The 72,089-nt window shown below is 43.6% G+C and overlaps 1 protein-coding gene and 1 long non-coding RNA gene across 5 annotated transcripts; one reads left to right on the top strand and one right to left on the bottom strand.

Moving 5' to 3' along the window:
- Positions 1–18,555: 18,555 nt before the first annotated feature.
- Mdm1 (Mdm1 nuclear protein) lies at positions 18,556–46,673 on the bottom strand. Of its 4 annotated transcripts, none has more exons than XM_031349584.1 (15): positions 46,475–46,673; positions 45,220–45,334; positions 41,000–41,373; positions 39,828–39,962; positions 36,976–37,143; positions 35,788–35,882; positions 35,610–35,709; positions 31,089–31,118; positions 30,579–30,754; positions 29,346–29,645; positions 28,619–28,728; positions 28,422–28,531; positions 22,661–22,910; positions 20,911–20,970; positions 18,556–19,522 (listed from the first exon to the last, which is right to left on the bottom strand). In XM_031349584.1, the coding sequence occupies exons 1-15, from the start codon at positions 46,478–46,480 to the stop codon at positions 19,410–19,412; spliced, it is 2,142 nt and encodes a 713-aa protein (XP_031205444.1). In that variant the 5' UTR covers positions 46,481–46,673; the 3' UTR covers positions 18,556–19,409. The 4 variants fall into 4 exon arrangements, with proteins under 4 accessions (XP_031205444.1, XP_031205443.1, XP_031205445.1 ...); XM_031349583.1 differs by lacking the exon at positions 46,475–46,673 and adding an exon at positions 46,259–46,416; XM_031349585.1 differs by lacking the exons at positions 31,089–31,118; positions 46,475–46,673 and adding an exon at positions 46,259–46,416.
- On the top strand, positions 46,389–48,120 carry LOC116076033. Its single transcript, XR_004112787.1, has 2 exons — positions 46,389–46,503; positions 47,567–48,120. It is a non-coding gene; the product is annotated as an uncharacterized LOC116076033 (long non-coding RNA).
- The last annotated feature ends 23,969 nt before the right edge of the window (positions 48,121–72,089 follow it).

Raw genomic sequence — 72,089 nt, 5'->3', positions numbered from 1 at the left:
TGGTGGTTTAGTATTCTCGACAATGACTTTAAGCTAAGGAGGGCTGAGGGAAAGAGCTGGAAGCTAGCACCACTTCACCTCAAGAGCCACAGATGCTTCCTTCTTTCATATCTTTGCACCCACAGATAGAACCCAAACTGCCTTGATCTCTGCAGATAATCCATCTTTCTTGAGATCTATATCAGCTACACTGTGGCAAGGTGATTTATTTCATGAATTAAGGAGAAAACAGTCAGACTGGCAAAAGATTGTTCACTGTAAGAAATTAGAAGCTCTCCCATGCTAAATGGGCCTTCCACTCAGATATCCTGGTCTATATGCAAAGGCTTTCTTTATTTGTGTTTGCTAAAAGCCACACAAGCCAGTCTCTCTCTAGCCATTTCCCAAGTGGCTGCTGTATAGCCACACCTAATTTAGACCCTATCATGTAAGAGGAAAAATCAAATTTTTTCTAGGTGTGAATGTGTGTTGTGTGTGCACATGTGGAGCATATGCAGGCAGGAATGATGTGTGCCCATCCTGTAGAGGCTAAAATTTGTCAAGTCCTTAAATTATAATGTGCAAGAGGTAGAGCTACTTCAACTCCAAGGTAAGGCTGGGGCATCTTCAGCTGTGACATGGGTGGGGTCTTTTATCATTGCAGAATGAGTCACCCTGGGTGTCAGAAAAAAGCTCAAATATCACAATCTGTGTAAGACCATCCATACCACACTTGTCACATAGTGACATGCCACCAGCTCCCATGCCCTCAGAGACAAGATCTCCAAGTGAGCCACAAGCCCAAGTGCTGGCCGTAGAGTACCAGAGGCCTGCTGATCTGTGGCTCTCTCACACTGGGATTAGAGATACATGCTACCTGGCTTTTCATGTGTGTGCTGGTGACCTGAACTGAGGCTCTCGCGCTTGGGTGGCAAGCACTTAACACTGAGGCATCTCCCAGCCCAACATTCAAACTTCTCTTGAAAATCCCTCAATTCAGAGTCAATGCAGTAGTATCTTGATACTATTTGGTTAATCTCAATTTAACTTTTGGAATCGTTTAAATGATAATCTTCCAGGCTGGCAAAGACTAAGCAATGCCCTCCCTCCCCCCAACACACATAAAGCTCAATGTAAGAGTGTGCAAGCCTTAGGCCTCAAATCATTTGAAATGGAAGGAATTGCCAGAAAAAGAAGGCAAATACTGCCTTGAGTTATTACCAATGAAGGATCGCAGAAAGCTTTTGATAAAAAGCAACAAGACTACATGTATTTGAAAAAATATTACTCTTGAAAGGGTACAGTTTCTGCAGATTTTATTTATTTATTTGTGTTTTTATTGGATTTTTATTTATTTACATTTCAAATGTTATCCCCTTTCCTGATTCCCCACCCCCAGAAACCTCCTAATCCATCCCCCTCCTCCTGCTTCTATGAGGGTGTGCCCCCACCCACCTACCCACTCCTGCCTCCCTGTCCTCACATTCCCCTACACTGGGGCATCTATCAAGCCTTCACAGGACCAAGGGCCTCTCCTCCCATTGATGCCCAACAAGGCCATCCTCTGCTACATATATGGTTGAAGCCATGGGTCCCTACATGTGTACTTCTTGGTTGGTAGTTTAGACCTTGGGAGCTCTAGTTGGTTGATACTGTTGTTCTTCCTATGGGGTTGCAAATCTCACCAGACCTAATAAAAGGAAGAATTTAACTAGAATTCTCTCTTGTGTCTTACAATATCCATCTAATTGTGATTGAAAAACTGAAATGTGTTCTACCCAAGAGGGCATTTATCTCCCTAGTTTCATGATAAGAGTTTTCTCTTGAACAGAATTGCTCAAACATATAGGAGAAGAAGCTGTCTTACAAGGAAGTGGCTCTTGGAGCATCTACAGAGCTTGCTCTGCAAAGCATAGTGCACAGCCTGTTTATGAATCTCACCATAATCCTTCAAGGGCAGAATTCTCAAGATGAGGAAGGAGGACTCAGAAAGTGTATGTGACTGCTATTTGAAGAACATTTGTTCAAGCAGAAGTCAAATAGCTTGCTGCATTTAGTCATTCACTGAGTTCCTACCAAGTGTCACTTGCTTTCCTAGGTCCAATGATTATGGTCATGATGGGTATGTCCCTGTCCTCAGAGAAAGATTTATGTCCTTCACAAAGCCTGCAGTGTACACTGTCTCAGGTGTCATGACACGAAGCCTCGGGGAAACATGTAGGTGGTCTTACCCCTGATGGCTAGATAAATGAGAATGGCTTTCTGTAAGAAGTGTATTAAGCAAGGACCCAAGAGATAAATGAGGAGCCAGAGTTGCAAGCAGAGCACGGTGGGGTGAAGAGGTGAGGAAGTATACGCTTTGGCAAGAGAAATTAAGATGTGAGAGGGGCCTGAGTTGATAAGGGAAATGACATGTCCTTATAACTGGGGCAAAGGGTAGCCCAGAGCAACAGAGCAATAGGAAGCGCAGCAAGGAACTTCCTCCAGTATGTGTTCTTCACCTTCATCAGGCACAGGCACAGGTCTAAGCACCCCTTCTCAGAGAGATTTTCCCTAATCACCCTGGTATCTGCTGACCCTGCCTGCTACATGCACATCTAGTTTCCTCTTGTACTAGTTACATAATACAACTATGTTGCCACAGAACCAAGTGACCCCAAAACCTGTCACTTGAAACAGCAAATGCTTGTCATCTTCTTACATTTCTACGGTTTCTTCTCTAGGTTGTGGTATCATAGTTAAGATGTTGGCCAGGGCCTTATCTGAAGGCTTGAGTGGGCGGGAGTTTCACTCCCATGACTACTGTTCAGGGTCTCAAAACCTCTGCACATAGCACTCTCTATAGGGCTGCTCATGACATAGTGTTTAAGCCCCTCCCAGGAAAAATGTAAGGAAGAGAAAGAGCATAACATCTTTAGTGCCTTCTATCCCAAAGCAACACACCAGCACGACCGCTCAGCTTTGAACATCTGAAATGAGTAATCATGTTGAGGGGAGGTGAGGGGCCTGGGCAGGCGGTAGTGGTAGGCAGGAGCAGAGAGTAATCAAGCTTAACATCTTAGAGAAAAGACAGCCAGAGAACTCACATACATTGGAAATCACCAGGTCTTCCCTGCTTTGTCCCTCTCTGTGACATTCAGGGCTGTGACATCCATGACTGCCTAGCACAATCAATTTCATTAACCTGTTTACTGCTTGTGTGACGTCTCAGTGCAAGCACACAAGAATCTCATCGATATTATTTGCTATTGAATAGTTCTGACTCTTCAAACAGTGCCTGGTACATAGTGAGAACCCAGTATTTGGTGAATGGATTGGAGAGAATGAATGGGTGGATTCAAGAATGAATAAAACCAAGTGGACAAACTGGGAAGGTCCCTGAGACTATGTCGAGAATATGGACGTGTCCCAAAGGGCATGGGAAGCTACCATAAGTTTTAAACAGGTTGGTGGCATGTCACCATGTTACAAATGTGGTATGGTAGTCTTAAACAGATTGCAATATTTGAGTTTATTTCTGACACCCAGGGTGACTCATTCTGCAATGACAAAAGACTCCACCCATGTCACAGCTGAAGATGCCCCAGCCTTACCCTGGAATTGAAGTAGCTTTACCACTTGCACATTATAGTTTAAGGACTTGACAGATTTTAATTTTTTAAGAAAATCATTATTGACTGAATTTCAAAGAGATGAAACTTTTATATCACTTCATATTGTTCAAGAATTTTCTATTCCCAAATATTTAAGTAAAAGATGAGGTGATGCTCTGGGCTCCAATATGAGTCTGGCCCAGAGTCCCTTTTTAGGAATAAAAGTCACGCAGTTGGTTGTTAATTAGTTGTTTCAGACAACCCTTATATTCAGAGGTTGAAAACAGTTAAGGGATATCCAAGACAAAGCTATAAATAAAAACGATTCTAGAACTTTCTGTAGATGTTTTTGTTGGCATGGCAAAACCAGATATAAGTAATGGTAAATGTGAGGGGTCCCTGTTAGCCTACACACCTCCAGTAATTTTCCAAGATATTCTGACTAGATCATTCTTATTTAACAAAGATAAGGTCCTGCTGTGCACGAGATCTTAATGTCGTGAACACACTGTTTCTCCAGGGGGAAAAAAAAGTGACATAGAAATATTTTGTATTATTCAAATAATGCAAAAGGCAATTGGTTGCCTACTTTGTGCTATATGGGATTTCTTCAAACATGGTTAACATTAGTAAAACTCAGAGGGTAAGAGAAAGTATGGCAGAGCTTACAAGGGTGGCCCCAGAAAGAAAGAAAGTCTACATTCCAGGAATGTGTTTTTTCCATGAACTGCACCCCCAGTGTGGTCAAAAGGACTGGTTCCTCGCATAACCTGCCCACTGCTCAGACGGTACTGAGTCAACACTGTCTGTCACCAACCACCTGAAACTCTTGGGCTAATGTCTTCATTCAGCAAATCACTATCGTGTCCTCACCATGTTGGCCACCAGGCTATGTTCTTAGAGTGATAGGAAGCTCCTACCTTCCAGGTATTTGAAGGATATAATGTAAAATATCAAAGGAGTTTCTCTGACAGTGGAGGAGACACTAGAGCTAAAGATCTGCTGGGTCAAGCCTTGGGGTGGGGGTGGGGGAATGCAATGCACTCAATCCCAGAGGAATCAACAGGCACAAATGGAGCTTGGTGAAACATGCATAGGTAAGCAAGGCTGAGAGCCTGTGCTGTGACAGAGAGGTCAGGCCGCAAAAGATGAGGCTTAAGAGAAAAGCACAAAGGGACCAGTCGTTCTCAGACTTGACACTTCATCCTACAGGGATGTCAATGGAGGACAATGGAGGGAACCAGTGAGGTTCCATCTGCCCCTTCGAGACACCATTCTTCGAGAACAAGGAAGAGTCTCTGGCCAGAGAACAGGCAGAAAAACACATCAGCAAGCTAGTTTGATAATATGGAGAGTTGGTAGCCTGGGGTAGGTCATTAGGATGGAAGGAATGCAAAGGATGGAGAGGACTGGACTGAGCTAAACAGACTGAGAGTCAAGTGGATGTGAGGAGAAAGCTGGGGAGAGTTGACAGATCCAGACTTTCCAACTTGAGCATTGGGGGCTGATGGGATTTTCTTCACTGGGAGTCTGGTGGAAGAACAGAGTGAAATAAAATTGCTAACTTGTTTCTGTCATTCTGGTAAAAAGAGGGGGGAGGGCAAGAACGGGGTGAAGCAGAGGCCAGGGAGCCACAGCATTGAATCAGGGATTCATCATACTGATGGTCAGAGAGTCATGAGCAAGGGTGAGCTCATGTTGCGTGTAAAGGCCTAGAGAGAAAGGGAGATGTTTACACAAAATGTGGTAAGGCTTGCTTTGAGAGATGCTCTAGAGGGAACGGTGGGGGCAACAGAGAAGCTATGGTCAGCTTTACTTGGAAAGTCTGTAAGTTCTCCAAGGAGATGATATGTAAGCCCAATGCGGTCAGTCTGGTAAATGCCCACAAGGCAGACCAGGGGAACAAGGTCACAAGCAGAGAACACTCCCGAGAGCGGTGTGGAGGTGAGCAGAGACACAAGAACCTTGGGGAATGGAGACATGAAGCTGGCAGAGTAGCCAGGGACTGCATCATAAAGAGTCTCTGATGCCCCAGTACTTAGGAGCTAGAATTTCATTACCCTCGAGTCTCCGTCTCCTTTGAGTCTCCTTTCTAATGTGTATAACTGTGCACAAGGTTACAAAATGTACTGATCTCTAACACAAGGTCTGGCCCATGGCAGTAGAAGTGTTTCCTAACGTGTCCCTTGCATGCCTTCTCTGGCCTAATAGTAGAAAAATAGTAAAAGTGCAGAAGTCCTGACTGTAGGTAAGAGCTGGAACATCTTTTCTCCATAAGAGAAAGGACAGCTTCTTATGCTTATTTTTTCCCAAATACTACATGGGGGCATCTTAAATAATAAAGCCATAGACAAAACAAAAACAAACAAACAAAAAAAGAATCAAAATGTGCTACACATCCACAAAAACATAGCGCAATTTTAAAAAAGAAAATTTAAAAAAAAATGTATTGTTTACAGTTTGAGAGATGAAGCAAGAAGGCAGGAGTGTGGTGGTGGGTATTGTCAGCTTGACCAAATTTAGAGTGACCTGGGGCATAGGCCTCTGAGTATGCCTGAGGGTGGGAGCACTCCCTGCCTATGTAAGCGGAGAACAGAACGAAAGTCTCCTGAAAGCACCGTTGCCTTCAGATTTGCTTCAGCTCCCCGTGTGGAATCTGACATGGCAGCTGCTTCAGGTTCCTGCCAAGGAGCCCTGAACCTGAGCCACAGTAAACTCTCCCTCCTCTAAGTGGCCTCCTGCAGAGCATCTAACGGCAACAAAGAAACAAATTCTGCCCAGCTGTGAATGCTCACAGTTTTCTGTGTTCCACCGGCTTCTACCAATAACCCCAAAAGTCCTGTCCCTGTTGATCATAGACTTACAAATAAATGTTAGCAGAGATGAGTTCATACACAGAATCATAATGAGTTGACTTTATATACATTCAAAGGAAAGAGTGGGCACTCTAGAGACACGGGTTGGCTCCAGGAAGACTTAGTAAAAGGATAAAGCAAGCAATCATGTTACACTTCAGTGGACAGCACCAACCAAAGGCCTCGGTCAGCACTTGTTAAGTATCTTTCCTGGGAGTGGTTGGAACAAGAGCTTAGTTGCTATGGTTGGAGACTAATGAGGAGAAATGGAGGGAGAGAAGACAAGATTGTTTTAGGAAGCCCGACTGTGCTGGTCATAGGTGAATATGCTCAACGTTGGTATGAAGGCCCTGAGGAAAATGAAGGGTGTTTTCTCTCCTTGTGGTCACACAGCTCCTAGGTCAGTGCCTGCAACATTGTAATCTATACTGGGTCTGCATCAGCCTGAGAGAACTGGGACTTTCAAAGTCACCAGCCAATGCTTTAATTGACAAAGGAAACTTAAGGCCAAAAAGGTTGAAGACGTGTCTCAATCTCACGACCAGCTAGTGGTGGTACTATGCTAGAAGCATGTAGCTCCTTCTTCCTACTTCAATGTCCCTTCTTCTGTATCATGTGGGTCAAAGCTAGGTGATAAACTAATAGAGACCCAAAATATTGTCTGCACCATTACGGCAGGGATTTTAGTAAGAAGGGGCTGGGTAGACTTTCTGAGTGAAGAAAACGACAAACGAACACAATATAGAGAGCACAGCCCCATTTTTTATAGAATAAAAATAGTTACCTGGCATTGGAAATATCGAGAGTCACTCAAAAGTTAAAGTGGTTTTCCCTGCAAGCGATCTTTACTTCACTGACATATTTTATTTTATTTCATTTTATTATTTGTATGCATGTATTATGTATGTATTATTATGTATGTGTATATGCATTATATATGTATATGTATGTATTATGTATGTATTACTATGTATGTGTGTATGCATTATGTATGTATTATATGTTATGTATGTATTTTGTGTGTATTATGTATGTATTGTGTGTATTATGTATGTATGTATGTATGTATGTCCTTTGTGAAGAAGAGGAAAGAGATTCCATCTCTGTGAGAAATGGACTAAACAACATATCTCATGAGGAAGTTTGAGCACCTCCAAACAGCAGACTCATCTGGAAGATGAAGAGAGGATAGTTAAGCTAAGTGGCTGAAGAGAAGACAGTGAGAAAAAAGAGGGAAGTATTCCCACTGGGGGTGGGGGCAAGGGTGCCCGAAACAAACCACAGATAATCTGGTGATTAATAAGCCAAGTCCCTACTGAGAAAGAAAGTGACTCTGAGATTTGTAATATCAAGAACAAAGGGTTTCCTGCCTCCCCCACCTCCAGGCCCAGCTCACACTCCCTCAGGCACGCACTGGCAGCTGAAGCCAGCTCCTGTTGCACATTCAGTTTGAAATCACTAAGCCCCTCTGTGCTTACTTCCTCAGGGGCTTTTAAGGAATCAATGGACTGGCACACAGAGATAAGTCAAACCCAGCAGTAGGTGCTACAGCATGTCCTGTGGAAAAGTAAACTCGAGTGGCAGGCACCTTGGAGAAGCCCTCAATCCATTTTATGCGGCTTGTATATTCCTCTTTTTTAAACAAATAGATTTATTCATTTTATTTTATATGTGTGTCTTTTTTAACCTTGAACTATGAAATATTTTATTATCATTTTATTTTGTTCTTTTTTATTAATCATTTTAATTCATTTACATTTCAAATGATATTGCCCTTCCCCATTTCCCCTCTACAAACTCCCCATCCCATTCCCCTTCTCCTTCTTCCCCTTTGCCTCTATGAGGGTGCTTCTCCACCCATTCACCCACTCCCACCTCACCTCTCTAGCATCCCCCTATGCTGGGGCATCAAACTTCCACAGGACCAAGAGCTTCCCTTCCTGATGATACCAGCACCTGACTAATACAGATGCAGATACTCACAGCCAACCATTGGACTGAGCCAGTAACCCCAATGGAAAAGCTAGGGGAAGGACTGGAGGAACTGAAGGGGATTGCAACCCCATAGGAAGAACAACATCAACTAACCTGACCTCCTGGAGCTCCCAGGGACTAAACTACCAATCAAAGACTACACCTGGAGGGACCCCTGACTCCAGATACATATGTAGCAGAGTGTTTTGTCCGCATGCCTATGTGCACATGTGTACTTGGTACCCAAGGAAGTCAGAAAAGGGTATTGGATCTAGAAGTAAAGTTACAGATGTGAGCCACGATTCCATATCCAGTGGACTACTGGATATTGAACCTGGGTCCTCTGCAAGAGCAGCAAGTGCTATTAACCTCCAAGCCATCTCTTCAGCCCCTGTGTGTATTTCTTAATAAGCTTCATGCCATAGCCATGTCTAGAAATGGGAACCATTGTGTCTGCATATGTCTTGCAGCTGCTGCAACCAGCAACCCTCCTCCTCCCCCTGCTCTCCTCTCCCCTCCCTGCTCCCCACCACCACCACCCCATAGCCATTTCTTGAGAACTTAGTGGACAAGAAGAAATGATTTGGGGAGCTCGTTAGGCAAAATTCAGGGACAAATTTACTTTTCTTTCTCAGACTAATATTATTTTGAAAAATCAGTGAAGAGTTTTACAGTTCTAAAACACAGCCATAAAGCATGAGACTTTTAACCTGGATATCATTTGGTAGCATAGAGTTATAAATGTCCCCACCCCACGCCCCATAAGGCTCCTTTCTAGGAACTGTTCCAAATATCCTCAAAAAGCAAAAACCACCTCTGCTCACACACATCCCACCAACCGCTGGCTCCGTCTAGCAAGTTAACTATCTTCCATCACATCCAGCCGCAGACACCTCACAGCCATTGCCATTTCCCTCACAAGGTCATTGGTGATACTGAAACCCAGGTACTGCAGTATATTGAAGCCTAAAAAGAAATGTGTGGGTTTAATAAGGAAGAGAATTGACAAGATACACGTCTTTCTCATTGGAAGGCCTGAGAGAAGGGCTTCCTCTCTTCTCTATACAAAATACCACAAATCTGGTACACAAGGTGGCTCCTGCATCTGTAACTCTACCACTCGTGAAACCAAGATATAGGTGTTGTATAAATTACAGACCATCCTGGACTACAGTCAGGTCTAGGCCAGTCTAGGATGCAATGTAAGACACTGTCTCAAAACAGCCTGTAACTTATTAAACTAGGCTGTTTTTATGAAACAGCCCATGGAAATAACTATAATAACCTTGCCTTTGGTGATTCAGTGCTACCTCAGGGCCTAATTAAACACAACACACTTTAATCCATCCCACTGAGGGGCAGCATCTCCAACCCTAAGGTCTGGCATAAGGAAAATGGTGACAGCAATGTTCTTCAAACGTGATATTTCTCTCTGTGCCTTATAGGATTAGTGAAGATCATGTCTTCTGGGCCTTCCCTTTCAGAGAACTAGGTTTTACACATAGTCCATACCCACTTGAATATTATAATTTCCCTAAGCCATAAAATCCCTTCATCGACAGTGAGCCAAGGGTTATCAGGCATCTTCAACTCCCTTTCAGTAGGCTATCTTTTGACCGAATGCTTCAGCCAGCCACTCAAATACTTGACGCCCTTTTCACTGTGTGAGTTTCCATATTAGACCTAGAGTCTCCATTCAGAGGACTCATCTTGATAAACTCAGTCTGATCCAGTTTTAAGTTTCTTCCATCATTATCCCACACCCTTAAAATCCATTCCTATAAATATTCGCCAGAGTTATGCTGGAATGAATTAGCAACCTCATGAAGCTCCCTTCATAGTGTAGCATACCTTGTGGACTACACTTTCTACCTCCCCTCTAGGAACCTGCTCTGACTTGAGTCTGGTTATAGGTCTAGAGGTGACTGACTATTGGTGAGCCCTAAGTGACATCAGGACTGTGTTGCCTGGCATCTCCCTCAAAAAAAGTCACCAAGGATTTGGAGACAATTAAAGTTTAACTCCCTCAGTCAAAGGCAGAGAGGGCAATATTGAAGAGGGACTGGGGGGGGGGGTGTATCCTCTGGTGAGACTACTTCCTCTTGTGAGATAAAAACCTTTTCAAATCTGAGGGTTCAAAGTCCTCAGTCTCTGTAAGGTCCCCCGACACCTACATTTCCATCCCAAGTGACAGGATCCCCTTCCTTACTAATCAGTCTCCTTACTTTAACCACCTATACCCTGGGGGCCTGGGATTGGATTTTCGCTGTAATTAAGTCAACTTTATAATGAGGGCTTTGGTTTGGCTTTCTGCAACCTGAGCTCTGTGGCTGCTGGGAAGAGGAACCTTTCTCCAGGGCACACTTAGGAACCCGATTGTACCGCTGAGTTCTTTCTTCCTTTGTCTCAGTATCCCAGGATGCCAGAAGCCAGTTACTTTTATCATAGAGCTCATTCTTTTCCTTTGTCAGTTTATCCAGAAATGTTAGAAGCATCCAGCCAATATCATTATCTTCCTTATGTTTCCACGAACTATCAAAATTTTTATCTACAGTCACAAAGTTCCCTTTTCCCTGGAGCAAGCCCTTAAATATGTCTAGTCGTGGGCTTTCAGTGTCCTCCGTACTACCAGAAGAGCGGCTGTGACGGCGAGCTGCAAAACCTGTTCCAGATACTTATCCATTTCATCTTTAGGACCCTGTTTCTCTAGAGCCATTCCTGGTACAGCAGATCTGTACTAGTCAGGGTTCTCTGAAGGAACAGAACTCAGGACAATATCTAAATATATTCAAAGGTTTATTAGCATGGCCTATCTACAGGCTGCAGGATGAGCAGTTCAACAATGGCCATCTCCTGGCAGAAGGATCAAGGATGTGGTCCATGACTGAACCATTGGCAACCTTCATCTGGTGAGAGGGTCCTGGGGAGTGGGGGTGGGGGCTTCCTAGAGTGTGCCCTTCCCCCGGCCTATATTAAGTGCTTGCCACAGTTGGACCAATTTCCTACAGGAGTAGACTGCCCGCTGAGCTTGCTTTGCAACTCAATCCAGCTGAAACAAAGTATAGGTCTGTGGGCTTTCCCTATATGAATGCAGTGCTGAGCCAGTCCCACAACACCCAGAGGAAGCTCCACTTTCAGGCGCTCTGACACTCTCAGGATCAGAGGTGAGGAGGGCCCAACATCTGTCCCAACTCCAGGAGTAACTGGGACCAGTGGGACCAGGCACACAGGAACTCCTCCAGCAGAGTGGCTCAGGTTCCTTCCGGTCTCTCTGGGCTGTGTCCTGAGCAGACCTTGAGCCCAGGCTCCCCAGCCAGTTCCACAACACCCAGAGGAAGCCACTGCACTCCCAGGTGCTCTAACAAACCCAGGATCACAGGATCCCAGAATCATAGGATCCCAGAGACAGTCTGACTCTGAGGAGTTCTGATACACCCAGGATCACAGGAAGGACAGGCTACAGTCAGATTTAGCAAGGGCAGGTAGCACTTAGAGATAACCAGATTGGGGGGGGGGGGGGCGCAAGCGTAAGAATATAAACAACACAAACCAAGGTTACTTCGCATCATCAGAACCCAGTTCTCCCACCATAGCAAGTCCTGGACACACCATCACACCGGAAACGCAAGATTCAGATCTAAAATCATTTATCATGATGATGATACAGGACCTTAAAAAGACATAAATATAAATGCAGTGCTATTAAACTTTGAGCCCTGATCAGAAACTTTTGTCTTGGCTTCATCCTTCTCTCACACCCCATCCTTTTTCATTTCCAGCCCCCTTTCAGGTAACCCAGTTCACCCATGGCTGCTGGACAGTTACACTGGAGAGCTGTGGGTTTCCAGTCTACATTGAAATCTCGAAGAAGTAGATTCTAACACCAATGGAGGACCAATTCAGGAATGGGATGGATAAACTTGCCAAAGAGAATGAAGAGGAACAGGCAAATAAAACAAAACAAAACCAACAACAACAAAAAAACCGCTTTCTTTTTCCAGGTCTTTTTGTATGGGCTGCCACCAGCAGGTGTGGCCTAGATTTTGGATGCTTCTTCTTACTTCAAATGGCTCAACCAAGAAAATCCATCACAGATGTGCCCAGATGCTTGGGTTTTAGTTGATTCCAGATGTGGTCAAGTGACAACCAAGATTAGCCATCATGTTTACTGATCACATTCTCTGAGATGGTTTAGGATTATTTAACCTACAGTTGGCACACTTAGGCACGAGAGCTCAGAGAAGTTAAGTAATTTGCCCAGGATCACACAGCTAACATGGCAGAACCAAGAGTCACACACTATTGTCTGATTATGGTTGTTTCCGGTCCTCCTCTGCCCCACCCCCTTCAATTTCTTGTGGTCTGTTCACATGGTTGAAGAGCAACAGTTCTCAACCTTCCTAGTGCTGGACCCCCGCCCGCCCCCCAGTGCTGTGACCTGAGGAATATAGTTCTTCATTTGTGGTGACCCCAACCATAAAACTATTTTAGTTGCTACTTCATAACTGTCATTTTGCTACTGCTATAAATCATAATGTGAATATCCGATATCCAGGATATCTGACATGTGATCCCCAAAGGGTCAAAACCCACAGGCTGAGAACCACTGTTCTATAGAAAGACTGTGGAAACTGGATTGTTCATCCAGAAGAGGGGATGGCAAGTCAATGCATTTCTAAATACCTGATTGTGTACCATTGTCATGCCTGGCTTTTAGGGTCCTTCAGAAGACCAGGAAAAGTGATTTCTAGAGTCCTAAAGTAACTGATTAGTATCTTGAGACTTGGAAACATGTCCTGATGGGCAAAGTGCATGTCCTTTAAAGCAGGTGTACTACTGGCAGAAGAAAATGAACGTACAGTTATTCTTTTTATCTTACTTTTGCATGTGTATCTTAGAACAATTGCAGTGGATGACAAAAGGAGAGTATTGTGAGTCACTAACATACACACAGACAGGTTCTCACACACACTCAAACCATGCATAGACAGCTGTGGCTTAGATGGACTTTTGTCATCAGCGGTTAGGAAACCATTTAACAAAGGGCGTGAGACACAGGAAAAAGTGAGACTTTCCAGCTTTGCTATCCTTTGGGGACAAAGAGGAAATGGAAACTTCCTATCACCAAAAATCCATGAAGTATGAGTGGAAAGTAGTCTTTCTCCTTATACATAATGGACAGAAAAATAGAAGCCAACATCTATAAGACTGTCAACTTGCCACCAGGTTTTAACTAACTGTTATGCACATTGGAGATGGTCTATGGAACTTTTACATGTAGTTTGAGTGAATGAGTGAATGAGTGAATGAATGATTGCCTGAATGAGTGGGTGAATGAATGAATGAATGAATGAATAAGTGAAAACCACCACTGAATCTGCTTAAGGAAGATATCCAGTCTTTCCAAATGCTTCTCCGTCAAAATTACTCACATTGCCATCTTATGGGCCCTATTGAGGTACGTGTGCGCATGTTCTGTCTCTACTGCTCTGAGCTTTAACTGCTCCAAATTATAAATGTGGACAGATTTCTTCCCTTGGTCTCCTCACCTGGACTGTGACTGATCAGAGGAAATGGCATGGTCTTGGAACATGGATTTGCCATATTTGTCAAGTCGCAGCCACAATTCACAGAAGCCAGTTTGAATGTTACTAATCCCGAGTACATTCTCTAAGGCTGATGCGCTTTGGTGTTCCATCTTTGCAAAATTACAAGGCAAACTCTCTCCAATGATGGGGCCTTTACAGAACCAGACTAAGCATCATTGTGCAACCCATTTTCAATTTTGTGTTGGTTTCCTCATCATCTGCCTTGACCCGAATTCACTTTTAATGGGAACATCACACGCTAAGGTAGTCATTGTGGGCAATTTTCCTGAGTGAAGACAAGGTTTGAACCCGGACTCTGACTGAAGTCTGAGAGAGTCATCTACCTTTTCCCATAATCCATGGCACTGAGGTTAGCTTTTATTTTCTTCTCGAAATTACAGAGCTTACTTTTTGGTTCTTTAGTCTTAGAAATAACTAGCAGCGCACATAGGAAGGAAGCCTTTGATATTGGACATACAGTCATTCACGGAGCAAGCTTGCCAATCTCTCACCAGCAGTCTCCAGGGCTCCTGCATCTTGCATTTCCTGACTCAGGCCTGATAACATCTACAATTCATGGTTACGCTAATATGCTTTGCATACACCAGGTAATTGATTCTGCCCCGTGCAATCGCTGAGTCACAACACTGTAGTCAGAATCTTTTTTTTTTTTTCTTTACCACATAACGGAAATAGACAAATCATTTCAGCATCCCTTCCCAAAACTGCCTCTCCGTGTGAGCTGAATGTAGGTCATAAAAGATAGGTCTGTGCTGATGTGTGCCATAGTTTCGCTTCAGGACACTGTGTCCCCTGTTTACTAGCCTTATCCTGAGTGTCCCTGAAATGAGCTCCTTTCGTCTACTGTTTTAATTAAAGGAGTTTTAATTAATTAATGTCAATAAAATATTTTGAGCTGAACATTTGAATGGCATATGTAAAACTCCTTTACGGGCATTACACCATTTACCCTTCAGACTACATGAGCTCATTGGCAAGATGAAGAACACAGGCTCAAAGCTGAATAGACTTTCTCAAGGAGCTGAGCTGAGATTAGGCTATGGGCTATTACAGCCCAAAGCCAGTGAGTGGTTCCCAAAGTATCTTAGCCTGGGAATGATCTAGAAGGTCATACAGACAGAATCTTAGGTCCATCTCTGGGCTGGTCCACAGGTCATGGATGCTCCTGTGGAAGATGACACTGCCTTGCCACCTGCGGTTTATTTTGTTTCTAGATGGATTTTGCTCAAGAAAGAAAACTAGAGCTACTATTTGTGTGTGCCAAGAGATGTACGTGTACGGTGTGGTTAATATTATAGTTGCTGCTTATTTCCTGGAATGGATGTTTTCTCCATTAGGAAAACGATAGAGAGGGCGGCAGCATTAGATAGAGCACAGCAGTGGAGAGCTGGTATACCCCGCTTCTGGGAGGAAGGTCAGAAATGCTCTGGTTTACACAGCTTACTGATGGAGCAGTTTCAAACCTAATGGTTTAGCAACCTGTTCAGAGATTTATTGAGACTTAATAAGTACAAGGGGCCCGTAAGCTAGCTCAAGCATACTATCAGACAAAAAAATACATAGAGAAATTTCACAGCATAATTGATGTGAATACCCCCAGTATCACTCTACTATATGGGATCAGAACCTGACTCTCAAAGGTAGTTCAATGTCCCCCAAATCTTCATTTCTCACTGTTTCCAAGGAAATAATCTGACAGAGTCTGAGGTGTCATAAACCCATGAATTTACACTAGTAGATGAGCCATTGACAGAAAGAAAATGGCTACCACCTTAAGGGTAGCTACTCGCTTTTTACCTGCTCTAAGTCAGTACTCTCAGGACTGGGGAGTTGTCTCCTGCTTGGGAGCACCAGAGCAGGAAAAAATAGGAAATGGGACTAAGGAAGCCTGGTTCTGAAAGTGAGAATGAGGGGTGGGTCTCTGTACTCGCCATAGGAAAAAGTGTCTCTACTCAGTTAAGGTCAGCATTACTAGCATGAAAGTACATCAGCGTGAAGCTGAGGAGCCCACTGGCCGGCTTTTAATCTGCAGGATCAACTGGAGGGTTGAGCTATGATAAGCTATGGTGAGGCAGACAGAGGAATCATTCTATTTTGGGAAATAGAATAATTATACAATGGTAGCCTGACAAATACTAACTAGGCCCCAAACACACATGGAAGAGCTCCCTAAGCATATTCCCAGATCCAATATAATCAACTCTATGTTCATTCACTGTTTTAGACTATTTGTTCCTCTGTTAAACAGCCAGAAAGATCAATACATTTTGTAACTATGCTGTGCCTACTGTATGTACACACAACCACAGCAAAGGTGCATACATAGTGTATCCTTTAGCCTCCCAGGGAAAGCTAGCTTTTGCTCTATAGACAAACGGACTTTGTGTATTAACTCACTTTCATCCTGGCTGAGTCCATTCGCATGATAACCAGTGCCCACGTTCTCTTGTTTTCCTGACTCGAAAAGAAAGATATTTTATCTTCCAAGAAGTCAAGGAGAAAAACTAACTCCCAAATGAATCAACCAGAAATATGATTCATAGTAGATATTAAATATAAGCAAAAACACTTCAAAGAAAAGTGTAGGTGGAATTCAAGTAAGAAGACCTAGATTTAACTCACTGCCCAGTGGGGTCTTGGGGCCAAGTTATTAAATTTGTTTTATTTATAAAGTAAATATGATTCTGCTCAAATTGCATGCTATTCCCTACTAATCTACCAAACATACTTATCATGTTCTGAATTGTTCTTCAAATATTCTTAACGTGGAAGTCAGATTCCCACAGGAATCCAGAGGTGGATCAAAGATTGCCATGCAAACCATGTCATATACGTATTCACAGGTATGCTTTTGTCTTGGGTTCTCAACCAGGGGGACATAGAGAAAGTCAGCTCCTGGAGTGGATGTGGGAGTGGAGAGAGGAGGCAAGTGTGCACTTGGGGGAAACCTCTTACAGGAATTTAAATTTAAATGTTCACTCCTGAGTCTGGCTCATGAAATGCCAATTTAGACAAAAACACAAAGTCACCAGGTTATTATTATACCCATTTGGCCATATTGTACCTCTAACACAAATGTTCAAAAATAAATAAATAAATAAATAATAAAGGTATACTCAAGTCAAAGATGGTGACACTTATCTAACAAAAGGCAGAGGCAGGTGCATGCCTATGAGTTCCAGGCCAGCCAAGACTACACAGAGAGACACTGTCTCCAGGGTGGGAAAAAAAAAAGTTATACTAAAAGTAAATAAAGGCAGGAGTGTTTCTGAAGAGAGCAGAAAGCTCCTCACAAGGACTCAAATGCAAACAGCAAATATGTTTGGTATATCCTCAGACTTCAAGCCATCCAAGTTTGCCAGTGGCTAAATAAGTTAAAAGGAAACATCCACACCAAAACACGAACGATCTCAAAAATATAGGTGAAATCCAGAGAAACATTTTCTGAGCTCTGTGTCATGGCTATCTTAAGGACCAGGAAACACTGGAGAGAACCATACCTTGGTGCCTGCACTAGTTTCAAATGTGGAAATCTGTCCAAACTCATCAAGATATAATCACAATATCAGTTTGTTAAAGCATGCCCAGATAAAATTGATTTAAAGTGAGTTCAAACTCACAGTTCCTTCTAGATACTGGGAAACTTCACAGCCCGTTCTCATTACTAAGACTCCAGGAGAAAAAACAGAGGCCTTTCACCTGGATTGTCCTTGGACATGACCTCGTGCCTCCCTGTTAAACATTTCCACTCAACTTATAAGACATGCTCATTCTAGTTGGACGTCAGATCATAGCTATAGAGCCCATCTGGCGAAGGGACATGTTGAGTGTTGTCCTCAGGGTATCCTGGGCCTGGTATGGTCTTCTGCCTTGATCTCGTGCTTTCCCAGATATAATCCATAGTGCTAGGCTGTTGTGTTTAAATTGGTCTGTCCTGAGAAAGGGCTGCTCTGCTAATATTTAGTGTGCTTTCCTGGTGTTTTACATGAGCTCAACCATCCATGAGCTTAACCTTCTTTGTTACATCAGTACACTGACACTGAAGGTGTCTCGGCATGAGACTGGAGTCAGCCTCATGCATAGGTCAGCAAAGGTCAACACCTGCTGACAAAATACGCCCTTCAAAGGCACACCCCCAGTGAGCTAATTCTTGCAGCCAGGCCTGCCTCCCTCCTGGTCTCCTCCATCTCCAAACAGTGCTATCAAATGGGCTCCAACCTTCCAACACACAGCATCTGGGGGATGTCACTGAAGGTGCACACCTTTCTTGGGCAGGATGGCACCTGCCTGTAATTCTGAGGCTCAGGAGGCTAACACACAGGATCGCAATGGATCATGAGTTTGAGGACAGTCTTAGAAACAGAGAGACCCTCTCTTAATCAAAAAGAAGAAAATCCAAACCATAACAAGCAGTCTACATGTACCATTACAGAGACTGGGTTTAACATGTTCATGAAGCCCATTCTTATTAGAAACTTAAATTTATCCTGATTTGTAAACAACAGTTAGATTATCTCCTGTAAAAGAAAAACAGAATCACCAAGGTGGTGTTAAAACTTTTTAATGAATCTGTTTTTAAAATCTTGTATTTATGCAAAAACACCCAAAAAACAAAACCAAAAACCCAAATACAATAGACTTGGCTTCACTGCATTTACCAGCTGCAATCACAGTATAATTTTTGATTAATCAGCTCTAATAGAATGCTTCTAGAAGATATTTATTCCACATAACTTTCTGAAGAAGCTAAGCACACTTAATTTTCATTTTTAAATGTCTACAAAGTTTTAATTCACCATTTCACAAGTCGTTCCTCAAAATCTAGACATTATTCAAATGTATGCCAGTTATTATACAAATAAAATACATAAAAAGATCAAAAATATACATATTCTCTCAGCAAATTTTGTTACATAAGTAAGAAAAGTATGTACAGCTAGATTTTTAAAGTCCGATCGTCTTAGCACTGCGCCTGTGCAGAGGTGCTAACAACAGCTGGGAGGGTCCTCTCATGACACCTACGGCACTAAAATGCCAAAGGCCAATCTGAGGGGCAATTAAGTTGGAAGATCTCAATGTTGACTTCATTTTATCCCTTTAGAATATTCTGTAGACAGATGACCCTCACGTTTCTACCAGCAACCCCGACACCTGACACAAAAGACAGAGTGTGTGAAGAACTGCATAATTCATGCCTTTGTACTCAAACAAGTGCAAAGGAATTCTCAAAGAATTAAACTTAGGCGGAGTTGCATTACAATTTTCTGGGTAAGACGAGACACTGAAAATTCGAATTATCTGAGTTGGAAATGTCAGAAGAAAATCCAAACCCTCTGAAAATCTTAACACAGCGAGTAAGGAGAGACGAGCCAACTTGTCTCTAGATAAGATGAGCAGGTTTATGGTTTGCCCCAGAAATTCTCCTTTCTTCTCTGAGCTCGGGCTAGAGTCTGGAAAGCCAGGAGGCTGGAAACTGCAGAGTGAGCAGAGATCTCAGACAGTCTATCTGCATCTGTAATGAGAGAATCCCAGGATTACATACATGTAAAAACATCAACAAAACAATATTATGCTTGATGGGCTACTGCCAGGAAGTGGCAGCCATCTAGACTACTACTGTTGGATCTATGAGGAAACAAGGAACCTGGGAAATGAAGTGTGTAGCTCATCGTCTTTCATGGCCATTTTCCAAGTTTATCAGAGGTCAAATATGCCAATGGGACGGGAACTTTTTTACATCACTGGTATCCCATAATGCCATTAATTAAGCACAGCTTCTGATTTCCTTATTCTCAGGGGAAGCCATCCTACTTTCAGAAGTACAACTATTTGGAGCAAAAAAAGGTTTTCAATTTAAAAAGTAAAATGCTGGGGCTGGAGAGATGGCTCAGAGGCTAAAGGCACATACTGCTATCCCAGAGGACCTAAGTTCAATTCCTAGCATCCAAGTTGGGGTGGCTCACAACCATCTGTACCTCCAATTCCAGGGGATTCCCTGCCTCTGGCCCCAGGGCACCTGCATACATGTGCACATGCTCACATACACATTACCAAAAGTAATAAAAATAAATCTTTTCAAATTGCTATATTTTAACATGGCTTATTATACTACTTTTTGAAAATCTCACTAATAGGGGGAAAATATCTGGCAATATGCTACTCTTTTCAGCACTGAAATTCCATATTCTGAGTGAGCAAACCCACCACATATTTATAAAAACTGTCATTTGTCATCAAGACGAAAAGCAGCAGTAGATTCAAAGTGGCCAGATTTGTATTTCAAAACATAACTTGTTTTCTAGTTCACTGAATAAAGAGCTACAAACTTACTAAAAGAGGGAAAAAAAAACTAATAATGTACTTAACATCCAATGGAAAGAGCATTAAATTTAAATTTATTTCCAAACTCAAAGACAATAAATTCAGGAATTATCGGCACTTCACAGATTACAGCCATGCTTCTCAGGATGGGGCAAGAGTCATTTTACCCCAAGACTTCAAAATTCCTGCCCAATCAAAAAATCTGACAGGATGAAGAATATACAGGAGGAAGAGTCCATTTTCATCAATTACACATTTTTTTAGAGATGAAAAATGATAAGAATATACAGGCATTTGAAAAAAAATAGATGGCACATCAGGCCAACTTCTTAGACAGACAGGCAGAAGCAGGCAGAGGCATGGCTCTGTTGAGGTGGGTCACCTGCTGCAGGGGAAAGACGGCCCAGCACAGCCCAGGGGACTCCTGTGTCAGACAGGAAGGACTTCATCCCTATCTCGGGGTCTGGAGGACCTAATGGGGGAACATATCTGAAGAAGCGCTCTGCGACCTGGGAAGTGCCCACTAGCAACTGCCCTGTAAAGGGGCCCATGTTGACCTTTAAGTAACTAGTAAAATACCTTCATCATTAAAGGCATTGTGCGGAGGTGGCTGGAGACTGCCCGTCCTTGGTTTTCCCACTTGAAGAAGAAAGGAAGAAGAGATTATTCTCTAGCTATTAAACATCACATTACTGGAATGGTTTGCAGGTCTATTCCCTCCAAACATCCACAGGAAAACTGAACTGCTGCTGTGCTCACACGAGGAGACTGGACCTTTAGCTGTGGACAGGCTGTGACCTAAGGCCGTATCAGGGTGGGCCTGCCCTTCCTCCTCTCCACTTGCTGCCAGAAGATGCAGCAAGGACCCCTCCACTAGATGCCAGGCCCTCTGTCGTGCACTTCCCAGCTTCTAGTGCATGAGACACTCATCAGTTGGTTACACACTGCCCAGCCTTAGGTGAGCTGACACAGCAAATCAATAAACTAGTCATGAAAGTAAATCTGAAAGTTTATCAGTTAAGTTTATATCTTAATAGAGACTACAACGTCAAAGGGCCACAGGGTAACTGTGATGTGTTTAGCAAGTACATATACTGTGACTAGGGGCCTAGAATTCTGTCCAATGAGAACATTGCTGTAACTTCGAAGAGAGAAAGGAGGTTTCTATTGAGAGACGAAAACTCAACATACACATTTAGAGAGACAGCAGAAGCTCACAGAACAAAGAAAATGAAAGCCTAGGAAAAGGTAACCAAGTTGGAGAATGGAAAGCAAGTGGGGGAAAGAAATGTGGAATTTACCCAAGAGGGCAAAACACACCAGCAGAGTGGAGAAACTAAGAAGCAGCAACCTGTGTCTGTCTCCAGGTGATAGGGGTGTGGGTTGGGGGTTGGGGGTTGGAGAATGCTCAGTCTCCCTGCAAGCTGTAGTTAAGGTGAGGTGAAGCAGGGGACTCTGAAACCCTTTTTATGCAATGGCTAGAGCACAGCGTCTTCTCCAAACTTACCAGCTGGATAACTGCCTCTCCCAGCAGTGTGACAAACATATGCCTAAAGCTTTCTAGAGCTACTGTGACTGCATGCCCTGTATCCAAGGGCAGAGGCAGTAGAAAGGAACAGAGAAGGCAAAAATTCCTGTTTAAGAAAACTTCCTAGAAGAATGGATCTGGTGGAAAGGTCCACAGGGAACTAGTAGAACGAATGGGAAGACAGCCACTTCCAAGAAGCATCCCTGTAAAGCATCAGGAGCATCTGTATGAACAGACAACCCCAAAGCCATCAGAGAGCAGCCACCACATACAAAAGCTACAGGAGGAAAGCTGCCAGAGAATTCCTACCCGTGACAGGAAGACCCCAAACAGCAGCGCAATGTCTAACGAAACCTAAGGAAACCAGAATTCCACATCCGAGTAACACCAGGCAATGTCCAGGGACAGTTTTTGTTGTCCTGCCTCAAAAAGGTGCACCACTGGCACCTGGCCGATCTCCTTATGTGCCTTGGTAAGACCCTGAGATGCGCCTTTCACTTTATGGAGTGAACTGTGAAACTGGGTGCAGCAGCACAGTCCAGTCCACAGATATCTGCTCCACTCACAGAAACTCATCAGCCTGGGCTGTCTAGTGAGACCCTGCTGAAAGGAAAGAAATTAAAAAAAAGGAAGAAGGAGGGGAGAGAAGGAAGGAAGGGGAATCTATTATAAATTAAAAAGAGAAAAAGAAAACAAAAAAAAACACCTAATAGAGCTTGCCAGCATGTGGTTCCTCTTATAGCACAGATCTATCAGTTTAACACTTTTATTTTTTAAAGATAAGAAAACCAAAATACTTACTGTTGTGTTGAAACTCAGGGTCTCGCAGGCGCCCCTGGATCCTGCTGGAGGGATGGCAGTAAGCCAGGGCACAGGGAGAAGGCTGCCCAGGGCTGCTGGGCTGGCAGTCCGAAACTTTTGAAACAGGAAGAGTACCCTCAGCAAATCTGAGCACACTGGCTTCATAATCTTCTCGCAGAGGCAGGGGATCAACTGTTTTCATGCCGGCAGTAGGAGAAGTCAGGAGAGACATAGGACGGGGTTTTTCTTTCTGGAAAAAAAAAAAAGATGCACATGTGTGTGTGAAAAAGTACAGATCAACATTACGGATGGCTGTGAGGCACCATAAGGACACATGCTCCACTATGTTCATAGCAGCCTTATTTATAATAGCCAGAAGCTAGAAACAACCCAGATATTCTTCAACAGAGGAATGGATACAGAAAATGTGGTACATTTACACAATGGAATACTACTTCAGCTATTAAAAACAATGAATTTATGAAATTCTTAGGGAAATGGATGGATCTGGAGAATATCATCCTGAGTGAAGTAACCCAATCACAAAAGAACACACATGGTTTGTACTCACTGATAAGTGGATATTAGCCCAGAAGCTTGGCATACCCAAGATACAATCTACAAACCTCAAGAAACTCAAGAAGAAGGAAGACTAAAGTGTGGATACTTCGATCCTTCTTAGAAGGGGGAACAAAATACCCATGGAAGGAGTTGCAGAGACAAAATGTGTATCAGAGACTGAAGGAAGGACAATCCAGAGACTGCTCCATCTGGGAATCCTTCCCATATCCACTCACCAAACCCAGACTCTATTGTGGATGCCAGCAAGTGCTGGCTGACAGGAGCCTGATATAGTTGTCTCCTGAGAGGCTCTGCCAGTGCCCAACCAACACAGAAGTAGAGGTTCATAGTCATCCATTGGACTGAGCACAGGGTCCCCAATCAAGGAGCTAGAGAAAGGACCCAAGGAACTGACAGCCCCTTAGGATGAACAACAATTTGAACTAACCAGTACCCTCAGAGTTCCCAGGGACTAAACCACCAACCAAAGAGTACACATGGTGGGACTCATGGCTCTAGCAGCATATGTAGCCTAGTCAGTCATCAATGGGAGGGGAGGCCCTTGGTCCTGTGAAGGCTCTATGCCCCAGTGTAGGGGACTGCCAAGGCCAGGAAGTGGGAGAGGGTGGGTTGGTGAGCAGAGGGAGGTGGGAGGGAATAGGTTTTTTTTTTTCCCGAAGGGGAAACCAGGAAAGGGGAGAACAATTGAAATGTAAATAAAGAAAATATCTAACTTAAAAAATTAAAAAAAAAAAAAAAACAGATCAACATTCACATATCCTTGGAGAGGCGGCTTAACCACCAACAGAGAAACAGACCTGCCGGTAGAACAATAAAATGTGCATTAACAATACACAGAACCAAAGTATGCAAAGACATCAACAAAGAGTTATTATTACGCTAATAAATACTCACTTAGAGCAATAAGCAATAAGTTTCATTACTAAGCAGAAAAGAGCATACGTAAGCAATTCAGATAGACTGAAGTATAGTGACCAGTCTACCTCACTAGCCTTTTCAATTACAGAATAAAAGCACTGAAGTACTAACTGTTCATTTACCAAATTGTTCATTTAGTAGAAATTAACTAAATTAAATATAATATGCAGACATGACAAAGATGAAGAAAAACAGGAACATTCCAGACTTGCTGGGAGCTCGCTCTTTCAGAGATCCCAACAAAACACAGCCGTGTCTGCTTTAACTCTGTATTAATACTTGGGAAACACATGAGATCATACACTAATCTGAACCAAAGGGTGGCTGACGGATGTGTTCTTTATATTGTTGAAATAAAAATGAAATTATACAAATCTGAAAATTACATTTGAACAATAGTATCTGGTTTAAAACATTTAAACTATAACTAGCATCCATACTGCCATTAAAGTGAGTGATGCCTAATGATGCAAAAATATGTTCATAATAGAACTCAGTAAGAAAAAAAATTAAACAGAAAAAGATGGATACAAACTGAAACAAAACTAGCAAATAAAAAGCAAGAGGAAAAAATAGATTATGAAACTTTGCCTGTAGTTACCATTTGTCTCTACACTGTCAGAAAGACCCTCAGGACCTCTAACAGTGACCCTCGGCATCGGTGGGAGAGCAGTCCTTTCTCACTCATCCGTATTTTCACCTTTCCACAGTCACAATGCAGCTTAGTCCTGAGAGATCCTGATGACTGAACTCCTTTTTTCTCTTTTGGGTGGGTGGGGTGGCAGTGGGGGTGTTGAGAGAGGATTTCTCTCTGTTTAGCCCTGACTGTACTGGACCAGGTGGACCAGCTGGACAAGCTCTGTAGACCAGGCTGGCCTCAAAACTCAGAGATCTGCCTGCCTCTGCCTCCCGAGTGCTGGGATTAAAGCCATGCACCACCACGACCTGGCCGATGGTACTTTTTGATAGATAGCAAAGTAGCAAAGTCACCCACAGGCCCAACAGTCTTAATCATTGCTTTGACCTTCATCGTGCCCTCATTTGAGCCCATGGATGTGACCTTTACAGTTTCCATTGGGAAGGATCTGTGACTGAAGAGCTGAGGGCTTGCTCCCAAGAGAACTTAAGGTCCAGGAAAAGAACATAAACCTCCATTTGCTTCCCCTTTCTCCTGTACACTTAGTTACAAGTCACACTAAAAAGTTTTGTTTTTCTTCCTATATGACTTAGAAGCTCTGTCATCTTGGTTTTACTACTGTTAAGAGGATATGAATAAGACAAAATATTTTAATTGGTTTAACAAAACTAACTGGTCTAGTTCTGAACCTCAAGACTCTTGGCTGACACACTGTATCAACTCTCCTTGAAGAAAAGTTCTCTGGAGCAGCCAGTGACTTAGTTTTCTCTGTGAGTCAAACCTTACTGGCTTTTGCACTTCAGATCTCTGAGGGGCTCCCAATGCCTTCAGAACAACACCCAAACTCCTCACCCTACCGACCTTTCCAGCCTCATTTCCTCCCACTCTCCCTTGTAGACCCTCCTCCTCTTCCTCCTCCTCTCCCCACCCCTCTGACACTCAGTGCTCTTCCTTGAGGGCTCACAAGTTGGTGGTAGCTGTGGGGGAGGGGCTTTTCCCTCCTTGGGTATCTATAGGCAGTCATGGTCTCTGGGAAGAGAGAGACATTTTGCTTCAGTAGCATGACTGGCAGGTGGCAGGTGCTCTTGTAAAAACCTACTCACACATGGTTCTGTAAGAAACCCTAATAGAACACTGTGGGGCCTCACCAAAACAACAGGGGTAAGAAGAAGGGAAGGAGGGAAGAAGAGAAGGAAAGAGCAGACTGGAAGGGGCATTAGCTGGAGGAAGGAGGTAAGTGGGAGGTGAGCAACAGAGGGTGATAGGGAGCAAATAAGATAGAAATGCAAGGCATGTGTGTCAAACTTTACAGTTATCTTCAACAGATGCATGCTCATAGGGGGTGAGGCTGATGTTAAGGTCCTGTTCCCCAAATTGATTCTTGATCTATCAGTAAAGATGTCTTGTGTGTCCTCCAGATGGTGTTGGGAGCCCCTCAGAGATCTGAAGTGCAAAGATTGCTGGGTGGAAGGAAGGAGGTGGGACTTCCAGGTCCCCGAAGGGGAGACAAGGAGACTCAGTGGAGGAGAGGAACTTTTGGCATGCTATGGAGGAGGAAAAGGTGACCAGCCATGTGAGATCTTGGACAGAGCTTCTCTAGGTGGGAGGTTAGGATGCTGAGCTGGGACTAAAGGTAACTGAGCAACTGAAGCTGAGGGCCGATTTAGAATGTTGCACTAAGAGTATTGGGGAAAAGACACACTTGCTGCTATAGATTAGAAGTGCCCAGCAATAAGACCAGCTGAAATTGAACGTGTGTTTGTGTTTTTCATCTATGGATCTAAGGGAACCTGGGTGAGGGCTGGTAGTGCAGCCCATTCTCAGAGCTTAAGGCTGGGTATCTACAGATTACAGATGGCACCATGTCAGTCTCACCAGACACCCACTGCTCTTTGCTTGCTTTCTTGGCCAGAGATCTTGAAAGACTTGTGTCTGGAGGCTGGGAATGTAGCCAATGGTACAGAATTTGCCAACCACACCCACAGCCATAGGATCAACTCCTGCCACTAGCAATTACGAACAAACCTGCAAACCCACAGAGATTGTCCCTAACTCTGCCTGTCTTTTCTCTTGAATCTCTTGCATTCTAGCTTTTACAAGATTCTGACTGACTCTAAGTCTCACCCCTACTGACTTAGCAGCACCAACACTCACTTTTCTTGTGTGTGTGTGTGTGTGTGTGTGTGTGTGTGTGTGTGTGTATGCGTGATCGCATGCACATACCTGAGCACTTGAGTGCACTTGTGAATGCCATCTGTGGGAATTTCACTAGAGACTAGAAGAGGGTACTGGATCCCCAGGGGCTGGAGTTACCAGCTGTTATTATCCATTTGACTTGGGTGCTAGGAACTAAAGTCTGGTCCTCTGAAAGAGCAGCGAGCACTCTTAGTCATTGAGTCTTCTCCCCAGGCCAGAATGAAGATTCTATGTATCTATCTATCTATCTATCTATCTATCTATCTATCTATCCATCCATCCACCCACCCACCCACCCATCCATCCATCCATCCACCCATCCATCCATCTATCTACTTATTTTTGCTGGCAGTACTAAGGATTGAACCCAGGGCCCCAGGCATGGCAGATACTACACCACCACCGAGCTACTATGCAGCCTCTTGATGCTCCTTTCTTTGATATCACTATTGACTCTCACTACCTCAATGATGCTCTCGTTCTTCAGGCTACTTCTTAACTCCCTAATTCCCATGCTATATCCCCTTTCTGTATCTCTTGGCATCCACATCTTCTATGTCCAGGCAGAACTGGACTTCATCAGAAGACCTCATCACCTACCACCACCACAGCATCATGGCGACTCCCTGGGTCTGCTAACTGACTGCTAGCTGCTTTGCTAGTTCCCTGCTGTCCACTCTCAATGCAATAGCAGGAGTGACTGAAAACACCAGAGTCAAATCAAGTCACTCCTCTGTCCTTCCAATACTGTCTCAGTGCAAAGAACATGTTAAAATAATTTTCCCATGGTCTACGAAGCCCTAAACAATTTAGCCCAGCACTATGTCTCAAAACCCATTGCCCAGACTATTTACTGTTCCTGACACAAGAACACATGACTCTGCATCTCTGTTCTCTTTGTCCAGAACACCATTTCCCATACCCAGATCAATCCTGCATCTTTTTCAGGTTCTGCTTCAACACACCCTTGCTGTAAGGACCTCCCTGACCACTTCTTGCTCATCCTCTGCCTATTTTTCTTATGGCACTGACACCTACCTGCTGCATTTTACCACTGATATCATGCCTGTGGCCCCGCCCTCCGCTAGGCTGAAGGCACGATGAGCCTTAGTCTTAGCTTTTCTCTCCAGTGCTGCAGTGCCTGGAATATGGTTGGAACACAACCATCAGACAAGAAATTATATTGTTCTTCCTTCCCAACGAGTCACTACCAAGAATATGTGAATACGTATCAGCAGCAATACAATGTCAAGACCAACGAAATAAGCAAATAACTCCCAGTACCTTGGTCCTGCCTTACTGAGAGTTAACAGGGATACTTCCCCATGCAATAGGCAGGATCTTCTAAAGTCTGAGCCTATGTGTCATTCATCACATCAGACTATGGGAATACAAGACGAGGTTTTCCTCTGAAATACAAATAGCTACCTTAGTAATGTCTTTCTTCAGAGTTTCTAAGCCATCTTGGGAGAACGATCTCCTCCTCTGTTCCAAGGCTGGCGGCTTCACTTTAGATGGAGACACTAAGACTGCCCCACCTGGAAAATCCCATGGAAACCACATGTCAATCACACTGAGCTACATTCTAAAAGGGCAGACGACGGGTTGCAGGGTTTGACCATTACCAACAGCTGGCGTCGTGAGATCATGGTGAGTCCGCTGGATACCGAGTTCTCTCAGCCTTGGTGTGGGAAGCCTGCCTCCATTCCCTGAGGAAACAGAAGATGTCTCTGACCTAAAGAGTGAGACAATCTATTAGGAAGCCTTTCTTCCAGAAAATACGATCAAAGCTGCATCGTCACTGTTATGTAACACAGTAATAAAAACATAAACTAAAAGATCTCTACTTTTGTTTCTGAAAAAAAAAAAAAATCAGCACCCAAGTTCCCCATTACTTACATCCATGAATGAACAAAGGGTTTGGCTACAAAGTGGACCATGAACAAAGACAAAGAACCACTCCCCCAAAGCTGTCTGTTCATGTTACCACCATTATTGGCTACTTTCAGAAACTACTTCAGAAATATTACGAGAGTGGCCTTTCTCTCTTGACATTAATGAATTATTAATGAATCCCAGTTTCCCCCAGGAAGAATGACGTCATTCTTCCTGACATGCTACAAATTTGGCCAATCCTCACCATAGGATGTGTGAGAACTCTCTGATTCCCCCTTGCTAAGCACAGTGTTTCAGTGCTCTATCGCACTCAGTGTGACTCAAGGGTCTGAGGGTCAAATCCCAGCACATACTGTGTGGCAGCACCTACGACACTGCTCTTTGTTAGTCACAGAGCTGCCAGTGACAACAAGCACATACTAGAATGTCCTACATGCGGAGGAACTTAGGCCTCACCCTTCTTTCGGTCTGTCTGCCTTAGGTGTCTGTGTGTCCAGTTTCTCCAGCTCTCCCACACTCGTCTGCTTGCCCTTTCCTCTCTCCTCTCTCCCATCCTCCTCCGCTCTGGGCTCCTCCTGGGCGTCTTCCTTAGTGCTCTCTGCAGCATCCCAGGCCAGCTTCCTCCTGACTGAGACGGCCTCTGGCAGCTCCAGTCTCTTTGAGGTGTCTTTCAGGGGCTGCTCTCCAGAGGCAACTTTTTTTTCTTCTAGTTTGGTAGGAGGGTGTTTCTGGGGGGTCCGGTGGCTTGTCAGATCTCTGCATTTCAAAAGAAGTTTTATTGTAAATCTGCACTTGCGTGTCTTAGTTTCTACTCGGTCAGTGAGTGGGTGACTTTCTGTCTCTTCGTTTCCATACTGAGGGCCTTGTCTGGGTACTGAAGTTATTGTGCAATACAGTAAGGGAAAGCTATGCCTGAGTGTCCACTAAAATTCCAAAAAGTAAGACAGTTACCGACTTTCACACACTTACGCTTGCACTTCTGGTGACAAAAGGATGGTTACCCTCAAAATGAAAAGGACTGACTCCAACTAGGCTCGTTTATCATAACTAAACTCATATTCATGCACAAAGTATGCAGATTCAAATTTTTATATTTTAGATTCATCTTTCTAAAATATTATTAAAGAATATTTTGTGAACTTTTAAAGCAAGATCACATAATAGAATTTATAAATGAATTTGGTGTATGGGACTACATGAGAATGCTCTATTTTATTAGCTACAAATCAATGTAAAATTTCCCTTACAAACAGTTAAATTGTGTTCAGTTTAAAATTTAAAACAGCAGAGAATTCTCTACAACTAGAGGCCCAGTTCCACATGAGCCACAAAATTCATTAATGAATGATAATGGATATATACCACTAGCTTATATTCTCATAAGTTTTCATGGTTGCTTTTAACTTCTTAAAGTCTTTCTATATCTATCTTATGGTTATTCTAGTTCTGTTGTTACAAAGAATATTGCAAAAGTTAGCCACCCAGAGTTTTGTATTATTCGTACAGAAACACAAAGAGCAAGTATAATATAGCTATATTTACCACAGAGAATAAATTTTAAATAATGAAATAAAAGACCCATTTGGCTAGACAGCAGGTTGTGAGCTAGGTGGTCCATTTTCCTCCATTATCTTGTGATGCACACAAGCTACCATACACTCTTCTCACTTTCCACAGAGAACATCTCACCTAGCAAGGTCCAGTGCTCGGATGTTGCTGCTAACGGTCCCTTCCGAGCTTGTGATGGAGGACACATCCCAGCAGCAGTTGCTGTCAGACATAATCTGGTTCAGATGGTCCCGAGAAAAATGTGTTCCCTGAACTCGCTTCCTGTAAGACTCGGCCTTTTCTCGGAGCTCCTTAACCTATGCAAAAGAGTTCAGATGTCTTCCATTACAGCCAAGGCTCTCTTACAAACATCACCAAGTACATAAGAAAGGCAAAGCACAAGTGCAGCCACGGTCCAATGGGAAAGGCAGGCAACATAACAGCCACGCACACTCATCAGACTATGCATGTCAGCAGAAGTTAAAACAATTAAGCAGAAGCATAATGCAGCTATTTTATTCTGGACTACTAGGCAAGGAGACATTTGTAGTAGCTAAGAAAAATATTGACAAATACTTTTTTTACTCCAACTGAAATTATACAAGTATTCTATGCATTATTATAGTTTTTAAGAACTCAAAAGCAACCAACCTCTGCATACCACATGGCATTTACAGAACCCTAGGGGAGGAATACAGAGACATACTTAATGACAGGTTAGTGCCATAAATGAGGATTAATGGGAGTCAATGAGATGCTGTGCCTTACTAGCCTTCCTTCTAAATACATGCCAACTTGTCAATACAATTCAGTTCCTTGTATCCTTAGTAATACTTAACTCAGGGACCAAGACATCTTAATACTGCTCAAGGATCAGCCACACTCCTGCTAGGCTGTGGTGCTGGTGATAGGTAATCGATTGCCATCCCTCACTCCCCATCTCTGGCTTGTGATGGTGCAGCTGATAGGTAACTGATTGCTATTCCTCATTCCCCATCTCTGGAAGAGTGGTTACATTCCAGTAACTCCTAGTCTAGCTTAATCCCCCAGCTTTCTGCCAACTTCTCCTATTACAGAAGACCCCACTAACAATTGTGAGATTCTTCTCCAAATCCCTGTTTCTCTTGAAGTCATCAAAACCTCAACTTAAAAAAGAAACAAAAACACACTGAGTATACAATTGAAAATAAATCCCTACCAAATAATGGTGATATATTCAACAAGATAATAAGTTTTTTTTTTAAATCATGAGGAACTATCAAATACTTTGAATTCTCTAATTTGCAAATAATGTACTTTCATATGAAAGGAACCCAACTACCATTTGAAACCTTTTTATTTTGTACGTGACACTGCCACCTGCTGACTTCTCTAAATGCACCTCTACAGTGCCAAAGGGAGGGGGGAGCTGATGTGTTAAAATTCTGCTTTAAAAATGTTATTATATTTAGCCACTTTTGTTGCTATTAATAACTCTATATTTTTAAAAACAGAGTTCCCACACTTTTGTAAAACCTTTTATCCCTTGACTACTTTAGGTATAACTGTTAATAGTTTACCTTCACAGGGAGAGAAAATGTTTTATGTATTACCATCGGGGCCTCAGTCTTTAGCAGCAGTAGTATGTGCAAGCGCACTGAAGCACTGAGCTATACCTGTCCAGAGAGCAGACTGAGCAGCAGAGGGAAACGACCACCAGAGCTACAAAACTCACACTCAAGGGCTTACAAGACAAAGGAGGCCAGCCTGTATGTAAATTACCACCCAACATTGGCACAACCTGTGCCCTAGCAGAAAAATGAGGCCATGAACTGAAGGGCAAGTTCTAAGGGCTCCTATCAACACAGCCTTCAGTGCTGAGCAGTAGGAAGACCAGTCAAGGAGGTTGTGTCCTGCTCACATGGGAGCTCCAAGGGAGAAGAGCCCTCTGTACACAGCCATTTAGAAAGGATGGAGCACAGGCACTTTCCGTATGCCTACTCAGTTCTATTTATTAATCACTTAATGAATGCCAATGCTTTCACAAGTCTTCATCAGCCATCCTTCCTAAAAATGCTAACATTCAGTTTTATATTTAAGTGTCTACAATCCTAAACCAAGGTGGAAACTGAAGAAGCTGATGTCTCACAAAGTAAGGTCCCCTAAGGGCAAAAGGGGAAATCTGAGTGTAGATTCCAGAAATGGTCCCTAGGGCCAGTGACCAGACTACTATAAAGTATAAAAATGCATTATTCCTAACAATGTCACCCAATGATGGGATATTTTATAAGCTGTGGGTAGAAAGATGACTCAGAGGCTAAAAGCATTTGCTGCTCCTATATTGTACCAGTTCAGCTCTCAGCACCCACATTAAATGGCTTACAGCCACCTATAACTCCAGTTCCTGGGGATACAATGCCCTCTTCTGGCCTCCATGGGCACAGGCACAGACACATGCACACACATGCAAACATACACACACAATCTAAACACTATAAGTAGAATGTTTTCATTACTGAATTATTTTTCCTAATTTGAACTAAATCATTTAAAATTTATGTGCAGAAAACTCAAATTCAGAAAACATAAAGAATGAATGAGGAGCAATATTACACTTGGTTCTTACAACATCTGTCAGATTATAGGGTGTATCTTAAATGCAGTTCTTATCTAGAATCAAAGTCCTAGCTGTCCTCAAAAGTCACATCAAGTCTGGCAGTGGTGGTGCATGCCTTAAATCCCCAGCATTTGGGAGGCAGAGGAAGACAGATTTCTGAGTTCAAGGCCAGCCTGGTATACAGAGTGAGTTCCAGGACAGCCAGGGCTGCACAGAGAAACCCTGTCTCGAAAAAAAAAAAAAAAAAAAAAAGTCACATCAATAACCAAGCCAAAAAGACATACATGCTGGCGAGTTGTCATGACACATGCCAGCAAGCCATTGTAATACATGCCTGTAAAACCTGCATGGGAGAGACTGAGGCAGGAGGACTGCTGGGTTATGAGGTCAAGGTCAGACCCTTTTCAAAAACCAAAAGCAAATTAACTTAAAACATATTCTGTTATGAAAGGCAGTCTTTTACGAACATTATAAAGCAGTAGTGTAACTGAAATGATGTTGGATGTGGGATACACAGCCACATTCAAAACCAGCTCACAGGGGATGTCTATCCCATGAGTAAGTACGTGGGACTTAAGATAGAACGCCCGTAGTTTTGCTAAAAAAAGGGTTCCCAAAGTGTAGCATGTAGACAATTTAAAAGGAAACAAAGTTAGTATCTGAACTATGAGCCACAAAGTGTGTGTTAGGACTGTGGCTGGAAAGATGGCTCAGTGGGTTAAAGTGCTTGCCCACCTACCCCCTGTATAATTCCAGCACTGGAAGGTAAAGGAGAGTCCTGAGATCTCAGTAGCCAGCCACACAGCCTATCAGTGAGCTCTGAGTTCAGTGAGACATGCTGTCACACCAAGTAAGGTGGCAAGCAACACCAACCTGTGGCTTCCACATGCACAGCCACGTATGCACACTGCATACACCACCACACATAGCGTACACACACTGCATACACCACCACACATAGCATACACACCAAAAAATGCTGGGGGCAGGGAGGAGATGACAAAATACTTGATATTCAGGTCACTCATTATTAGCCACACACCACAAACAACAATCCAGGAAAACAAAGTCTAGTATTTAGTCAAAACATGGCCCCTATTAAATGTCTGTAACTTGATTAATAAGAACTGATCACTGGCTTCTTAGAGAATTGATATGTTCTTCTATTAAAGTTTTAGTTTTAGTTTTTTGATAAAAGGCTAAGGCAAACTTCACCCTAATTTATAAAACTATAACTTCCAGTAACAATGTGTACATCTCTGTGAGGGTTACAGCTCACAGAGGTAGCCAAGCATAAGCTAGCACATCAGGTAAGCTGAGAGGTGGCCTTTACACTAGAGCACAACACTCTCTGCCCTGGAGCAATAAGGATTTCACCTGACTTCAACGTCTCCAGCCCTCCAAATGCACTAAATGTTGAGGCCTAAACACCAACTCACCTCAGTCTCAAGAAACCACACACTGGCCAAGAGTCTTTCCATCCTACTTTCTCAGACCTCAATTCCTGTCCACTGGCCCTCATCAGCCACATGGGTCTATGTTCCTGTTTTCTTCTGCTCTGTCCAATCCCTCAGAAATAATCTCTTTGCCAACACCTAGAATGCTAATCAATTGTGCGAGAGCTTAGGGGATTCAGTCCTTTTTCCATCATGACTGCTTGTGATACTCAAAATTTTTATTTGATTTTACCAGATTGAATAGACTAATGCCCAGATGAATAGGAGCTGTTCCTGTCCAGGCAGCCTGAGCTAGGCCAGCTGCTCCTGTCCGGTCAGCCTGAGCTAGGCTTGGGTAGACAGCTCTGAAAGTAGCTGCAGTGGAAAGCAGAGTTCTGAGGAGGGCATGGCAGGCCACTTGTCTGGGAAGGGCCAGCTCAAGGAACCAGCAGATCAAAAAGGTCAGATCCAATCTATCCTCTTTGGACAGATAGACAGAAAAGAATGTCTATTATTATACAACCCAACCAAAAAAATGTTTTAATTTAGCTTGTGCACATGAGAAAGGTTGAAAGTGTCGAGATACAGTTTTAAGACAGAAATTATACAGTAATGTAAACTTTCTACCATTTCTCCTTTGACTAGAAGCCCCACTTCTCAGCACGAGGATAAAACTACCCTCTCCTCTGCTCATCTTTAGATCCCCAGCTTCTCCCTACATCAGGACACCCTGAGAGTAGAGCTTGAACCTCAGGCTGCACACACCCTCTCCTACATGCTGCAGGGGTGCAAACGGTAGCAGTCTTCTGGCACCTTCACTGATAGAAAGGACCTTCAGTTCAAAGACAGAGGTCTCAATGGCATGAGAACCCAAGCAGTAAGGCTACCACCTAGTAAACTGAACTCATTAGAACTATCAGAGAGTTCATGGCTATAAAAAAAAATGGCTTTAATAATCAATGTCACTCTCCACAGAGGTCACTGGTATAAAAACAGTACACACATGAGTAAGTTGACAAGTATGATTTTAAGATGGTGGGTTTTGCAGTGCTATTACTGTATCATCCACCTTTACACTGTGAATGAAACTCACAGGACAATGGTTGCCTCAGCCGGAAGAGTATGTGAAAACAGACTCACCTGGTTTGACAGGTTCTCCTTCACATGGGTCCAAGCTCCAGCTTTATAGAAATACTGGGCTGGGCTCAGAAACTTTGCTCTATATTCAGAATTCACCTTTCTAAGGGAGACAGAACGCAAGTAAGTATTTTAGCATGCTGACCACCCAAACATGACCATTTCCTGATGAGACACTTACCCGAGTCGTTGGTGTCTCCACGGAGCAGGCTTCTTTACAGGCTGGTCTGAGTCTTCCGACACCATGTCTACTTCTAAGTCTAAAGGCTCGGCTGCCTTATTGTATTGAAATGGAAATAATTTGAGGATTTATGCTTAGAGATGTCAGACATTAGAGTAAAGACAGACATGTTAGAGGTAGGCCTGGAGATTCTATTACATTTTTGCTTCTAGATGTTTAGCTACTAAAACAAGACAAAAAAAAAAACAAAAAAACAAAATCAACAAGTTTTGAAAACAAAACTTGTTGAGTTTAGATCCCTGATTTTATGGGTTTTTTTAAAGATGAATTTAAAGATTAACAAACACCATCAAAATATTAAACAAACTATGCTACTGCATACTGAGCAGAGATTTTGAATTAGCCCTTAAATTTATATTCAAGTGTTACAGTAATTAAAGTTTTGCTAATTAGTACATTGTTATATAAAATAACACTCTCCACAAGAATGTCATAGGCCAAAAAAAGTGTTATATGTGTCCCATGTGTGCATGTGTGTGTATGTACATGTGTGCACGAGCTCATGTGTGTGTGCGTGCATGTGTGTGAGCATTCACACACATGCACGCACACACACACACAGGTATATAATCTGACTTTTAGTCATATACTTTCTACACTCTGCAATGATTCTAGCCTAATGTCATAACTTAGAATACCTGTAAATTCACATACAAACCCAGGTGCTTATTTCCACTGTAGTAAATGATATGAATTATACAAACTATAACTTAGCATAACAGAAAATTTCCCTTAAGCTAAGTGCGTGCTCTGTTTAATGGCTACTATTTTAGAACACACATCTCCACCATTCCTGTGGCCCTGTAGCTCACACTACTGCAAGCCCAATCGTCTGACATTAGACTTGGGAGACTTACCTGCTGCACTGCTAAGTACGGTCATGCTGCATTCATTTTAGTTATCTATGTACCTGTCTCCCAGCAGCCTAAGTGCTGCTGAGCCTTGCCATGTCTGCATCCTGTACTCTCAGTACCTACGTGGGACCTGGCTCCACGTAAAGAGTCAGTGAACACCTGGCATTTACTGAACAAATGAATTAATGCTAGAAAAAGAGAGAGCTTCGGGTAGTAACAAGGAAAGACATGAAGAGTCTGAAACCCCTGGTAGGAGGTCAGAGCTGGTGGATACCTTCTTTTCTGGAGTCAACATCTCAAAACTGCTGTCTCCTTTCAAATACTCTCTTGACTTTGGTTCCTTCACTGGAGTTAAACCCTTGAAATTTCGCTTGTATTCGGTTTCATGGATGAATGTATTGCCTTGAAATTGTGGAATAACTTGGCTTTTATTACGGAAAACCTTAAAACAAGCAAAAAACGGTTGGTTATTAAATAATACAGAACTTAGGTGTTTAATTGATCTTTTTTAGTGTGTGTGTGTGTGTGTGTGTACTATGACTTATGTATAAAGGTCAGAGGATAACTCAAGAGTCTGTTCTTCCACCATGTGGGCTCTAGGGATCAAATTTAGGTTATCATGATTGGCACCATTAAGCTATTTCATAGGTCCTCAGTATGTTCTTAAAATTCAGCTTTCGTATATAGTATGTCTTTTATGTTTTTATTTATTTATTTATTGGATATTTTCTTTATTTACATTTCAATTATTTTCCCCTTTCCAGGTCTCCTCTTCGGAAACCCCCTATCGCACCCCCTTCCCCTTGCCTCTATGAGGGTGCTCCCCCCCCCCCACTCCCATCTTCCCACCCTGGTAGTCCCCTACACTGGGGCACTGAACACCCTTGGGCCCAAGGGCTGTTCCAACAAAAACCCATAAAAAGTTGAATTATAGTACATAAAAAGGCAAAGTTGTATAACTGCAATTTGATTTCACATGTGTCATTAGTAACCAATGGCCAAATTTCTATACTTGTTACTATGTTTTGAACAAACAGTCAAATCATGATCAAACTATTACATAAGCAAAACTACCCCATACTCCTTATCTGATTTCTCCTTCCCAGAGTTCCTCCACCTCCTCCCACCAGTTTAGTAATAAGATAAATGAAATAAGCATAATACAAACAGACATTAGTTTTATTAAAGCAACTGTTGTCAGCTCTACGAATTAACTTTTTCCTTGTCTGAATTTCCCTTTTTCTGAAAGAACCTAAGATGATGCCTGATACATTCAAGCTGGGATTTTTTTTTCTTGCTCCTTACTTGCTTATATTTACCATTTTCACTGAAGCAAGAGAGAACACCCAAGATTTACTATATTTCTTTTTTAAATGTTTTCTTTCATCCATAATATTCAATATGGTTCCCCATAATATTCAATATGGTTCCCATGTGTTGATATTGTACCACTGCTGATGGTGAAGTCACAAAGAAAAGGGAGGGTGCCAGGTAAGACATTCATGACCCCTGCTGTGCCACACTGACTAGCACAGACCCAATCCAATCCATACATCTTCTGGGGGACAACACAACCTCAAGGGCTTTCCAACCAAAACTAGTCCAACTCCTTTAAATATTACTATGACAACCTTACCAGAAAAGGCACCCGATTAAAAGCGGAAGGCTCTTTAGAGGAGCACTGAAAGCTTGTCAGCAAGCTCTTCCACAACTTCAAAGCAGACATGCTTTGAACATACAAAGAGCATTTGCCCACAAAGCGGCCCTCTGAACGCCTCACTAGTGAAGCAATGGGCTCACGACTGGGAAGGCAAGTAGTTTATTCTACACTGTGCTTCTGGTCCTATGAAAGAAACATTTCTGCCAAATGCGTTCACTGGCATGTAAATTTTGTCAAGCAGGCTTTGATCTGAATTAGCTCTAGCTGACAGGTCCAATGTGCTACAAAAACAAAGCACGATTTCCAAGCAAGACAGGACTATGTTTAGGAGCACTTAGAACCTAAGAACACTTGTGAGCAGGAAGCAGAGGCACTGCCCATACTTAGTAGGTCACAGAAAGAGGATACATCATTTTGCATTACGCCTCACATGACCCTAAAGCCTATTTTGATAACAAGTAAACAAAGCTTCCACAACTGACATGGTCAGTGGAGTGTCCGCTCAAGCTTTCAGACACTATTGCCCTGCTGCATCTAAATCTTCCTGTTAGATTTTAGGTACAGATTATACAAGGAACATTCAAGTACAGGCAAAATGAACTGAGGGCATATAAAGGAATATGTAGACTTATTTAAAAAGAAATCAGGAAAAAGATGAATCTGCCATGGGCTTCTGAAGACTGAAAGAGTAGTCCAAACACAAGGAAGAATTCAGTCTAAGAGCACCCAGAGGGCAGCACTCAGCAGAGGATATTATTAGCAAGGTAATAAAATACTAAAGTTGCACAAAATATATTGAAATTTGTCTCACAAATTAGTCCAGTATGCCTTTTGAATTTTTGCAAATAAAAACTTAATTACTGTCATTATTTAACTGACTCAAGGGGACAATTATATGCAGTGCTACTTTCAATATATAAATATCCAAAGCAGTTAGTCTTTCTTAAAAAATAGACATCATGCAAAAATGTTAATCAAATAAACAATTTAGAATATAACCAATTTGATGATTAAGAAGATAGTGAGGTAAAAAGATCCTCTGGCATGTGACCTTACCACTCCCCCACATTGTCACCGCCCCGCCTCCACTTCGTGGACCTGGCAATACTGGTCATCAGTAGCACAGGACAGTGTAGCATTACTACTGTAAATCATAAGGGACAGTGAGAGCCAAGCAAAACTCGCACCATCTTCCAGAACTCAGAACTAGGCCTAGGTCAGCACCGACTCTTTCCACTTAGGCCTCGGTCAGCACCGACTCTTTCCACTTAGGCCTCGGTCAGCACCGACTCTTTCCACTTAGGCCTCGGTCAGCACAGACTCTTTCCACTTAGGCCTCGGTCAGCACAGACTCTTTCCACTTAGGCCTCGGTCAGCACAGACTCTTTCCACTTAGCCTACACTGACAAGTCAGTCAGTGTTACTAAGTCAGGTGAAAACACTCAGAAACACATCTTTTAAGCTACCTGATTGGTTGCAAACACTGGAGCAGTTTCTTTACAGGTCTTCCAAACAAACTGCCTTTGGTATTCAGAATTTCTCAAGGTATTATTCGAGGGAGGAACGGCCAATCCAGCTTTCTTACGAAGATGCCTATCCAACTGTTGGGGGAAAAACCCACTTAAAGCTATTAAAATTCGCTACACAAACCCTTTTTAAGTCTAAATTGTGCTATAAAGCATGCAACATGAACTTTATCCCTTTAAGTTTTAGGTGTACCTTACAGTTTTGCTAACGATATTCATACAGTAGTATGGCAAACTTTTAACTTTTAAATAATCACTTTTAAAGTGTCTAAATAGTTAAAATTCCTTTCTTATTAATAGCAGCCTGCTATTAATCTCAAAAAAAAATAGAATAAGCCATTGCTCAGTTCTTTTCTACCAATCATTCACAAGTAAATCTAGTATCAAAACTAAACAAATGAATCAATCATAGCGCCTTGCCCTACCCACACACCTCTGTGGACACCCTTCCCTCTGCCCACCAATCTCACACATCACCTTCCATGGACCCCTGCATGACCTGGCTTTCTCAACAAGTCACAGATTCTCCTCCAGCACTCCTGGGTGGCTCCAGGCTTCCAGTCAGTGGCTGAAGTAAATGAGGGAAAGGGCAAGTGCGTGGGGAACGAACTGTGGGAGGCAGTGAGATTTCCCACACACGCCCATGTCTCTGCTTATGTGCTTTTTGGGGACCTGCTGCAAGCCAGCTGTGACATAAGAGGACAGAACGGCAAAATCTTTGAGAGGCAGCCAGAGCTCTCTTCCTTTTGCCTCCTGTCAGCTGAGATAATGTTTGCTTTCTTGCTGATACAATAGAAAAGTCAAACAAGGATAGGTAAAGTCAGCTGAGTTCCCAGCCAGAGGGACGGCCTACTGCCCTTCTGCCTCAGCGTGACCTCGTCCTGGGGACTCAGCTGCTAGTCTCTGATGAATAAAATCCAGAGGCAGACTGCCCATGTAGGGATGGTACATCTTAGTACACTCAGTACAAAACAGCAACCATTAAGAACAGAGCCCTTCTCAGTAACTTCCAGCAGCCTCCTGGTGTCTATACCAGAGACACAAGACAAGAGAAGAACAAATTTAAAAAACCTAAATATACTTTTGAAAAGAAACATGGCGGCTCTTCCTACCCTGGGATCTATGCTCTTGGGAAGAGGTTTGGTAGAAGGTCTCAGCTCCACATCTGCGTTAACTAGAGCATGGTTTCCCGTTACATCCTGGTGCTTTTCCACAGTGTCTGAAGCCCCTTCAGCTCTGGAGTCTGCAGAATGAGATCGAGTTCTCTTGGGAACCCTGGAAGCCTCTAGTGAGAGAGCTGTATCTTGGTTGGCATCTTCTCTTTGCTCTGCCTCTTGTGGTTTTGGAGTTTGAATGGTCTGGGGTTCTGGTGGGGCAAGCGCATCTTTTTCTCTAACAGTTCCATTCCACTCCAGGTATTTTGAAATCTGAGGGTCATGGTAGGGAACTCTTCTTTTTGAAATAAAACTTGGTTCTTTCGTGATCCCTACAAAACATATAACATGAAAGTAGCTACTACCAAAGCTCACAGTCAAGAAGAGCTTTTAACAAAACCTGTGGAGAGAGATGGAGTTTAAAATTCAGTTGAGAAAGCAAGATGGCGCTTGCCACCAAGTCTGACAACCTGAGTTCAGTCCTTAATAACCCAATGGTAGAAAGGAAAATCAAATCCTACAAGTTGTTCTGTGACTTCTACACATATCCTGTGGTGTACACATACATGCATGCATGCACACACACACACACACACACACACACACACACACACACACACTCCTCCAAATTGTAGTACTTTTAAAACCTAACAAGGTATAGTTTTCAATATCAAATTATTTTGCTTTAAAGAATTACTAAAATTGAACTCTGAGGTCAGTGTCCAAGTTGTTCTCATACAAGTCACAAGGGCCACAAGGTGCGAGACCCGGCATGACAGGAAGTATGTACTCCCTTGGTTTCTGGTTACTTTCCTGTGCTACTTAGCAGAACAATAAGCCCTGGTCTGTTCACATTTGGAATTTTTCCCAAAGCTTCTCTTATGCAGAACAGACCAGGATGAAAGGGGATGAGATGTCACCATGCTAGACCTCAGTTCTCCTTCTGCCTTGGTTTCCTGAGAATTAAAAAGAATGACCCTTTTAACAAGAGCTAAGATACAATTTCTCTACATCTCTGTCCAGGAGGCAAATATACAGAACCTCAGTCTTCTGCGGAGATATGTGGGCTGAGCGAACGCCCTAGTTTAGGCTATTCTTTAAATAGAAAAAGACCTGGTCCAGCACAGGAAGAGTAAGACCGCTGAAGGGAAGAGAAGGCACAGAAAAGCTGACATGAGGTAAAGTCATACTCCCAAGCCTCTCTCTGAGTTCTTTCTGCCATTGAAGCAAGGGTCCCACGCTCATGGGCTTCCCAGACTAGTAGACTTCAATGGACAGGCACGCAGAGACATCCTAGGGGTGGGGTGAGCAGAAACAGTGTTTCTGAATTCCATGTGTGCTCTTGCTTGATGCTTTTCTGTCATCTAGGTTTCCATATGCTACAGCTTACATGGTCCTGCTTCCACTTCACAAAAAACAGGCACGTATCTCAAGCAACCTCACGCTACCAGTGTTAGATCATGATGACACAGTATAAGAACTCAGGGCTAGGGAGACAATTAGACAAGAAAGCACAAGTGTTCTAAGGGACACTGTCACAGGAAAGCAAAGGCACAGACTAGAAATAATAAAGGAGTGGAGGCCAATTGCATGCTTGTCCATCCACTCACAAAGTTCAGGGTGGAGAGCGAGCATGGGAACTGAACTTTAATTCAAGCCATAAAGTCAGACTTTTCTCACAAAAAGCCAAGCTAAGTTGGCAAGCCCATTTGCTGTTGAGACGACTTTGCAAATTATACAATGAACACTTTCTTTAAACTGAATGAGCTGAGGTGGCAGCTCAAAAGTTTGAACAGATGATATTTAAGACATATACACACTCTACCGAAATCTATATCCTTTGAAACTACTTGTAAAAGCTTAGAGAAAAAAACAAAACTAAACTAAAGATCAATTTGAAAGTGGGAGGAGGGTTAACAAGATTTTCCTAACATTGTGGGGAACACAGGGGAGCAAACCCAGTGCCTATGTTAGATGCATGCTTTGCCTCTGAACTCCACGTGGCTACCCTCTCCATTCTCTGTTAATTCTTATCTTAAGTGCCGGAGTGTTTGGCCTGCCTGTGTGTGTGTGTGTGTGTGTGTGTGTGTGTGTGTGTGCGTGTGTGTGCATGCCACATACATGACTCGTACCCTCAGGGGCCAGAAGAGAAAGTTAGATTCCCCTGGGTATAGTTACATAGAGTTGTGAGCTGCCATATGGGTGCCAGAAACTAACCCTGGGTCCTCTGCAAGAGTACCACTGCTCTTAACTAGAGCCATTCTCTGAAGCCCCTCTAAGTTAATACAGGACGCATGAAGACAAAAGAAAATGGGACCATTGTTGTAGACTTAACACAGGGCTGGGATTTTGGGTAACGAGCAAAATCAACGAGAAAGACTCTCCAGTCAGTGGGCTCTCTGTCCTCCCAGCTCCAGCAAATGCCCCTGGTAGTGGGGGTGCATTGCATTGCCAGAATGGCCAGCCAGTTCGAGGTAAGCCTGCTGCTCCTTGTTAACCTCCTCCCTCCACTACTGACCAGCCTGACATTCCTGTGTTATTCTTTGCGCTTATTGAAAATTCCTAGTAGCTTTCCTCCCCTACGCCATGACTTCCTTCACAATGTTCCACAATGGCTTCACTTGCCTGGGCTCCTCTCATACTGGCCCCTTGAATGCAGCTGGTCTCGGCTAAAATGCTGAAGGGCAATTAATCAGGTTGACCAGTTGTCTGGTGTCCAGTCATAGCTTTCAGTGAGGTGGTTATACCTGAACAGTTTATCTTGTATTCTGGATCTAATGAATCCTCCAAAGTACAGAACTTATGAGCAGAGAGGTTTACTAGCATGTTGCCTGAGATCAGGAAACATCCTGTCTCTGAAGTCCAGCACTGGGCTAAGAATCTTTAAGCAGCAGAGGAGCCCTAGAGAGCTACCCACACTCCCTTCTGTTCTCCAAACCTGATGTAAACACATTCCTTATTTTACTATTGCCTTCCCAGACTCGTACCCTCACAGTAAGTCTTGTCTTTCCTTGGCTTCAAATGCCTTATATTTGAGGGGTTTATGCATCATTCTCACACATCACCCACAGGACACCAAGTACTGACCTACATACATAAAGCCCTTACCAAGAAATACCCCCTTCGACCCTGTGCAGTGCAGCTTCCTAAGGCCCACTTGGCAAGTTTGATTTGCTCAAAATTATAATCATTGTATATCTAAATTCAGATGTATTCATTAATTTAAAGTCTAGTTTTAGGGCTGCTAATATGATCAGCTGCCTTGTAAGCATGAAAACCTGAGTTCTGCCCACTGCAGAAGAGCTAAGTATGGCTGAACACCCTTATAATCTGAGCACTGTCGAGGTGGAGACGGGTGGACCCCTGGGGCTCTCTGGCCAGTCTAATTGGAGAGCTCCAGGGCAATGAGAGACCTTGTTTCAAAATGAAGTGGGTGGCCTTACTGAGGAGCAACACTCAGGACGGGTTCTCTGGCCTCTGCACTCAAATGCACACAGGTGTGTGTACCTGCATGCATACAAAAATAAAAATAAGTTAAAACTCAGTTTTACTAGGAAGTAAGATGTCTCAAAGCCGTGGTTTCCACTGACAAACAAGGAGAGAGAGGGCTACTCTCTGAGATCTTGTATGGTGAGGGAAACAGCAGATACAATAAAGTCAATCCACTCTTTTCAATGTGCTGTAGGAAGCCTCGGCCTGAGGGTTCCAATTCTCTGAGGTCAGGAGAAGAAGCTTATATAAGAGAAAGAACATGATCTCTGAACTCATGGCACTGACCAAAATGGACAAGTTCAAGTCACATCTCTGTTACCTATGTTTCCATTCTTCAAGACTTTGCAAGCCCTGATCCCCAAGCTTGCCCAGCTCCGTTTTCCAGTCCCAGCTCAAACAACTCCAAAAGAGCCTCTTCCAGAACAACCAATCTCAAGTGTTCCCCCTTCCGCTTTACTCTTCAACCTGTCTGTATCATGTTATTTTATATACAAGCTGAAACGCCTGATTCGCTAAGAATCTTTGGCTTTCTGTACCTAAGGGAGTCTGGGGTCACAGTATCACATCAATAAATATTTGCCAACTCTACATGATCTAGTCACCCAACACAGATGGATTTTAATTATTTTGTAAACATAACCCAAGGTTTACTCAAGTTATAATAGCTTTTGGTTTGCTCAACTTACCCGACTGATCCGATCTAAGTCCTGCCCATGAGTACTTTTGCCCCACTGAGGGATTATAGGACTCTGACAAATAGGACTTTTTCCACAGGAAATTTCTCTGGTATTCACTCAGCCCCTATAACGAAAAGTACAATTTGAGCACAGTATGATGAGTGTTTTTAAATCCTGCATCAGAAAGAAAAAAAAAACAAAAAACTCAACCTCTGAAGAGTGTTCTTGAAAGGCCCAAGAATGAGAATTAAGCCCCAGACAAGCTCCTTAATAACAGCTAATATTTACCCAGCCCTGGGCTACTAAGTAGCCCCTTAATCCTCACAACCACCTGAGGCAGATGGAAGCAGGAGTCGCTCAATGAGGCTGCGCTATAACTGGTTCTCTGATTCCAAAGTGCAGTAACAAGCCTAAGTCCTCACCACTAGAGATTTATCCTAAATTCCCATCGAGTACATAATGTTATGGCTTACGCTTAGTTCCTTTTAATAAAAGGCAATTAGAGAAAGACGAGTTCCCTCCCACTCTGTCGACAAGCACTTTAGAATTAAGGGTAGGGGATTATAGGGACACTGTGGCCACCTGTTCCCATTGCGTGGAAAGGCGCTAGACACAGACAGCTATCTGGAACTGTTAACAAACCCTGAAGCAAACGTACAACCAGTAGGCAGGCTGCACACCCACCCACGCTCTCCTCTTACTGGGGCTCGTTTCCCGAGAGTTTAAAAGACCCGCGCACTTTAAAAGTTTTGCAGGAAAGGAGCTGAATGCTGTCGGCCGAGGAACCGCAGGTGTCCTACACCGACAGCAGCCTTCTGTCCCGCCGTCAAGGGCCCTCTTTCCATCTCCGCTCCTGGCGACCCGAGACTGACTCCGTCAGGCCCCCGTCGAACTCTCCTCTCCCCCACCCGCACCTCCGCGCTGGGCCACGGGCCGGAGCATCCTCCGCCCCGCACAGGCTTCGGCCAGGAGGCTCGGTACGGCACAGGCGCGTCACGCATCCGCCCCGCGGCGTCCCCGCCACCCGCCGCCGAGCCCCGGACCTCACCTTGAAGCGCACCGGCATGTCGCCCGGCGCTGCAGAACCTGCCCCGCCGACAGTTAACGGGGCTTGAGGGGGCGGGGCGACAACACTGGTTCCCTAGCAAGATCCCGGCCCCGGCGTCCCCGACGACGCGCCGGCGCACTTCGCGCCGCCCTCCCGCCCCGCCTCTCGGCCTTGCTCCGCCCATTTTGAGGCCTGAAGACCAATGGCAGCCCTTACCGTCATTACGATTAGACCAACCAGCACTCGTAAGGGCACAGTCCGCTCCCTAATGGCGGGAGGAGAGCTAACCAATGAGGATACGGGACCTGCGGTGGGCGGGGCCGGCGGGAGCTTTGTCTAGGCGGCTGCGGGCCTGGCTGCTGGCACTGCGGTCACCGTGCTGCGGCCTGGCTCGGCGTGAGCATGCCTTGGTTCCAGGTCCCTGACATCACAGAACGTGAAAGTGTGCCTGCCATTCCAGAATGCACGACAGAACCCAAAGTCCCTTTGTCCATAAAGGAAATTGTCCTAGAGTACCCGACTGAAAAGCAGTTGCTACCGACAGTAAACAGCATTACGCTAGCCTTGGGTCAAAAAGGATAGGTCCAAAAATACATACGACGTAGGCAGATTCAAATAAAGTTTATTAAGACCGCAAAGCCAACTCATCCTTTTTAAAAATAAAATTCCCTCTGTATACCAGGCTGGCCTTGAACTCAAAGATATCTACCTGGCTGTCTCCACTATGCTGGAATTAAAGGCATGCACCACCAATCCCAACACTGGGGAGGCAGAGCCAGGGAGATCTCTGCCTGGTATACAGAGTGAGTTCCAGGATAGGGCTACTCAGAAAAACCCAGTCTTGAAAGAATAAATAAAAATAAAATTCCATCTGACTTTTATAGGTTATTGCCCATCATGAATATTTCTTAACATTGCTATTGCTAAAAGTCCAGAAAGAAATTGCCCAGACACGCTTGAGAAGGAATGTACATCTATTTAGTCAATAACAGCATACTGTGTCCTGGACTCGATTTCCAAGTGAAGGGCATGAATGGAAAGTTTGAAGCAGTGTGGTCCCTGAGGGTAGAGATGATTAGAAGAGTCTCAGGGGAAATTTTCAGACTATGCCTTGAAAATTACAACTGCAAGAAGAGGAGGATAAGATGATCAAGGCAGACAGACGTCTGGAGAGAAGGCTGCCAGGGTTCTTCCAGGAATAATGAATTTACCAGTTACTTTTGTCATGTGTTAGGATGTTCGCATCAGCCCTTCAGACTTGCCTTGCTGGTTTCTAATTGACGTCTCTGATCTTCTTCATTATCACAGAGATACTTAAAAATGCATTTGAAGAAGCCACCTGATATCTAAAACAGAGAGAATATTAAATAAGTCTCTGTGCCGCCATGCATCCAGGAGGCCTTTCATTAATGTGAGGATGGAACCAAGCCCTGTGAATTAAGAATGGCACAGGCAAGACACAGTGGAACATGAAACAAAAGCCCTCTGCAGGAAGCCAGCCTGGACCTTACTGGATAGGAAAGACCCAGTTCTGATTGTACACAAAGCTTTGTCACCACACAACCTCAAGGGGAAGTAACCATGAAGATCGTAGCCTGTCTGCTTAAACAGGGACAACGACGATTGCGATAAAGCTCTGCTGGTTGGGGAATCAATGACAGGAAACACAAATGGCAGTTGGTAAGGATGACTTGGTGACACCCAGGTTTGCTTGGACACAAGGGAGAAATGTTTACCTTGTCACTGTTAAGCAAAAATCAACTCCCCACCACCACCACCACCACCACCCTCACCCCCCACCCCCAAGGAAATGATCAAGGATGTAGAATTAAAATAAATAAATAAAAGGTTTGAACACTGAATGAATTGTGTAGTCTGTGTGTTACCAACTCTTGCCTTTTCTACTACTACAAAACAAACAAAAACAAAACAAACAAACAAACAAAACCCACAAGGATGGGGTGGCTTCCCAAATCCCACATATGTTTTTTTTTCAGGACTCAATAGGAACTGCCTCACTGGTATTTACAGCTATGCACAGTATACCCAGCAGCAGGGCCGCTCTCTCCAATAGCTATACATCTACAGATGTCCTATTACTGCCTGTTACAACCACAGTAACTGAGTACCAAGTCTCCTCTAGACAAAGCTACTCATCAGCCTGGGGATATGTGACAGAGGACCCTCTTCTCTCTTTCTCTCTACTAAGCAAATGGTGAAGCATCTTAAGAGAGCTGTTTGGTTTGGTTTGGCTTTGGACTTTCTTATCTCCAAAGGTCTCAGAATGAAGTCCACTTGAAACTAATCCAGAAGGTGATCCCTCTTAAAATAGATGTCATGGTGTGCTTCTCCCTTCCCCTAGGAGCTTCTCACAATGGGACAAGGAAGGGTACCATACCTGCTTCCTGCTTCTCTATGCAAGATTCTGTTTCCCCTACAAGTAGAATTCCTATAACCCCAAACAAAAGCTATTCGACAATCCTTTTGACACATCAGTTCCTCCTCTACAAATTTATCTTATGGACAGACTCATACATATACGGAAAAAAAAATATTCACTTAAGATTGTTTAATGTTGACCTGATGGTGTGAGCACAGGAGAGCTGGTCAGCTCAGTGGTATGGGTTGACCAACTCAGTTAACATCCAGTCCCAGATCCAGGGTGCTGAGCTGGCCCACCCTAACATCCAACCTGTGTGCTGCTAGAGTGCTTGAAGGGGTAGGGCCTGCAGAACCAAAGCTACAGGATCTCCATGACTTGGGGCAACACCAGGATATCCGAGGAGTCCCAGGGAGGGTCCAGTATTATGGTATAGCAGAAGCCAGAGGCCTCAAGTCAGACCAATGACTCGTTGCAATGAACGTTTGCAAGTACAGAAGTGTGCACCGAAGGGTATCTACAGTGACATGCCCCAGTTTCTAAGGGGAGAATTGCTTTGTTTGTAGTGGGTTTGATTTTTATTTTTTATTTTGGGGGATGTCACAAGGGTGGAGGGCAGATATGGAAGGACTGGGAGATGGGTGGTATTGGGTTGCAAGATGTGAAATTCACAAAGAATCAATAAAAATTATGAAAAAAATAAACAATTGTTTGATGCATCCATCGTTGCTGATCACGAAAAGTGAGTTAAAACCCACCTAGGACGTTTACCTCTGAGCACAGTCTCTGTATTTCTGGAGAAAGGAAGGAAGAAGACTCAACATGCATGAGGGCATCAGCAGCCCGTGGCTAGGACTTCAGGAAACAGCGAAGGAGGGCAGGGTAGGAGGGAAAAAAAGAGAAAGCTCGGACATCAGCACCCATCGCTCTTTGCTTCCTGCATGTGACCAAGTGACCAGCTGCCTCGTGTTTCTACCCCCACGTCTTCCCATCCAGACAGATTACATCCCTTATTAAACTGTACACTGGAATAAATCCTTCCTCCACTCAATTGCTTCTACCAACATCAGAGAGATGCAGACAGTAGAACACCATCTCCTTAAAGCAATGAGAAAAGTAACTCATACCATAAGAGACAATCGAACTGTCCATCCACGAGGACAAGCTAAATACATATGGTTCATCTGAGTGCCAGGGAAAGAGCAGGCTCTTCAGCAGACAGAGGAGTGCCACAGCAGCCCTGAGTGTGTTGGGTCTTCCAGTATCGAATACTGTACCTGCTAGAGTCCAGCCAGGAAAACAGAAACTGCCTAGGCATTTCTGCAAAGAGAAATTCATGGGCTTTATTTTCTTGGTTACTGGAGAACTTTCAATGCAAAAAAGGAAGAAAGAGGGATTAGTAACTTAGCAGGAAGCAGCTCACACCATACCCATGTCTGGGAGCGTGTCTTAGGTATGTCCATAAGGGAAGAAGTCTACAGGAGAAGCCTATGAAACGTGCCTCTGAGAAAGTATCACTGCCTGGGTGGTGCCAACACCCTGAGGGAACATCATGAAGCTACCAAGAAAAGGCCAAATAGAGCAAAAAGCAGGATGCAGGAACCTACAGTGGATTGTCACCTGGGGCTATGAGGTCACTGGGTACCACTGAGAGGGATAGCAGCACCATTCAGAGTATCCAGCCTCTCTCTGGGCTTCTTTCTTAGCAAACCTATCAGGGTGCTGGCCTTATGGTTTGCAGAGTCTGAACTGAGATGGCAGAAACTGACAGGCAACTTATGCACACCCATATAATCCTTAAAGAAAAAGAGGCAGCCGGGCAGTGATGGCTCACACTTTTAATCCCAGCACTCTAGAGGCAGAGGCAGATCTTTATCAGTTCAAGCCCAGTCTGGTTTACAGAGTAAGTTCCAGGACTACACAGAGTCTCAAGAAAACAAAGAGGTGGGGGTTGTGGGGGGAAGCCTCTATGAGTTAGTGGGCAAGAATCTCAGAGATAGGGCTGGAGAGATGGCTAAGCGGGTAAGAGCACTGACTGCTCTTCGGAAAGTCCTGTAAGGAGCAGGCCTGTAGCAAGACTTGCTCCACCTTGTAATAGGAAATGTTTGGAAGTTGTTTTGAAATAAGCTATTTGCAGTAAGTTGTTTTGATGTATTAGTTATCTAGAATAATATATGAAAGATGTTTTGTCAAAATGAGAGATATTAGAAAGTATATACTTGTACAGAAAATTTTCCATAGAAAAGTAAACAACTTGAAAAGATAACCAGACGCGAGTGGTTACCTGAACTCTGCTTCAGCGTGACATCAAAAATAGTTTAAAGAGGCAGCTAGGAGACAAGCTAGCATCTCTCTATCCCTCACTCTTGGTAGCCATGGCTGCTGACGTGAACCTCCTGAGCCTCCAGACTCTGCCACAATGACCAGAGACCATCCGAGACCACCCGAGACTTCGAGGGCAAGTAATCTTCGTGGTCAAACATTATCTACAGTCAAACATTTCCTTCGTGGTCAAGTATAGCCCTCTGGCCAAGAGATAGCTGGACCTGCTGGACATCAACTACTTTCGGTTCGTCGAGAACACCACGCCCTGCCTCAGAGATAGCTGAGCCTGCTTCCAGAGACACTGTCAGGTCGTATACCCCCTAATAGGCAATAGAGTAAAGCCGTATATATTCAATATGCGGTAAAGCGAAATGTTTAGCTATTATATTGTCATAGCCTTTATTATTTTAGCTCTGATAACATATTGTATGCTGTGTGTGGTTGTATTGGAAACTGACATAAAGCATTCAAAACCTAAACAGTGTGTTGAGTCCTCTCTTACCACTCCTGAGGTATTTCTCGTGGTGGAATCCAGTGTACGAACACCTGAGTGAAGGAGCTCTGTCGCCATCCTTCCCAGCGGGAAGTGCCACTTGGCCCTTGCTCGAGACAGGTCCTTAGTTCAAATCCCAGCAACCACATGGTGGCTCACAACCATCTGTAATGAGTTCTGATGCCCTTCTCTGGTGAGTCTGAAGACAGCTATAGTGTACTTACATATAAAAATAAACAAATCTTTTTTTTTTTTAGAAAAAAAAAAGAATCTCAGAGATAAAAACAAGAAGCAGAATATGAATATGATCTGCCAATGACTGAAATAAAGGACAAATATGGGGAAAGATGTGTCATGATATGATGACATTCACAGGGTGACCCAAACCCTATTAGCAGCAGCTATAGAGAGGCGTTTTACTTAGCCTACTTACAAGAGTATGCAAATTATTTTTAATGGAGGGAGCACACATGTGGCATGCCGTATATGTGGGGGTCAGAGGACAGCTTTTGGAGTCAATATTAATAGTTGCCTTTAGGGTCAGTTTCCTTTTATAAATTAATTCCTTCCACCGGTCGATCCTGGGGCCATTCTAATTTACATACACTACGATAATACTGTTCAGGTTTTCTTGAACACTAAAACAGTAACAAAAATCTTTTGAGGCAACTTTTATTTGCTCTTGAAACAGATGTACCTGCCTATCATTCAATTAAACATAGGAGCTCATCACCTTACAAATGCATTCTTTGTCTCTTCTCCTGGTAGCAATATTGGAGAACCTGTAATTTGCTTCTAAATCTATTTGTTTTTATTTAACAACACAGAATTATACACGGGTAAAGCACCAGAAGACAAGGGGTGGGGAAAGGTAGTAGGTGTTACTGAGATGAATAAGATGAAGCATTGCTGTCAAAGCCGATTACAATCTCACACGGGGAGGGACACACAGACAAAGAATGCAGGAAATAAACGGAAAAGCGAGAACCGAGAACCGGGCAGGGGCTGCGGGTGAGCACCTGGATATGCTAACGATGCTTTTAAATCTTCTGCCGGAAAGTTCCTCGGAGGCGAGACTAAAGACTAGGCAGGACAAAGAAGCTGTTTTTAAATGCCACCCTCAGAAACACCTGATCTAGGTAGGGCCTTTCACTTTTTCTTTGTTCTGCGCATGGGCCCAATGCTATTTGGATCCTTCCTCGGGAAGACGTAACTAACATTTGCTGCGCCAGATGCAAATCGCTGTGTCTGTGTCTCAATATCCTGTCCCCTTTCCTCGCTGCTTCAGAAATCACGGTGAAGCTGGTTTCGAATCCCAGTGTACAGACGAGTGAGCGACCTCCTTTTTTCTCTGAACCGCCTTATAAAGTGACTGAAGCTCTGTTCCCTCTCCCAGTTCTTCAACCCTGCAACTTCGGGGGATTATCCTTAGTAAATTTTAAGCTCCACACCCTCCAAAAAGGAATGGCTCCGACACACGGGCTCTTCACTATTTTTCTGCAGTCACTAACCTTCATTGCCTTACACCAATGAACTTCTGATTTTACAACTGGGAAAGAAACTGAACTAGCAAATCGGGGCTCTCCCTCTGACACTTCACATGAATGTCAGTCAGAAATGAATAGGCAGACCTGTGGTTAAGACTTGCTAATGAGTCAAGTTGATTTTGCCCTCTGGGTTTTTAAGTGTAGGAATAGTTTATTGTTAAGGGGTGTGTGTGTGTGTGTGTGTGTGTGTGTGTGTGTGTGTGTGTGTGGCTTTTGTACCAAATGGAGCAGCTTTGGGGGAACCTTTGGAGGAACTCCAGGTTCTCTTGACAAAGACCCTTTGAGTGAGGACACCTCACCATACAAGGGCATGGCTGAGAAAAGTAATTCTCAGTGAAACAGAAAATACCACAAGCTTCACATCCCGAAATAAACATATGCCTCTGCTGGTAGATACAGGGAACAAAACTGGGGACACAGATTCCTTCCATCTTAACACCTACACTGTTGATGGTTTTGCTACCTAAGAATCAGCCTCCTTTTTCTCCCCTGATTACCCATTGTCATAAATCACCATCCCTTTACAGAGCACCCACAGGGGCATAAATTTTTATCCAGAATTGCTAACTTCAGATTTGGAAGCATTTTCTTGCCACATAAAACCAGATGCCCTTTCATATATAATGTCATCTGTGTATATAATATATATATATATCATATATAAAGCTTTATAATTATACATATATAATTATATATAAAGCTTTATTAATTATATATATTATGTATAAAGCTTTATTAATCATTTAAGAATTTCATACAATGTATTTGGGTCATATCCATCACCTGCTTTACTCCTCCTCCTAACTCCTCCCAGATTCACTCCCAGCTCCCCACCTCCTAATTTTAAGCGACGGCCATAAGTTTAAGCAAACTATTTCTTTGCCACATAGTTAATGTATGTGCACTTCATAACTGTGGGTCAAGGACAGATTTTCTTTCGTCTTCTGGGATCTCCCCTCTTGCTGCTAACGATGCTCTGGCAAGTGTCTATACGAGACTGAGTTTGTTTGTTTGTTAGAATATAACATCAGTTTCTTCCACTTTGTTTTTTTTTTTTTTCATTGTTGATGATGATAAACAGATATATGCTTTGCTGGAGGGATGAGTTCAGAAAATCTCAGTACTATGCGGTTCGCCCTCCAGTCTCTCAGTATGAGCCAACGATGCATGACAGTACAGAGAGTGAACACACACTTGAAAACAGTGCACCTAAAAATTCAAAGAAATTGATTTAGTATCATTGAGCACTGGCTACGGACTAAGTTTTAAAAGTTGCTAATAGTAGGTATGGCAAACACTGAAACTGGCTGAATCCAAATCCATTATAACCGCAGGATCTGGGAAACTAAAGATCTCTCTGACCTCTTGCCCTTAGATGGCTGTGCTGCAGACACACAGGTACAACTCCCATTCTGTTCATCAGAAGGGCTTGCACAGACTGTGTGATGCAGAAAAGCAGAACTCGGGCATCTGTTGGTGTTGGTCACAGTGGCAGTGGCTTTGGCATGGTGTTGAAGTGGGATGCTTCCTATGGAGTGGGCATAACAGACTCTATAATAGACTCAAGCTAGGGCCTGTAGCGATGGCTTCTCAATTATCTTTCTGGTTCTACAAGTTCATGTAGCTCTTCTCACAAGTGTTCAGTGATGTGATCCTAGAGCCTAGTTCCTTGCATTCTCCTACTGATTCCTTCAATCTAATGGTTCTTTCTGTCTCTTCCATTAATCTCCCATTGCTATAGTATAGCAAACCCCTCCAAAGGCTGTCGCTTGAACTTATACACATGTATTCACTACTATGAGTCTCTGGGTCAGCTGGCCATCTCTGATGCTCTCATTGACTTTGGTTAATCTCAATAAACGTGTTCACGAATTTGTGCTCAGCTAATGGGGGTAGCTGGGACTGTCTGGTCCCAGCTGGCCTCAGTAAGCTTTATTCTCATGTGCTACCTGGGATTTCATCTTCTGACAGCAAGACCTCAGTCTGAATTCCCTGCAGAAGTCTTCTTTGGTGAGAATGCTACATTGAAAAGATCCCATGCCACTTCTGGGTTTGAAAACCTTCCAATCCCTGAATTCAAAACCCCACCAATCCCTGAGCTTGCCTTGAAATCCCACCAATCCCCACACTGGAAATCTGCATCCTATGCTATTCAGTTCCCTGCTGCTTCTCTCTGGATCAGAGGCAGGCACCCACCTTTCACCTCAGAGCTGTAACCCCTTGAAAAAGCTGGAATAAATTATTTCCTCTTCAATTTATTTCTAGCAGATATAGCATCAGGCCAGATGTATGCACCTCTCTCAGTCCCCTCTGGAAACTTCACAAAATGATGATTTGTTAATAAATCAAGTATAAACTAGGAAAGTCACCGAGAATGTTAGAGGAGACACTGATAAAATAGAGATAGCAGCAAATGTTGAAGAGCAGAATCTGCTGTAGACTGAGTCCCCAGAGAAGTAGATAGTGTGTGTTATAGCTTGAATATGATTGGCCCATGCAAAGTGGCACTTTTAGGAGGTGTGGTCTTATTAGAGGAGGTGTGGTCTTATTAGAGTTGGTGTGGCCTTGTTAGAGAAAGTGTGTCACTGTGGAGTCGGGGCTCTGAGGTCTCATATATATGCTCAAATCTGGCCAGTGTGACACAATCCCTTTCTGCTGCCTGTAAATCAAGATGTAGAACTCTCTGCTCCTCCAGCTCCAAGTTGGCCTGCATGCTGTCATGCTTCCTACCATGATGATAATGGAATGAACCTCTGAAACTATAAGCCAGCCCCAATTAAGTGTTTTCCTTTATGAGAGTTGTCTTGGTCATGGTGTCTCTTCAAGGAATGGAAACTCTAACTAAGACAGAATGCTGAATGCTAGCCATCTATACCCTTGAGATCAACACTGTGGAAGTGAGGGCAAAGGAGGAGAAGCAAGCTACAGCCTCATCCAACCAGAGGAAGAGTTCTGAAATAAGGTGGCTTTTCAGAATTGCCCTTCCTGGATGTCTCAGGAAGGCCATGGCCTTGTGCCAAGTGTCTCTCTTCTCTGAGGTCATCCTTCACAGAGGCTGACAGCAGAGAAAACTCACAGAAGTAGTACAACATATTAATAGTCTTAGGGTTTCCATTGCTCTGAAGAGATACCACGACCAAAGCAACTCTTATGAAGGAAAACATTTCATTGGGGTTGGCTTACGGTTTCATCGTGGTTGCATCCATGAAGACATAGCACTAGAGAGGTAGCTAAGAGTTTGACTTCTTGGTCCCCAGGAAGCAGAAGAGGACTGGAATTCCACACTGGGTATAGCTTGAGTACAGGAGACTGCAAAGCCCACCACCATCGTAACACACCTCTTCCAACAAGGCCATGCCTACTCCAAGGTCACACCTCTTAATGCCACTCCCCATGGCATTCAAACACATGAGTCTATGAGAACCAAACCTATTCACACCACCACACCTTCCTTAAAGTGGAACACGGACAGTGTTTTATTGTTAAGAACAGTTGGTGTTCTTAACAAGAAGCACATATGTGAAGTCATAAACTGGTGGTCTTCAACATTCCTAATGCTGTGACCCTTTAATACAGTTCCTCATGTTGTAGTGACCCCCAACCATAAAATTATTTCCATTGCTACTTCATAACTGTCATTTTGCTGCTGTGATGAATCATAATGTAAATATATGATATGCAAGATATCATGCAACCTCTGTGAAAGGGATGTTTGACCCCCAAAGAGGTATCAACCCACAGGTTGGGAACCACTGCTGTAGACCAAAACCTGTGCTTCTGTGGAGAGTTAATTCCAATGCACCAGTTAGAGTCTTCATCTCGACATATGCGGGAGTGAAGAGCAGTCCTGTCAGCACTGATCCCTTCTGCCTTTCTACAGAGACTTCAATCAAGCATCCCTCATCCCGACTTAGCAAAAGACTGAGTCCCAGTACCACTGGGATCTAAGAAGAGTCCCTGTCCTTTTTTTTTTTTTTTTTAAGATTTATTTATTATTATATGTAAGTACACTGTAGCTGTCTTCAGATACTCCAGAAGAGGGCGTCAGATTTCACTATGGGTGGTTGTGAGCCACCATGTGGTTGCTGGGATTTGAACTCAGGATCTTCAGAAGAGCAGTCGTTGCTCTTAACTGCTGAGTCACCTCACCAGCCCCCCTGTCCTTCTTGAAGCCTTTGTAGCTCTAGTTCAAAGCTCCCAGAGACCAAGCAATAGCTCTGAATTTCACCCCTTCCCTTCCCTAGGTTTACCCTGTGTCTCTTCTCTGCTTCTGGATCTGGTCCACAGACTGATACTGCTAGAGAATCTAGAGATGTTGGTGCCATTCAAGCTAAGAACAGCAGATCCAAGGAACAGAGGCACATCATGCTTAAGATCTCCATGGGCAAAAGAAGGGTGGAAACTGGGCATTCAAAGCAAAAGAACCGTGATTCTAGAAGTCAAGTAAAAAAGGGATTAGTTTGGAAAGAGCCACTTCTGGCTTGTCGTTCACCCATAGGGATGAAGAATTGCTGATATTGTTGAACCAAGAAAAATCATGTGGGTTCCTTAAAATGAATCCCATTGGCAGTAATTTATAAACCAGCTAGTGTCACTTTTGCCCAATGAGCACACAGATCAATAACAAATGTATATACAAAGTGTATGTTCAGTCCACTGATCAGAGAGCTAAACTCTATGTGAGTAACCAGTGAGCAAGTATGAATAGAAGAGTGATATAAAATGTGAATCATTCTTAATATTATTTATTTTATGTATGAGTTACAATGTGAATTATTCTTATTATTTATGTATATGAGTACACTGTAGCTATCTTCAGACACACCAGAAGAGGGTGTCAGATCCTATTACAGATGATTGTGAGCCACCATGTGGTTGCTGGGAATTGAACTCCAGTGCTCTTAACCACTGAGCCATTTCTCCAGCCTCCATGTAAGTCATTCTTAATATTAGCACATACACCCTTGAAAAGTCCCCTTTTGCCCCACCCCCATCTTCACTCTTGCTAAGAAATGAAATGCCTAGAGTCAAATCTCACCAGTCTGTTGGCACCAGATTTATTCTGAAGACTAGCTTTTAGACTTATCACTATTTGTGAAGTAATCGCTTCACATCCCGAGACAGTGAGTGCTATATTAGAACTGGGGACAGAGGAACTGAGGCTTCATACTTCAAATACAAACTTCCATTGGTGTGTAGGTATGCTTTAGGGATGTCTAGAAGGTGATAGTGGACAAGATAAAAAGCCACTGAAGGCTTCTGCAGTAAAAGCCACTGAATGCTGTTTAGTGAGAAAGTAGCTCATGGGTGGGGTCTGGGAACCTTCCCCTCAACATCCAGTGAGAGACCAGGGAGGGCTGTAAGCTCCCAGGTCCACGGAAACCCTAACTGATGAGCTTCAGCAATGGCTAGCCCAAGAACAGCATCTCCCTTTATTTCTATCTTCCAAGTCTTGCACTCAAAGTTTTAATAACAAACACAAACCCAGAACCAAATGTCAAGGGGATTCTAGGAAACTAGTTCCAGCCCCAGACGCATAGATCCTGGAGGCAAAGAGCCACCCAGCACAGAGCCTACAATATAGAAGGTGGGCATTCCCAGTAACATTTTCTGACAGAGAAAAATCTCATATATTAAATAAATTGCCTATGATTAATACATGCTGGTGTTTGCAGAGCTAAACATTAAACCCAAACCTGTTTGATGCCCAGGGTCATACTTTGAACAACTCTTCAAAATCGATATACTTACTGCCTGTCGTAATAGTTCTTTTTAACGTAATGCCGCTATCTCGGTGAGCTTCTAAGGCATACACTTCTACTCTTCTAGAACATTTTAAGAGATACAGATCTGCAGACTAAATGATATCCATTAGGGACACATGCCTCTTTTGGGATCTGTGCCCAACTAGGACGTCTCTGCTTCCCTCCATAGCAAGAGAATTATCAGACAATCCACAAGAATCGGTTATCATAAAATTTCCCATCTTCCTCTGGGTAGAGAAAAACAGTATTTGCAGTTCTTAATTCACTAGGTTTGTCAGGGCTGTGTCCTATGCGCCACTTCCTCAACCTCCTTTGGAGAGAAGAGAGGATATACTTTCCATTACTAAAGCTGTGCACGAAGCACACCAAGGGAAACCTTAGGAAAGTTTAATCTGTGCCCCCCTGGACTTTTGAAACAGAGTAGCAATCCAGTTCTGCTGTGGGGAACGCAGTGTAGAAAGGCTGCGGCTGAGGTATCAGGCTTACTGGCCAAAAGCGGAGAGGCGGAGCATTAGGAACAAATACTCTTAAGCCCATAAAACAGCAAAAGTTGTTTCTGGAAGTGCCAAATCCAACAGTAGGAGAGAGCCTGGAGTCACAGTTGAGTCTAGGTAATAGTATTGCCAGCTTGGGAACTCTGACCCAAAGTACGTTGCCAGAGTCCAGGAGCAAGAGCAGGGTACAGTCCTGAGGTATGATCTGACCCATATGAAAGTTGCCGCAGTCAGGGGTGCCCAGTGGGCAGACTTCCAAAGTATCACGCCAAGGGAAAGGGCAGCAACTGTGTGTAGCTGACACCCGAAAGGAAATCATCAGGTTACACACAGAAAAGGAGCCACAAAAGGCCTCTTTCCCACTCTTGAGTCTGGCTCTGAAAATGCAAGAGGCTGGTTTAAGTCAGCTCCTTAAACTGTGTGTGGGAGGAGGGGCACCTAATAGCGTGGAAACTGGCATCTAGAATCCAGCTTCTTAAACCGTGGACACATGACTGAATGTGGACATCAGGAAAAAACTTGACAACAATAAAAGATTTGTGAACAAGCAATGATTGAAAAAATAGTAATTCATAACCAACTGATGACCCACAAGGCAGAGCTGGTGCAGCTGCACCCCAGGACTTCACTGTGGTCTTCTGAATACACAGCAAACGCACTTCGCATTTACAAGCTGTCATACCGAGTGTGTTGGTGCCTGAAAAACCTTAGCTCAGGCTCAAGGCTAGTCTACCTTTGAACTGCAGAGCTTTAACTGTATGTGGAATGTTTTCTGCTCTTGTAGGAACATAATGGTTTGATTACGGAAAGACTTCTTATTTATTACCCTGCCTACATTCCTCAGCAGATAATTATCAAATTAGTGTCTTTGGATTGAATTGTGTCAGAGTGTTTGACTTTAAAATTTTCTGTTTCGGTTACTGACTTGAGTTTTTTTTAAGTTAAGTAAATTTTGTCTTATGATTAGGACACAATTTCCAACAATTTTGAAATGACCCTAAACACACTATCATTTTGAACTACTTATTTATGCAAAGTGACATTCTCTGCACTGGGGATAATAGAATTAACATGTCAACCAACTCTGAAAACACTGAAGATGCTCTATGCCCCTGCAGATCAAATATTCATCCAAGAATGAATATATATACATATATATGTTATATATTATATATATCCATATATATATGAATATACAGATTTTCTTTTCTTTTTAATGAACAATAAGATTTGTGTATGCCAGAGAATTGTTTAAAGCAAATTTCATTATGATTTATTATCAGTTTGATTTGTATACTTGTCTTACATATCTGTATGTATACCCAGGGTTATGTAAAACTTTCTCAGTCAAAAAGAAGTCTTGAGTGGAAAAGTTTAAGAACTTGATTTTAAAAGCAGCTAAAGAAAAAAAAGAAAGAAAAAAAGAAAAACAAACAAACAACAACGACAATATGGGAAAACGAGCATATAGAGAAGCCAGACATGCTATGTGCAGTCTCCCAGTTTCAGGAGCCAGAGCCCTGAGCGAGCATAACTGTCAGGACTGAGTCCAGGGAAGGAAATTGGAATCTGCATTGACAAGTCAAATGTTCTCTGAGAACTTTAAAAACCACCACCACCTTAGCTGCGTGGTGGTGGTGCACGCCTTTAATCCCAGCACTTGGGAAGCAAAGGCAGGTGGATTTCTGAGTTCGAGGCCAGCTTGGTCTACAGAATGAATTCCAGAACAGCCAGGGCTATACAGAGAAACCCTGTCTCGAAAAACCAAAAAAAAAAAAAAAAAAAAGTGGGGACTGGAGAGATGGCTCAGCGGTTAAGAGCACTGACTGCTCTTCCAAAGGTCCTGAGTTCAATTCCCAGCAACCATCTGTAATGGGATCCGATGCCCTCTTCTGGTGTGTTTGAAGACATCTACAGTGTACTCATATAAATAAAATAAAATAAGAAAAAAAAACAGAAAAGCCATATCTCTTTGTCCATTGACTTTGCTAATATGTAGCAGCTGCCTAGGGACCGTCCTAGCTGCATAGTAAGTACTCGACAAATACTTATTGAGAAGTGACTCAAGACGTAGAACAGTATATGGGGGCGGGTGTCTTGATATGAGAGCATCCTTGGCTTGTTCAGGAATGAGAACACATGCTGGAGGCAAAGCTCAATAGATGGAGTGATTCCTGCTTGCCTAGAATGCAGGAAACCGTGGGTTCAATCCAAACACTAGCAGAAACCAGACACAGTGGTGGTCCACACCTGTAATCCCAGAGTTTGGGAGGCAGGAGATACAGGAAGAGTTCAGTCATTCTCAGCTACATAGCAAATTCTGGTGCTATGCTGGACTTGGCACTAAGGTCGGTCTTATTTAGGTGATGGGAGAGGTGGCGAAGCAACCCTGCATTTAGCCACCTGGTTGTTTCTTTTCCTTTTGATGGCTAGACAGTTACTGCCCCCTGCCGTCCTGGAGGAAGCTCTCCCTCCTCAGTGCTGACATCCTTCTCCATCTGCTTAACAAGCCAGTCAAGCCAAAGGTTTTGCCTTTTGTCTCCCAACCTTCGATTTCTCACAGTATCTCTCTGGTCTGTGCCTTCCTCCCTCAAAATGCTCCTCCATTCCAATAGCTACCATGAACCCCATGGGCTGCAAGTTACTGTGCCTAACCTTCAGTATCACTTCCGGCCAGAGTCTGATGCGCAAGGCCTAATTTCACATAAGGTCTGGATTCAGGTGGCTTGAGTTTCAATCCATCTAACTTTAATCTTGGAGCTGTGTGGAACTTCTTACTCTTTGCAAAATAGAGGTGATCGCAGTATCACAAGTGGGTTCCAAGGGGAGGAAATGAGCCTGTGAGAAATGGTGTGTGGGATACACAGTAAATAACAGCTTGGCATTGTTACAGGACGCCATTGCCACAACCTCAATTTCTACAAGGTCTCATTCGTGTCTTTCCCCTTGGTCAGTGCTCAGCCCACGTCCCACTGTCTCTAATCCCCAAATCTACAGCACTGAACATGCGCAGTAACCCTTGACCTGGCCTCTACGTCAAGTCCTTTATCCAACCGGTTAGCAGATAGCCCTCGCTCAGTTCTACTGGTCCCCCTCCCTTTTCCTTCATTTTGCACCCTGCTGTGGCTGAGTAGGTCTCCTAGGATAGCCAGAACAATAACGTGGAGGTGAGTTAAGAAAGTGAGGCAGGCAGACAGTCTGGCTCCTTAGGTTCAGATCTCCACTACCAACACAGGAAATCCTTTGATCCCGGTAACTGGTAACTGACCTTTCATTCCCTCAAAAATCTTCACTATTCCCGTATCACTGCATCAGGTGAGGAATCCTCCAAGCAAGGCCTGTGCTCCCAGTTGTTCCAGACAAAAGCTGTAGCAGGAACAACTCAAGTTCTAGACTTGCCTGGGCTAGCCTCGTCAACCTAACGACATAAAAAGTAAAATATTTTTAAAGGCTTCAGGATGGGCAGGAGAGATGGCTCAGCGGTTAAGAGCACCGACTGCTCTTCCAGAGGTCCTGAGTTCAATTCCCAGCAACCACACGGTGGCTCACAACCATCTGTAATGGGATCTGACACCCTCTTCTGATGTGTCTGAATATAAGGCTTCGGGATATAGCTCAGTGTTATTGTGCTTGCTAAGTGTGTGTGAGACCCTGTGTTTTATCCCCAACAGTAATAGTAATAACAAAATAATAAAATAATAATTAATAATAATAATACCCAGCCCACCCTTTCCCACCCTGTCATCCTCTGTCCCCATTCGAAATTTCTGACCTACATCTTTTTACATGTTGACATCTGAATCAACTTCCAAGTTCTTCCTCCTATCTCATTCTACTTGGTTTTCAGTTCGATTCAACTTCTGTTGGCACCTAAGGTGCAGAAATCCACTTGACCTCATTGTTTCCATGACAACATTACCTGAAACCAACCTCTTCCTCTGTGAAGATGCTATTGTGCACATCATAGGCTCCTGGAAGCTTGGGATGTGGTCTACACTTCACAGCCTCTCTTCAACCTCCACTGCACCACACCAGGAAAAGCCATGAATATCAGAAGGGAGGGCCTCCAGAGGTGGCTCTGTGATTAAGAGCACTGGCTGCTTTTTGAGAAGATGCAGATCCAATTCTCAGTGCCCATGTGATGGTTCACAACTGTCTGTAATTCCAGTTCCAGGGAATCTAACATCCTTTCTGGCTCCCTTGGATGTCCAACACCAAGCACCTATATGATATAGACGTGCATGCAGGTAAAACACCCTTACACATAAGATAATAATAATAAAGTTTTTAATTAAAAATATTGGGAAAGACTTAGAATACTTCGATGGTAATAATAATATTTTTAAAGAAGTTTTTTTTTTTAAAGATTTACCTTATATATGAGTATATTGTTGCTGTCTTCAGACACACCAGAAGAAGCCATTAGATCTCATTACAGATGATTGTGAGCCATCATGTGTTTGCTAGGAATTGAACTCAGGACCTCTGAAAGAGCAGTCAGTGCTCTTAACCACTGAGCCATCTCTCCAGCCCCATAATGATAATATTATAGCATAGCACTTACTGAAATCTGCTGTGAAGAATTTTATATCTATTAACTTGCTTTGTTCTCACAATAATTCTAGGAAGTAGAAACACTACTATCTACATTTTACAACTGAGAAAACTGAGGCCTGGAGAGGTCAAGTCAGCTGCCTGTGATTAACCACCAACCATAAGTGGTCCTCACAGACTGAGACATGGGGCGGAGGGGGGGCAGGGTGGAATTGGGGGGTAGCCAGATAGAGTCCAGAAAGGCCACAGTGTGAAAATATACCAAAAAGACATCTAAGGACTCCTTCTCTCCCAAGCAGCGTAAAATAGCTGTGTTTCTATGTTGTAAACTGAAAGAAATAAGGAAAGTGTCATGGTTTGAATGCTTGGCCCAGGGTGTGGCACTATTAGGAGGTGTGGCCTTGTTGGAGTGAGTGTGGCCTTGTTGGAGTAGGTGTGTCAAAGTCACTGAAGGGCTTTAAGACCCTCATCCTAGCTGCCTGGAAGTCAGTCTTCCACTTGTAGCCTTCAGATGAAGATGTAGAACTCCCAGCTCCTCCTGCACCATTCCTGCCTGGACGCTGCCAGGCTCCCACCTTGATGACCATGGACTGAACCTCTGAACCTGTAAGCCAGCCCCAATGAAATGTTATCCTTATAAGAGTTGCCTTGGTCATGGTGTCTGTTCACAGCAGTAAAACCCTAAGACAGAGATTGCATTAAGATGCAATTTGTCCTTCCTTTGTATCTCCGACGCTAAATAAATCACACACACAGACCCTGTCCCCAGCGTCACTGGGATTACTCTGAACCAGCCAGGCTGCTATGAGACTAGTAACCCTTCAAACTGGCAACTGTCCTGCCAGAGAAGAAGGCCCAGAGGGAGTCGTGGCTCCCTCTGCAGTGTTCATATCTTCATTGTTGTCATCAGGAACAGTTTTGAATATGTACAAGTCAGTCTCCATGGTAACCAGTGTCCTTATTAAGTGAGTCAGATGTCTCCCTAAGTGGCAGCCTGTCCACACCTACCTGAGCCCTGAGTCCTCCTCACGCCTTGGAGAAAGTGTGGGGATCTAATTCCTGCACGCTGCCTGAGCTGCCTATTTTGTATCCAGGATTACAGCCCAAAGGCTGGGCTCCTCACACTCATCACCTTCTGCCTGTGAAAGAGAGACTAAAGGCCCTGTCAGTGAGTCACACGGTTGGACAACTCTGTCATTTTCCTGTCGCCCAAGTAGGAATTAGTATCTCTTGACTTTCGCTAGAGAAGATGGGAAAGCAGTGACTCCCTATCTTAGAAAACTCTGCCCAGGGAAAGACCAGCCCTCTCCGTGTCTGCCCTGCTTGCTTCTTGCTTCATGGAGGCCCGAAAAACCCTAGTTTCAATGGGTTTAAAATGGTTGTCTTTGCTAACTGTAGGAATTCTCTTAAAATGAAGTGAGAAATTAACAAACATTGCTACTTTAAAAATATTATTCCCGAGTCATTGGTATTTGAATGTTTTTGTAAGTTCGGATGGATTCCATATGGGTGGAAGGCTTGATTTTGAAAGGCAAACAGGATGCTTTGAACAGGAGGCATCTGTGTATCATGCTACCTCCAGCAACATCTCTGTGTGAAGGGATGTTGGGGATGGCACACGCATTCTAGACCAGCCTCTAGCATTTATTCTGTCTCAACCACTTCTACATTCTCCATTGTCCCAGAAGAGACTCAAAACTGCACACACTACTCTGCAGGCAGAGCAAGCACTCCGTCAGGGGCAAGCACAACAGCCACAGGAAGCAGACGCGCATTACAAAAGCGTGAGGTTCCCCAGAGACAGGTGTGCGCTGACGTAACCATGGTTTTTAATCTCCACAGATACACTCTCTGTACCTGCGCGCAGCTTGTACAATATGTTCAAAAGAAACAGGATAATAGCCAACAGATGGTCTCTTTCTGGCGCTTTCTTATCAAGCACCTTTGACTTTGCAGCTTTCCAGAACGGAGAGTGAAGCTGATGTTTAAGCTTGATTTATACACCGCATAGTGAACCTTGTCAAATATTACCACCAATCATTTACGTCATAAGCTAAACCTGGACTGGCCAGCTTTCCAGAACAGAGAGTATAGCTGATGTTTAAGCCTAGGCGCTTGATATACGCAGCATAGTGAACCTTGTCAAATATTACTACCAATCATTTACGTCATAACATACACCCAGACTGGCCACGGTACATGGATGGCTTGTTTGTTTGTTTAACCCTCTGAAAGCTTTATGTGTTTCTTTTCTCTTAGTCCTGGGAATTACCACCACAGCTATCATTTTCTTTCAATGGCTGCCGTAAAGATAACCATCCCCGTCTGATTTCTTTGGAATGACTTTCCCACGCTGAAGTGGAATCCTATCTTTTATTTATCTTGGAAAAATTGGGAAGACTCTGTCTACCTCTGGCCTGACACCGGTGTGTGTTCTGTCATTAAAGCCAAGAGTCAGGCTCAACCCAGGAACCTGTAATCATTAAAGGTAATCATTATAGTCCTCCTGGGTATATGACTGTCCAAGCATTTACTCCACAAGACAGTCAGGAACCAAGGTGTAATCAAGACTCTGGCTGGCCACAGGGGACTCAACTGTGCATGAGTCATCTTCCTTTGTTAGCCAACCAACACAGACACAAAGGGACCCAGCAACATTTTATCTCCTGAAGTGTATCCTTTCATTAAATTACCATACGGCCAAGATGTGTTACCACTCTCAGATTTTATAGAGCAGGCATAGCTCAGGGGGGTTGAACAAGTCTCAGAAAGCAACCAACATATAGAGCAGCCCGATGTAGAGCTCAGAACCTCTTAAGGAAGTGGGGTGGGCAGAATTACCCTCACGAGGGATCTGCCTGGGAAACTGGAGCCAATGGAACCTAAACACCACAGTAGTTCCAAGTAATGACACCATCTTTTGTTCTCGGGCTCATTTTCCTACCTAAATCCTGTCACCTGCTTCTTCCCTAGGGGGTGAGCTAATCAATGATTGTTACCTCTCTCAATGGGTCCATCTGGCTCACTGAAATTTATCTCACCTGGAGTAGCAAGTCAAAAGATGGTAAGAAAAGCACAAGCCAGTCTCATTTCTATGTTTACCACCCTCAAATTATGAAGGAATCCATTAGCTCCCCATTTACTGAAAGTGTCAACTATAAGACAACAGGACTTCCAGAACATTCTAATAAGACCTAAATTGAGTTGGTATTTATCCAGCTCATTTCAGGTTAAATATATAAGGCTCCAGTCTTCCTCCCTCTCCCTCTCACCCCCACCTCTCTTTTAAGCAGGATCTCAATTAGCTGAGACTGGTGGAGGGTGATCTTGAGCACCATGATTCTCCAGCCTCTAACTCCGGAGTGTTGGGATTACTGGTGTGCACCACCACACCCTAATTATTGTTTTTATGTTTTGATTTGTGACAGGCCCACACTTTGTAGTCCAAGCTAGCCCAGAGCTCTGGGTGATCTTCCAGAGTGCTGGAATTATAAGTGTGTGCTGCTACACCTCGCTAAGCATAAATCTGTCATTGGTAAAGCCCTTAGAGGAGTTAGTGTTAGATGCTGTCCCAAAACCCACCATGGAGAGGGGTAGGTGATGGAAGCCTAGTGTGAGATCACAGAAGAAGTAGGACTCCCGGGTTAAACGCTAGCACCAGATGCTTGGAACATGAATGGAGCATCGAGCCCAGTAATTCAGCATTTAGGCGGACAGGTATAGACAAGTGAAAATCCTCAACGGCTTATAAAAATCCCCTCCTCCACCACTACCCTCAAAAAAAAAATCCTCTTCTCTTAAGTATCCTCCTTTCTTAAATGTCATAACCTGAAAGGAATACAAATCATTTAGGCACTTGGGAAGCAATAATGCATTCACCGTAATACAGTAAGGGTGGAGAGATCTTCCCTTTCCCCCATAGATTCCCGCTGAATCTTTAATGGAGCAGAGGGGTTGTGGCATTCTCTCACTTCTTTAGCTGGGAGTCAGATCTGTGGTGCTCTGCTGAGCCGTGGGCTTTAGCAGCGAGGAGACACACGACAGAGCCATCTGCCTGGCTTGGAATCCTGGTTCTGCTATGCTACCTGTATGATCTTAGGGAAGTTGACTGATCTCCACCCGCCTGTCTTCTCATCTGTAAGATGGGCATGAACACAGTACATACAGGCCGGATGCTCAGTCAGTAAGGTGCCTGCCAGCCAAGCATGGGGGCTGGAGCTCAAGTCTTTAGCATGTGTGTAAAAGCCAGGTTTTGTGTTGTGTATCTGTAACCCCAATAATACTGGGTAATGGGAGCAGAAACAGGCAGGTCCCTAAAACTCATTGGCCAGCCAGCCTAGAAGAATTGATGAGTTCCAAATTCAATGAGAGACTCAGACTCGAAACAGTAAGGTAGAGAGAGGGTGACTGAGGAAGACACCTGAAGGTGACCTCCACATCCCCAAGTCTGCACATGCACCCACATCAGTACACACACCCAAAAGCAAGCACGCACACACACCACACACACACACACACATACACCTACATCAGTACACACACCCAAAAGCAAGCACACATACACACACATACACCTATATCAGTACACACACCCAAAAGCAAGCACACACACACACATACACACACACCACACACACACACACATCAGTACACATACCCAAAAGCAAGCACACACATACACACATACACACACACCACACACACACACACACACACACACACACACACATACACCTACATCGGTACACACACCCAAAAGCAAGCGCGCACACACACACACACACACACACACAAAACACAAAATTAATTATAACAGCACCAATTGTACTTTGATTATCAAGAAAGACATCTGATGCCAGTCTCAGGGCCTCCCCAGGAACATGCACACACACATACACACACACAAACTCTCTCTCGAGTACACACACACACATGCAGAGAGAGAGAGAGAGAGAGAGAGAGAGAGAGAGAGAGTGAGAGAGTCTACCTTGTGAGATGAGTCCAAGAATTCATTTAGCTACTGTAATTGTTATTACTACTATTATTATATTTTACAAAACACTATTAGGTTTAAAAGATGTTTCCAAGGAAACCAAAGACTATGATTAAGTAAGACTAAAAATACTTCACACAGGCTGGAGAGATAGCTCAGAGGTTAAGAGCATTAATTGCTCTTCCAGAGGTCCTGAGTTCAATTCCCCAGCAACCACATGGTGATTCACAACCATCTGTAGTAGGACCTGATGCTCTCTTCTTGTGTGTCCAGAGACAGCAACAGTGTACTCATATAAATAAAATAAATAACTCTTTAAAAAGAAAAAAAATACCTCACATTGATTCAGTCTTCTAGTCCAGAAAACTAGCAATTATAAACATCACGAAGCACAGACCACAGCAGGACACGACCTTTTCCCAGGGGATTTTCCTGGCTCTGATGGCATTGTCCCCTTGGCGGGTTGTAGGCCATCCCTCTGCACTGACTTCAAATATGGCCTCAGCTATGTTATTGTCCTTTTCTTAAGTTCTACCAAGCATTTGGCTGCTGCTAGCAAGAAACAGTGCATTGACCTACCTGTGTTCTCCTGAGCTTCATACTGCTTATATTTATGAAATTTTCAAAGAGTACTTAAAAGGCATTCCATTTTTAAAAAGAAATGAAAACACTCACTTAATCCTCAGCCTAGAGTTTCCATCAAACTGGGACTAACTCTAACTAACTGTCAAGTTCCAGATCAATAAATAATCCATACTATGTATTTATCAAGCCCCAAGCACACCAGATCTGCAAAAGTAACCATGGAATTATGTTGAGTCTTCTGGAAAAACACGGCAGTGATGCAGTCATGATGGTATTGCTGTCACTTGCAGCTGAGTGAACACGTATAGAGCATCTCTGTAATCCAGTTGGAGCCACCATTTATCCAGCTTGCTCCTGGGACTTTACTCAAGCCAATTTGTAAATCTTCTGTCCTTAAGTGACACTCACTGTCTGTCTGTCTGTCTCTCAATGTGTGTGTGTGTGTGTGTGTGTGTGTGTGTGAAGTCTCAATGTGTATCTGTGCACTCCATTCATATATATATTGTGTGTGAGTGTACATACTTGTGTGTGCACTTGGGGCAGCCATCAGGTGTCCCCCTTTGTCACTCTCTGTCTTATTCCTTTGAGGCAAGGCCTCTCCCTAAATCTGGAGCTCCCACTTTCTGGCTGAGCTGGCATCCAGCAAACCCCAATGATGCTCCTGTTTCCACACCCCCTCTCCCTACAGTGCTGGGGTCACAGGCACACTGAGACCATACCTGACTTGTTACTTGAGTGCTGGCATCTGTGCTCAGGTGAATGCAGTTTACAGCAAACACTAGAAACCACTGAGCCATCTCTGTAGCCTCTGACCTCCTTTCTTAACCTTCCTTACCTGGAAGGACTGAACATCATGTAGGCATATGCAAAAAGAACCAATGAGCTCACAGCATAAACAAAGAACAGACATCTTAATTTTTCCATGTAGAATTCCTGATGTCAGCCTGGCTTGGAAGTTTGCAGGGTCTGTGTCTGTTTGAGAAGCAGCCAAGGAAATGTTAGGCAAAACTGAAGGAAGCTGAGTGACTGATAGGCCTGATAGCCACACCCACTACTCCATCCTTCATTCTTTAAAATGAGATCATCACAGAGGCAACCAAGTAGACAGTTTCCCATTGTCCAGTTAATTTTTTTGTTTGGTTGGTTAGTTTTGGTGTTGTTCTGTCTTGCTTTGTTTTGTTTTGCTTGAGATGAGTTCTCTCTATGCAACATAGTCTAGACTCAAGTTCAAAGCAATTCTCTTGCCTCAGCCTCAGGGGTGCTAAGATTACATACAGTTGTGTGCCACAATATCTGGCAAGTTTTACCTTTGGATTCATCTCCTAGTTCTTTTGCTTCTATGAAACCTCAAGGACTAAATGAAATGTCATGCAGCCTGGTTTTGATCATTTGTGCCCTCCAAAGGCTGAGTACAGCAGAGCCTGGTGATTCATTTTAGCTCCAGCTGGGTCCTCACAGTAATAACCAAGAGAGGGGGCTCCACACTGGACAAGGAGAAAGAGACGATGCATAAGAACACCAGGAGCTTCCATAGAGACAGATATCAGCTTAAAGGCCTCTACTTCCTGCCCCAGAGCAGAAAATTAACAGTGATACCCAACAGAAGCCCCAGGCTAGTGAGCTGGGGCCAGCTGACTCTCAGGCCGTCTCCAGACTCACTCATGCTGGGGCTTAAAAATCCAGCTTAAACCACCCCAGTTGAGACAAGGGCACTTGTCCTCAGAGACCCACTTCATAGCCTACTTCTAGTTCTTTCTTTGTTAAAGAAGCTCAGGGTGGCTTCTACAGTTTCTTTCTGCTTCTTGAGCACTCTCAGGCTTGTGAGGAGGGAGCTGGCAGGCACTTTGCTGTGTAGCCTCCCACTAGGAGCTAGAAGCTAAAGTGACAGCAAACGTTTTACAAGGGGATTATTTGAAGGATGGGGAAAGCCATTAAATCGCTTACCCTTGTCTGGCCTCTCTGGTGAAGTGACTCAGAAGGGGTATGCAGAGAAAGGACAGAAATAATTCAGTGCTAATGTAATAGGCACTAACCACAACTAGAGAACCAGTTCCAGGTGTCCCCTTGGCAATGCAACAATTTTCCATCGCTGCAAGGCTGGTCTCCAAGAACTAGCCCAATACTATTTGATATAACACAGGAAAGTTCACTTAAAATACTCATTAGCTAATTAATATGCCCCACGGCTCCAGATTAACTGCTGTGCAGGGGACACTTTGTCTTTATAAGCCAAATCTCTCTCAGGAGAACAAAGGATAACAGATTGCTTCTTCAAATGCAATTCATATACAAAATGTTTATTCTAGAAATAACCTAGATCCACACAGGGTAGTGTACACACATACTCTTTGTACTCAAGTGGTTCAGGCCAGGGATGGTAAGCTCAAGCAAGGCCAGCCTGGGCGACATAGGAGGTTGTGTCTCAACAAACAAGCAAGCAAGCACTATGGAGAAACGGTATAAAATCCATCTAAGTCTCGGCAGATAGGAGGCTGGTGTTTGATGTCACGTGCCTTCAGGAATTATACTTAGAACAATGTACTTATGGCCGTCACTTAATGATTGAGGTACAGACATAGAAACCTGGGTAATTAGTAACAGTGAGCTAAGAACATTAAGTGGGCTTGGCTTCTCTGCAAGGAATTAATATGGACGAGGAACATTGGAGCAGCACAGACTCCACTTACCTTCGAGG

This window comes from Mastomys coucha, unplaced genomic scaffold (assembly GCF_008632895.1).
Source record: "Mastomys coucha isolate ucsf_1 unplaced genomic scaffold, UCSF_Mcou_1 pScaffold4, whole genome shotgun sequence".
Lineage (NCBI taxonomy): Eukaryota > Metazoa > Chordata > Mammalia > Rodentia > Muridae > Mastomys > Mastomys coucha.
Note: the sequence above shows the minus strand (reverse complement) of the source record. Positions and strands in the feature narration are given on the sequence as shown.

What these genes read in the sequence shown, in the direction of transcription:
- Mdm1 (XM_031349583.1), bottom strand. An exon ending in TGTTGACTCCAGAAAAGAAG is followed by an intron (nt 35,883 to 36,975) that starts GTATCCACCAGC and finishes CAATACAATAAG; the next exon opens with GCAGCCGAGCCTTTAGACTT. An exon ending in GCAGACAGACCGAAAGAAGG is followed by an intron (nt 28,729 to 29,345) that starts GTGAGGCCTAAG and finishes CTCACTCTTTAG; the next exon opens with GTCAGAGACATCTTCTGTTT.